At 39.6% G+C, this 60,969-nt stretch overlaps 4 protein-coding genes across 6 annotated transcripts; 2 read left to right on the top strand and 2 right to left on the bottom strand.

The window, feature by feature from the left end:
* The first annotated feature begins 5,914 nt into the window (after nt 1-5,914).
* Nucleotides 5,915-6,688, top strand: LOC130186714 (heat shock protein 30-like). Its single transcript, XM_056403982.1, has one exon. It carries the CDS (start codon nt 5,977-5,979, stop codon nt 6,610-6,612), a length of 636 nt encoding a protein of 211 aa, XP_056259957.1. The 5' UTR covers nt 5,915-5,976; the 3' UTR covers nt 6,613-6,688.
* Nucleotides 6,689-7,664: 976 nt separating this feature from the next.
* On the bottom strand, nt 7,665-8,853 carry LOC130186673 (heat shock protein 30-like). Its single transcript, XM_056403922.1, has one exon. The coding sequence runs from the start codon at nt 8,779-8,781 to the stop codon at nt 8,146-8,148; it is 636 nt and encodes a 211-aa protein (XP_056259897.1). The 5' UTR covers nt 8,782-8,853; the 3' UTR covers nt 7,665-8,145.
* A 1,530-nt stretch (nt 8,854-10,383) lies between these two features.
* On the bottom strand, nt 10,384-13,762 carry si:dkey-175m17.6 (N-acetyllactosaminide beta-1,3-N-acetylglucosaminyltransferase 2). The gene is made up of 2 exons (XM_056403853.1): nt 13,383-13,762; nt 10,384-12,770 (listed from the first exon to the last, which is right to left on the bottom strand). Exon 2 carries the CDS (start codon nt 12,739-12,741, stop codon nt 11,398-11,400), a length of 1,344 nt encoding a protein of 447 aa, XP_056259828.1. The 5' UTR covers nt 12,742-12,770; nt 13,383-13,762; the 3' UTR covers nt 10,384-11,397.
* Nucleotides 13,763-14,639: 877 nt separating this feature from the next.
* smad2 (SMAD family member 2) lies at nt 14,640-34,064 on the top strand. 3 transcript variants are annotated; one of them, XM_056403553.1, is made up of 11 exons: nt 14,640-14,779; nt 17,340-17,876; nt 22,924-23,013; nt 23,720-23,913; nt 24,456-24,590; nt 24,839-24,901; nt 25,160-25,213; nt 25,401-25,613; nt 25,891-26,028; nt 27,860-28,004; nt 29,622-34,064. In XM_056403553.1, the coding sequence occupies exons 2-11, from the start codon at nt 17,620-17,622 to the stop codon at nt 29,743-29,745; spliced, it is 1,413 nt and encodes a 470-aa protein (XP_056259528.1). In that variant the 5' UTR covers nt 14,640-14,779; nt 17,340-17,619; the 3' UTR covers nt 29,746-34,064. The 3 variants fall into 3 exon arrangements, with proteins under 3 accessions (XP_056259528.1, XP_056259527.1, XP_056259529.1); XM_056403552.1 differs by having other exon boundaries at nt 24,839-24,913; XM_056403554.1 differs by lacking the exon at nt 22,924-23,013 and having other exon boundaries at nt 24,839-24,913.
* Nucleotides 34,065-60,969: the final 26,905 nt, after the last annotated feature.

Genomic DNA, 60,969 nt, shown 5'->3' with positions numbered 1-60,969 from the left:
GTCACAAAAAATAAATCAAGGTCACCAAAGTACAAAAAATACAAATGTATTCACAAAAGAGCAAAGACAGCAGGTTCTAGTCTAATTAACCTTCTGAACAGAAAGTATAAAAAAGGAAAGAAATGAGCCAATTAAGCAAGATAGTATTATTTGATTTCCCTCATTAAATTCCTTGCTAATGGTCAGCATTAATTGGTTAAGAATTTGAAAGCTTGTGCTGCTGTTGACCTCATGACGCTCTGCTGTCAGCTCTCAGAGCTTTGTTTACATCTGCGGCGAAGCAGCTGAGCACAAATAATAAAGGTTTTCTGGTTGGAATCCAAATGTTTATAGAGATGATGACTTGTCAACACCAAATCAAAACAAGCCATTTGGATGCTGCAGCTGGGAAAGAGCAACATGGCCGCTGTCGGTGTCTGACAGACAGCTGTGAGAAGTGTGTGTCTGCTGGTGTCTGATAAGCCTGGGGTTCCTGCCCTCTCTCTACCTCTCTCTACCTCTCTCTACCTCTCTCTCTCTCTCTCTCTCTCTCTCTTTCTGGCATTATTGCGTAACAGGCGACATGCACTAAAAAGGTGTGTGTACATGCATGTGTATATGTGCGTGTGCAGAGCAAGTTTGTGTGTCGTGTGACTCAGTGCATTTGTGCGACCTAGAAATGTTGAACAGTCTCTCATGGCTTCATTAGGGCATAAAACCAAGAGTTCAGAATCTATAACCTTCAAATTATCACTCCAGTCCCTCCCTGCGACTGAGCGTGTGTGTGTGTGTGTGTGTGTGTGTGTGTGCGTGTGTGTGCATGTGTGTGCGTGTGTGCGCTTTTTGTGTCAATGTGTTGCTCACTTTTTCTTCTTTTTTTTTTATATATTCTCACATTAAGATTCTTTTTCTTTGTGTATCAGATTTTTTTTTTCACTTTTCCTCCCCAACCTCATCTCTTTGCCACTCTCTCTCTTGTAAAGTTGCAAAAGAGGAGGGGCTGCTGGTTGTGAAAGTATTTTTCCCCACTCTGAATTCCTATTTCAAAAGTTTTCTTTTAATGATGTCCTCAGTGTTCCTCAGTGTTCCTCAGCGCAGCGACACAGCGGTCTCCTGGATAATTAAGGATACTATGTTTATGTCATCACTTTTAATTATTTCAACTTATTTCTGGGAAATAAGTTTTGGTGTGGCAAACGGTTGTTAATGCTACGATGCCTGTGAGCCCAAAATGCAACGTTCATCTGGAGCATTACAAAGCATTGCATCATTCAGCACCTGTTGCACACATTGGATCCATTATCCAAATATCACCCAGTCACTCCTTATCCATTCAGATAGAAGAAATAGAGAAGGAACAGAACCTGGAACGTGCCGATCCAGGGACTGAATATGATAAAGTGTCGCTTTTCAAACGATTTTTTATGTCTGTTGACTTGAGGGAACTGGACGGTGACGTGTCCTGACATGAGCTGATATGTGTCAGGACATCACCAATATCTTGGCTTACACAAAACAATGGCTGCTGGTGCAACAACTCCTCAATGTTTAACAAAAAAATATGTTGTTTATCACTGCCCTCAGGAAAGATACAGCCCTTTCCTGTTTCCCCTATCGGCATCAGAACAATAACAACTTGATTAAGACCAGGGAACGGTTTCCTGTGTTAAGGGGATGTTTTAGGTTATTTTTTCTTACGTGGGGTTGTAAGAGGTAGTCATGCATAGATGGTTTATTACCTGGTGTAGGATCAGATCAGCGCAGTGCCAGTTAGGAGGAAACACCGGCAAACTAGCAGAGCTATGTGTTGCTGTGCAACACAAATGTACGCTTCATGTAGAATATTATAAAATAGCACTTTCCTCTGGTACATATTTTCAATCCGCTGAACTACCGTATTCCTACGCACAAGCACACCTATGGAGTGCACTGTATTACGCCGCTTTCTGATTCACTCAACCTGCAGTTGCGGCACAATACAGTGCGTAGGAATACAGAAGTTCAGCGGATTGAAAATATGTAGTACCAAAGGAAAGTGCTGTTTTCACAGGAAGATAAACCGCTGACAATATCCTACATGAAGTGACGTTTCAAAGGATATTGGATTGTTTCGGTGGAAGTTTTTAAAAGTGTCTAAAACGCGTTTTTTCTGCTGGCCCTGTGCATGGCAACACATAGCTGCGCCAGTGTGCTGGTGTTTCCTGCGTTTCCTCTAACTGGCACCGAGTTGCTCTAATTTTACTCCAGGTAATACACCAACCATGTATGACAACCCCATACAACCCCACATCAAATAACCTGAACTATCCCTTTAAAGTCTGACTTTTTGGTGAGCTGTCCAACCACCTCCACTTTGTAGGTGCATTCGACTTTATGCAGCAGTTTACTTGATCTCCTCCTTCTGGCAGCTCATTTTATACATGAGGGCACCAACACTTTAGTTTTAATTTCCAGCAAGAAAGCTGTAAAAGAGTTTAGCTCAGCCCTTATAGGTCACGTTATTATCGTTTAGATTTCTTTTCTTTTCACCCTCCTGGCAGTATGGCGGCCCTTGTTTTTTTGTTTTTTTTGACAGTATTCCCGAGTCTGTGGTTCTCAATATAACGGAAAGAAATAAAAATGTTATCCCTCTAAAAGTGTTGCTGTAGCAGGTATTCCATCCCATCACCATCACCCCTCAATGTTTTCATGAAACATTATTTAGATCAATGTCATGTGTGTCAGAAGACTGAAACTTGTGTCTGGCCTGAAAATGTCTCAGAACAACATATGTTTGGGTGAGTAAACAGCGTGTATAGGTTGCAAAACAGTCTGACATATTGAGGGTAGCATTCATATTTTGTAAATAAGAAAACAACTGAATAGCTCTGCAGTTTTTACGAAATTTTTTTTTAAACAACCTGCTGATGTGACACCTGCTGAGCTCACTCACACTATGGGAGTTAGAATGTGTCCGACTTGACTGCAGTCTTTTTATACTCCCTGCTTCCAGTCACCTGCAGTTTACGATGACCATCAAGTCAATGTCAAACCCACTTCTTCCTTAGCTGCCAATGGATAAGGGTCATCATCCCTACAGCTGCGGGAGGGCTTTGTCACTTGAATGTAAACATGTGACGTTTTTTGGGGAATTTGGTAGCAACTGACATTTGCGATTGGTCTCGGGGAGGACAGTCTCGTCGTATGCCACCAGTTTGTGTTGCCCTTGGGCCACGATTGCTACAGAGCAGTCAGGGGTGAGAATCGGAGCTAAAGCAATTTCAGAACATTTCATCGAACATTTGAGAATAGAACGCTGTAAAATAGTTGCTGAATTCACCCAAAAACTGAAGCCGAGCAGGGATTTCTGGGCTTTTTGCTTTCATTACATGGAGACGCTCATAGCGTTGACTTTTAAATCATATTTTCTAATGCAGATGCTCCTCTTTTGTGCTGAAGATTAAACCGGGAGAGGTATCATGACAAAATGCCATGACACTGTCTATGCAGAGGATAGAGGATGAGCACAACTTCCACTAGTGGAACTCTAGATGCCTGAAATACCTCCTCCTACTCTGCAATTCTATAGCACAGATAAGGAAGGCAGTACGAGAGAGTTATCACTTGCAGGTCCTACAGACAGAACCACTGCAGCATTTCACTACCTCCCTCACTCGCCCTTCACTTTTTTCCCCTCTTTGCCGAGTCCCGCCTCATCACCTCTCTTTCTCTCTCGCGTTCTCTCATCTTCCTCCCCCCTGCTGTATCCTCTCTCCCCTCTCTCTACCTCTCTTCCCCTCCTCCCCACATGTCTGTCTGTTCGAAACTAGAGCAATGTCTTAATCGAGGCTCAGAGACGTGACGGGAATGTCTAAGCAACCCCGGCTCTGCAGCACAGACACACACAAGCGTGCGCACACACACACATACACACACACACACACACACACACACACACACACACAGAAACAGACACATTCTGCTTGGCAGCCAATTAACAACCTGCGATCCAGCGCCAAAGGAATAACTGCATGTTGATGAGCTGGAGGCTCTATATATATGTGTGTGTGTGTGTGTGTGTGTGTGTGTGTGTGTGTGTGTGTGTGTGTGTGTGTGGTGTGTGTGTGTGTGTGTGTGTGTGTGTGTGTGTGTGTGTGTGTCTATGAGTGCTTGTGTGTTTGTGATGAGCTGGTGGCCGTCAGAACCACTTACACAGATAGAAGGATATCTCTTTTATGTGTTCTGGGGAAAGAGGGGGATTATGCCGCATTAAAAACCATCACCATGAGGGACAAACTAAGACAGGAACAAGGAAGTTTGTGGCTGAGATTCTCTTTGTGTGTGTGTGTGTGTGTGTGTGTGCGAGAGAGAGAGAGCGAGAGAGAGAGAGAGAGAGAGAGGGACGCTGTTCCGACAGCTTCAGTAAATGTGTGTGCGTGTGCCCACAAGCAGCATTAGGAGAACAATGCAGATGATTTACATGGAGCTGAGCCTTGCTTTCTCCTCCTTATCCTCCTCCTCATCCTTCCTCTGGTTTCGTTACCTTCCGTTCTCCTCCTCCTACTCCTCACTTCTATCATGCCTTCACTTTGGGGAGTTCATCCAAAGGTGAACGCCTGAAATTATCCCTCCCCTCCCAAAAAAAAAAAAAAAAAAGAAGAAACTCATACATTCTCTTTATGTGTCAAAAATATTGACACTAGCCTTGACACGACATCCCCGAGCAGCGAAGCACTGTGTTTGCCAGTCCAGGTTTCATCATCCAGCCTTGATTTTTTTTTGAGAGATGGTATATGTTGAAAAGAAGACTCTGGGTTTAAATCCAGCTTTCTGTGTTGTTCTTGCCCTACTTCTCTGCACAGTCCTCTGTATCAGTCGTTGCCATACAGTGTCTGGATAAATGAATAAAATACTGGCAGATGAGAGGTTTTCTACTATTATTAACAAGTGAATGACGTAACACTTTTGATGACAGCACATTATTACTACAAGCCACTGCAAGGTCTGTCAAGAATGATCTGTCAAGTTAAACTAAACTCAGTATATGTCACAAAAATAAGGATATCAGGAAAGGGATGGCATTAATAAATTCATAAATTAGAATTTAACAGTTACCTTATTCATTAGAAGCTCTGCATAACTGAAAATAACAACGAATAGTGATGTTTCTTCATGTGTTAGTGTATTAGCTTTGTTTTTTTGTTGAACTAGGATGACAACTCGTGGCAAAGTGCTGAGATCTCAGGAAAGTTACTGGGGTTTGGAGGGAAAATTTTGCTGGTAAAAGTAAATAGAAGGAAATCCTGCCATCTGCTGGAGAGATGTGCATATCACAGGAGACGATCAGAGAAAACTAAGAGCTCTATGTTTCTAAAACCTTTGAACGGTCCCATTTTTAGATGTTAAACAGAATGGTGTTTCATTTGTGATACATTTGAAATTATATTCCAGTTTTGAAAGTAGGGATGTCATCTTTCTTAATTTGTGGAATGTAACCACAGCAGAACTTTGCAGAGGGAAAATGAAAACAGAAAAATAAAGAAAATCACACAGAGATACACATAAGAGTCCTGGCAATGACATGTAACTTTTTCTGGTAGAAAAGTTCCCCAAGACACTATGAAAATAAAGAGCTTGATGGCTTCACCAGTGAATATTTCAAAACTTAAGGGGTTTTCCTGAACCAAATCATAGACCCCAGTACATATTTTACAACCTGATTCTATATTCCATGTCAAATTGTTTGTACTAATTTGTACTAATGCATATTTCAGCCTGAACTTCCTGATGAGACAGGAAAGATCCAGTGACGTCCTGAGTAACAGCTCCTCCCAGTGGAGAGCTGTGGTAACGACAGGAAAGTTCCTGAAGACTCTGGAGCTCCTCCAGTTAGAATATAAAAGCTGGGACAGTCCCACTGCTGAGACAGAAACAACACAAGCAACACAGAAGACAATAGACACTGTAACAGTGTTTCATCCCACAACAAGAGGACTCGACTCTAAACACACTCTGAAGATGCTGTGCTCTCATGGATTCCAGTCTGCCCTCAGTCCATTCAGCTTCTACTGGCCTGTACGCAGTCTGTGGCCAGAGGTCACACCTCTGCTCTACCAGCAGGATCGACTGCAGAGAAACCTACAGGAGCTGTGCAGCAGTCTGGAGCTGATGGAAAAACTTCAACACAACATCCTGGAGGAGACGAAGCCTTTCCAAAGCAATGTGGCCGTGCAGCCAGTCTCCTACCAGCTGGAGAAAGAGGGAAAGCACTTTAACCTGACTCTGGACACTCAAGGCTTTTCCCCAGAGGAGCTGTCTGTCAGGCAGGTGGGCAGGAAGCTGAGAGTCAGTGGGAAGACAGAGAAGAAACAGGAGGACGGGAAGGGCTCCTACTCTTACAGACTCCAGGAGTTCAGACAGGAGTTTGATCTGCCTGAAGAACTGAACCCTGAAGCCGTCACCTGCTGCCTGGCTCCAGACGGGAAGCTCCACATCCAGGCAGCCAGAGCTCCATGTGCTGAGGAGGCTGAGAGAGAGCTGACTATCAAGAGGAGCCTGGAGGACAAAACACAGCAGAGTGTGTGTTCACACACAGAGGACAGCAGCACAGAGACACACAACAGCACACAGGACAAACCTGAACACATGGACTGATCAGTGTTGTTGTGCCAATACATACAAATGTTTTGTGTTAAGTGTATTTTTAAGTGTAACCAATAAATGTATTGAAATTCCAACAGTATTTGAATGTTTCTTTTTTTTTAAACTTTTTTAGAATAACTATTTAAGAGTTTTACTTTTTCTTTATTCTTTAATTTTATGAAAAATTTTAAATCATAAACATGTCCTGTTAGGCTAAACAAACAGCTAGATGTAAAATAAAACCTGTGTGGAAGTGTGTGGAAAAGAAACTTCTTACTGTTTGACATATAAATAGTGAGTGTTTGAACTGGAATGAATGGTGAATTATCATCAGTAAGGTTTTTGGGAATGGTCAGTGACTCAATCTACTCACATTCATGACCTTCGGGGTGTAATGTTACGGTTTGCTGGATATGTTACTCATTATTTCCTGTTTTCCTTGAGATAAAGTCTCATATTTTGTATTCCAACACACTGGATTAATTACTGTGTGGTCTTTAAGCTACTACTCGGTTGATAATAGTTTTCAAAATCAGTTTAAATGTGGTCGGACCATTTTCTTTTCTCAGTGACATGACGGTTACTTCTGATTCATCATTTCTATGTTTTCACAGAAAAAAAATGGAATTTAAGCAGAGAGACCAATTATGTGAGATTAAGAGAGAATTAGTAAAAAAAATGATTGTAAAAAATGTTTGATAAATCAACTCGTAGTAAGATGGTAAAGTCACCTTTGTTACCTTTCACAGCTGATTTTACCTGAGTAAAGATTTGCTGACTGTCTGTATCAGTAGCTGTTATGTTTACACCACATTCTATAAGGAATGAATGTTCTTGACCATTCAAGAAGAATCTTGTAAAATCACCACTCATGAGTAATGATCCCCTGAAGAGCTGAGGTAAACTTATTTTTCACAAACCAGGACATGAGGTGTTTGTGCAAAACAAAAGAATTTAAAAAAAAATTAAAAAGTAAGAGAAAAATCACAATTTCATTTGAAATACATGTATTTATTATATCCAGTTATATGAATATATGAAAGCACATACTATCATCATTTAACATTTGAATAAAAAACATGTACACTTGTATTGGTACAACAACATTATGATTATTCCACACCAGTTCAAACCTATTTACTATTTAGAGGGCAAGCAGTAAGACCAGACTTTCAGGTTCTACTTGTTGTTTGTTTACCCTGATTGTGCTAAAACTGTGTAGTAGTTATAAAAAGTAAAAAAAAAAATCATAGTTGAAATGGATGAATACATTTATTGATTATGCAGAAACAGGTTTTTAAAAATCCAATCCAATCCAATCATTTAACGTTTGTATAAAAAACCTTTCCTATGTTTTGTATTTACCTGCACATATTTGTGTCAAAAGAAATTTTAAAAAAAACTTGAGTAAAAATACCAAAGAAATAATGATAAGGTTGAAATACATTTATTTAATAATGTTCTGTTCTACATTCAAACACACAAAGGAATATATAATCATCATTCATCCATATAAAAAACCTCTCATTGGCACAACAACACTGATCAGTCCATGTGTTCAGGTTTGTCCTGTGTGCTGTTGTGTGTCTCTGTGCTGCTGTCCTCTGTGTGTGAACACACACTCTGCTGTGTTTTGTCCTCCAGGCTCCTCTTGATAGTCAGCTCTCTCTCAGCCTCCTCAGCACATGGAGCTCTGGCTGCCTGGATGTGGAGCTTCCCGTCTGGAGCCAGGCAGCAGGTGACGGCTTCAGGGTTCAGTTCTTCAGGCAGATCAAACTCCTGTCTGAACTCCTGGAGTCTGTAAGAGTAGGAGCCCTTCCCGTCCTCCTGCTTCTTCTCTGTCTTCCCACTGACTCTCAGCTTCCTGCCCACCTGCCTGACAGACAGCTCCTCTGGGGAAAAGCCTTGAGTGTCCAGAGTCAGGTTAAAGTGCTCTCCCTCTTTCTCCAGCTGGTAGGAGACTGGCTGCACGGCCACACTGCTTTGGAAAGGCTTCGTCTCCTCCAGGATGTTGTGTTGAAGTTTTTCCATCAGCTCCAGACTGCTGCACAGCTCCTGTAGGTTTCTCTGCAGTCGATCCTGCTGGTAGAGCAGAGGTGTGACCTCTGGCCACAGACTGCGTACAGGCCAGTAGAAGCTGAATGGACTGAGGGCAGACTGGAATCCATGAGAGCACAGCATCTTCAGAGTGTGTTTAGAGTCGAGTCCTCTTGTTGTGGGATGAAACACTGTTACAGTGTCTGTTGTCTTCTGTGTTGCTTGTGTTGATTCTGTCTCAGCAGTGGGACTGTCCCAGCTTTTATATTCTAACTGGAGGAGCTCCAGACTCTTCAGGAACTTTCCTGTCGTTACCACAGCTCTCCACTGGGAGGAGCTGTTACTCAGGTTTGCTGATGTCACTGGATCATTCTCCTGTTTTCAGGAACATTCATGCATTTGCAGGACTTGAACAGTAGATGTCACTCAAACTCATACATCATATTATATTAAAGTGACACTACACCCAAAATGCAACAATCACATTGTCTAATGTACCTAAGATGGTACAAAGCCATGCTAGATATTGTAGCATATTAAACTTGTAGTGAAAACAATGAAAGTCTAATTGTAGCCTCTACTACTAGTTGCAATAGTAGTAGAGGTAGTAATGTATGTATTAAAAACTGTTTAGAGAAGCTTTGGCATGTAATTTGTAGGTAAATTTGATTATAACTACATTCCAATTGAATTCACTTTCTCTCCATCTCTCCACTTCACATCATTAGTGCTCAGCAGCTCAGTAGTCCTCCTCCTGTTCTCCTTAGATAGACTTCACTTCTTCTACAACCACATTACTCTGAAGCCACTGTCTGCCTATTAGTAACAAAATCAATGATGGAGACCAGACTAGATGAAACTAATACAATAAAATGAAGAGAAGAGAAGAGAAGAGAAGAGAAGAGAAGAGAAGAGAAGAGAAGAGAAGAGAAGAGAAGAGAAGAGAAGAGAAACACAGTGTTTTCTAAGGATATATCACCCTTATAGTTTAAGAATCAAACTTTTGAATTGTCCATTGTGGACATAAGTGACACTCAGTGTCTTTTCTGTCCTCTCTTTTACTTTCTGTGACAACTTTCATTCTTCCTGGAGGAGATTCATTTCCTGGGGTCTCATTTCTACTTCCTCTGTTTGAATGTCTTCTCTGGCTATAGGAGAAAAATACATTTACGAAATGCTTTGTCTGGTATGTAAAAATAAATATGCAAAGTTATATAAAGTATACTAAATATATATTGTTTATGCTCATACAACTATAGATGTCCCTCATTTGCTTCCAACCACTTGAAATAATGAGGACCCAAAACAGATTGCAAAGCTCAAAATTCTCATGATCCATATTTGTTTAAAAACCCACATGCAAATCAGTTCGTATTTTCTGTAAAGAGTCAAGTGAACAATCAAACACTCACACACAACTGTAGACTTCCTCTATGTATTGCACATTGATGCAGCTACCTACACGACTGGCCGCATAAACCCTTCCAATATCAGACTATAAATGCTCTGAGTAAATATTCACTTACATTTAATTGCTCTGCTGTGCTTACAAGGCTGGTGATTTATTAGCTGCATAATGCTTTGACTCCACATCTGCCTTTTTAAAGAGATATTACTTTAGTGGTCATCATACTTTTATATGTTGTTGCAAGCAAAATATAATTTAATTTCAAGCTAAAGATAAATAAATCATGATATTCAATAAAAGTATGTTTTTAGAGACAAACATTTATTTACCCACATTTATTTACATTTTAATAGCATTTCTTGAGGGCAGCAACAAATAACATGCTGGTTCATCTCCAATAATACCTCACCCCAATTTGAAGACAAGATCATTCAATAAATAATCAGCTGCATAACCTCACCAGACCAGACAGTCCTATTCATTTTTTCAAATCAATCAATATTTGTGGACTTTTGTTTTTAGTAACCATTAGTGTAAAACAGCATCTGTTCAGGGAAAAAAAAATTCGCGTTCATTTCTTTTTGGTGTCAACTATTTCCCTGTAAATTTTAACGACTGTATTTTGTAGGGTTGTGACGCTTTTGTGCTGAAAGAACCTGTCCACAGACATATAAACACCTCCAAACCGCCTCTGTGGTAGTTCCTGCTACAGTAGGTGTCTCCAGGACCACATTTTGCCATGACGACACACACACTCACAAGGTGAAAACAACATCAGCCGAGCTGCCATGGTAATAATTCTTCTAAACATTACACCTTCCCTGGCTGAAAGATAACCGCTGTCAAAGTCAGGCACTGCTATATATTATTAGCAAACTTACTGCGCATGAAAACGATCAATTTCACCAGGATCTGTTCCATTTTTCATGTTGGACAAAGTGGATGTGAGACATTTTTAAATTTCCTCTTGGCTGGAACTTCAAACATATCACAGAGATATCTAAAGTATTCTCTTCAAACATTATGAAGCAATATTTAAAGTATTATATTTACATTTTCTTTATAAGGTAGTAAAATAAAACTTTTAGGTTGAAATATTACAAATACATATCAGTATTGATTAAAAACAAATTGTGTAATGCCCTCAAAAAAAAAAGTACCCTTTGAGGTAGATCAGTCTCCTCCTCAGAATTACGTAACTCTTTGGAGGAAAGGTACATTACATGCGACCCTCATAGGGTACTACCTGCTTGACAAGAATATGCAGTCACAGTGTCTATGTTTTTCATTTGAGTGTGATGGCAGCATTCACCCTGTACTCAATGAATCCCTATTTGGCAGGCAAATGAGCTTTAGCATCGACCGGGGAGATTCTGGAGCTGGTTCCACAGCGTCAGCATCTCTTTGGGACTCCGTCTGTGAACCAGCAGAACGGATCTGTACGCACAAGGATTTCCCCTGTCTGTCTCTGGGAGGTCGAAGGTTAAAAAACCTGCGTGATGGCTTGGAGCGAGCCCGAGTCTGTGCAGGCACATTCCCAGATACACATCGTCTATAGGGAAAAGGCGCACCCTCTGAGACACCTCTTTCAGTCGTAACGCAAGTGAGCCAGAATACACAACCCCTCCTCCACCTGCGTACGGTGGGTAACCACCTTTGTAGAAACGTTCTGGTATGTAGTATTTAGTGGATGGTTCACGGTTTGGCATTGCGTTATTGATTACATCCCCAACAAACAAATTCATGCTAGTTTCATTTGTACGGGCTCTCAACAGGTTCTGCTCCTCTAACTGCTTGTTCAGGTAATCCAGAAGGGCATCTGTTCGAACAAAGACATCATCATCGCCTTTGAACACAAAGATGGCAGTGGGGCAGTACTGCTGGAGCCAATGCCAGAACAGCAGGTCCTTTAGGGTTAGGTTAAAGAATGTGTCTCTAAAATCCCACTGTAGGATATCCCCATATTTCTGGTTCTCAAGATTCAGGAGGTTATTGAGGTCTGGATGAGGACCTGTACTTGAGTCCTGCCTCCCAAGTAGAAACACTGTGTGCACTAATCCGCCTTTCTTAATTGATTCCCCCCTCACCAGACCACTGCGTCCCCATGTTTCACGGATGGCCTGCCTGTTTTCAAAGTTTCCCACTTGAGATTTGACGGCCATGAGGAGCATGGGAGTGTCCAAACCAAAGCTACTGTTCTGCCTCCTACACATACCAGGCTGATTGATCAGGAGCGGATACTCCCTGCAGTGCATTGACCTGATAAATGATATCATTTTTTCGGGCAGGCTGTTTAAATCTTGCATACGAGGGAGCGTACACTTGTGTGACATGCAGTCAGAGAGGCACTCAACCTCGACTTCTGACTCAAGCTTAGCTCTCGGCTTCCTCATTAGCCCTGTTGTGTTTCCTCGCAGTATTGGATTGTGCTGACGATCCCAAGCATGCTGCAACTGGTTCCACAGTGCACTGTCCTCCAGACGAAGGTTCCAGAAAGGGCCAAGTGGGTGAGAGGCCAAAGCAGAAGAGTTAGGAGCAATCCCCGGGGCAATATAGTGGACGTTTATTTTTGGAGGAGTGTAGGAGATGGTGACGAATATGGACACCAGGATATAAATCAGAAGGTGGCCAGTCATCATGCAAGGCAGCAAGCACATGCACAGCAGTCTCCTGTTGCATTTGCAGCATCTGCCCATTGCCTGCAGTGTACAAGTCAGACACTCACCTGCACATGGACAAAAAATAGGACATAAGGAAATAAGATTTTTTTTTTTTTAAACTGCTAACGGAGAAAACATTTAAATTACCCTCCTTCCTCACTGAATTCAGACTACTGCAGTGGCATGGATCTACCTAATTTTTATGGCAAACACTGCAGTCATCCCTCTGGAGTTTCTGTCTCCTTGGTGATGGTCCAGTGAGGGTTATTATCCGTTCTTGTCTACAAGCTCAGAGCAACATTCTGCATTTACCTGCCGCTAGGCACACAGCCCCTGTAGACACACTGTGGAACATTAACATTAACGCCCTCTTTCCTTCACTCTTAAAAGTTGGGTAAACACTGCCACATTAGTGTTTCGGGCTTCACATTTCTTATACATATATATTTTTTACAATATTCTAATTAACTTAATTCCACTGTATGAAAAAAATGGAACGTCACAGCTGGTTAATTGCTTAATGGATCTTAAGGGTCCAACATGCTGTTTCTCTATAGGGCGCACAGCATACAGCAAATTGCTATGGAGTATACTGACAGTCATTCTTACAACTGTCAACTGCCAAACACTTTACTAATTTAGACAATGGATGAAAGACAAAGCATAAAATGACTTACAGGTGAGTGAACTTCTCTCGTTGTTTAAGCAAACTGAGACAAAAGACACACTGGCTTGTGGTGTCCCCCTTTTGTTTTCGTTTTTTCATCCGGCTTGGTTATAGGCTGGTGATAGCATGGCAGGTCTGTAGCGCTTCATTTATTTCCATAAATGAATGATAAAGAGAAGCATCATTTAGACGCGCCACAGTCGTTCTCACAGTAGCATCCGCAGCTGAGCAACAGGTCTCAGGTGAGGCACACTGTACGCACAGAGCATGCGCCTCTGGCTCCTTGACACTATGGTCGACAATGAGGAAAATAGTCACAGGATCGACGTACGCTACTACTCCTGCTGACAGACTGCACGGGAAGCAGCTACACCAGTGAATGATTTCTCCACTGAGAGACAGAGTTTGCTTTGTTTGCATGCAGGTGCTGCAGGTGCACGTCTGCGTATTTGCATGATGCGACCAAATGACCTATGAAAGGTTGATGCAAACGCAAACTTATGGTCATTTATTTTAGCTATTTAATTTTTCACTAGTGACACAAACATGAAAAAACTACTTCAGCACATCTAAAGTAGGCTACTACACATGATTTATGATAGGTGATACTGCTCTGCGCTTTATTTGGCATAAGGCTTCAGTATCCTTTACATACTGTATCCATATGTATTATTGAATGAATGAATGAAAAAAGCTTCAAAACATTTAAGAAGAAACACGCTTTAATATTCAGCCTTCATTTACCTTCATTTAGTCTCCACTGACCAGCCTGTACTGTGGTTTATATTTTACTGTAGCCTATACAGTAAATGAGCTTTATTTTTAATATATCATATACTTTTACTGATATACAAAATTTTCATAGCCTATCATGAGTACATTGGTGTTAAACCACAGGTGTAGGGGTGTTAAACCACTAGAGTAGGAAACGTTAAAAAAGGACTATGTTCTATTTTATTATTGTCTACTAGGCTGCATTTGTCTTTAATCTACTCTATTCTATTCTATTCTATTCTATTCTATTGACCAGCTACTGTATTATGCAATTCTGTAAGGACAATCAAGGTACCCACCGATAAACATCACCGACATACCTTCGTACGTAACAACGTATGACGGACATGACCTCGAGCCAATAGAACACCGGTCTGGCAACAGGTTATCGGCTGAATCCCGGGTTTCAGCCAATAGGAGGGCAGGGAAGGCGGGCCGTGGTGGCGTCGCGTTGCCGTTTATGTTTTGCTGTACATGTTTGGTTGAGCTTTGAATGAGGGGCCATCATCATCCCGGCGGCTCGGATGTGGAAAATACAGTTTAAAGTCTCTCTGGATGCATTTATAATGAACAGGCAGGCTTTTCGGACAGGTACCCGAGTGACCGTTCGGTGTCCTTTCACCTCCGCGTGTGGTAAGTGTGTTTTTAACTATGAAACACATTTGATTTGCAAGCGAGGAAACATGCAACAGACCTATTTATTTGTCTGTGACACAAAGTAGCAAGCTTGCTAGCGGATTTTTTTTTGGAGGCGAGGGGAGGAGGAGAGAGGCGGGGGGGGACTATCAGTCATTTCGAGACAAAAGAAACCTGAATATTTTCACTGTGCCTGTATATCACAGCAATTGACACCCAGCGTTAAAACCAAGTCGCTTTTTGTGTCTTGTCAAAGTCTACATTCACTGGCTGTTTAGTCTGAATAGCAGTTAGTAGCGTTAGCTTATTCTTCAAACCGTGCGTTTGTTATGTGTACGGTTTCAGGGGAAGAAGTAACCCAAACAGGCAGTTTCTCACAAAAAAGACAAAACGGTTCAGACAAAATAAGATTGCTTATTTTGCCCACAAGGCCCTGATAGCCGTGGTCAGCATTTCGACTAGATATATGCGTTGTGCCGATATCAGCACGTTTTGTGCTTTTTGTTCCTTACATTAAGACTTTCTATTCACTTTGAAAGGCTCCCACATACGACCCTGGTTCCCCCCCAGCAGCAATTCACGAGCTTTTAGCTGTTTTAAGAGTTTCTTATAACATTTCCTTTATGTATCAACCTTTAGTAAAATTAGCAACCACTTCAACCAATTATGAATTTAAGTGATCCTTTATTTTGCTAAAGAATCACTTTCCAAGGACCCCATTTAAGGTATTGAACAACTTACAATATTTGACTCAGACATACTTTTTTTCCAGCCTCTGACTCTTATGCTGGCATCAAAGCCTTCTCCCCAAAGCTATTATTTGTGTAGTGTATGATGGCTCTAATGGAAAGCATGTTTGGATGTTTAGACAATATCAAGGAACTGCAGGACTAAGACTGTAGTTAATTATTTTCAGGAATGGTCTGACTAGCTCTGAAAGCCATTCATACACTTACACTAATAGTAAGCAGTCCAAGGGTTAAGCCTGCGAAATTAATTCTTAGAAGGAGCTTGGACTTTCAGGGTAACATGCTGAGGATAGTTATCCCTTCCTCCCTGGCAGCTAAGTTGAAAAACCTGCATCACTGAGTGGTTCTGTCTGTATTTATTTATGAGTGAGTCAGTGATCAGTTATCGGCTGAACTAATCTACACATGACAAAAATGTTTGTGTTTTGAGAGGACAGCCAAATTTGACTTAATAATTCAGTTAGAGTACTCTGTCTAGGTCTCTTTCTCAATTTGCTCTGTGTGTGTGCCATGTGTGTTTCCTCATTAGGCTGGGAAATGCATCCTGGCAATAATATGAGAACCATAATATTGTATAAGGTTACACATGCAAGTCAGAGCTCAACCAGAACTGTTCAGTGTGCGTTGTGGCCATTGAATTCCAAAATCACCATATGAAATTTAAAACAGTGAATTGCTCACCCGCCAAAATAACTGATAGTCTGAAGGAATGATCTGTGAAACTTAAAAGATTCTGTATAGGGCAGCATGTTTCATCTGGTAAGGCTTTAAGCTCCTGTCCGGGGTTTAACACAGTTAGACACTGCTCAGCTTTCCTATGAGAGGGCGAACAGTGGTTTTAATAATAGCATAGGTTTACTATAGGATTATTTTGGGATTAGTATAGATATTGACATAGATTTGCCACTTTAGACATAAATTCCTCTCTTCTCAGTAAAAAAAAAAAAAAAAAAAGATGCTTTAACATGACTCTACATTTAAAGTTCTCTTCAATGAGTTTTTTAAAGGTTGGACAAATAAAGATAAAAAATCATCCACACCCTCCACTATTTTGAGTAAAACTTAAAATTATTTTAATGCACAAGGTCTGTAGTACTTTGAACAATCATATGTGATTTGTGCAGAGCTGTATTATGAGAATTTGTGAGGTTAAGTACCTTAACTGACCTGTGACATTTTGTAAGAATATATCTACTCCCTTAAACCATCATTAAAGTTTTCAAAAAAAGCACACAGAACTAAAATCTTATTCTTTCAATACTAATTGTGACATTTAAATAGATTGCCATGATATACAATATGTAAGAAGTTAATGCATCAGTATCAGTAAGCTGACTGATGCAATCTGCACCCCCCCCAAAAAAGTCTTTGTGTTACCGGATCTGAAGACTTACAGTTTGGAAGTGGTTTTGCAAGATAACAAACCTACTTGTGCAAACAGAAGAGCTTAATTTTCTTATTATGATTGAGAAGCATGGGTCCACAGCTAAGTGTGCACCAGCAGTAGAGTATATTCATCAGAGTTTGTCCAACAAATGCTCAATATAAAACACAGTCAGTTAATTTTTAAGAACTTTGCACAGGGTGTGTAGTGCTATGGCTGCTAGTCTGGCTGACATACAGCACGGTAGATAGTGGGAGGGTTAGCAGTGGGGGGCTATGATAGATATCATAGTCATGGCTCTGGGCAAATGTGTGGGCACAATTGGTCTCACCATTACAGAAATGAATGTTTCTTTGTATCTTCTTATCTGTCCTCTCTCTTACAAGTGTTAATTTGTGCTTTCTCTCTTTCCCTCATTTCTTAGGTTTTTTTGGATGTGCTACTCTTCACTCCCTATGTTTTGTGCTCTCCATCTGATATTTCTAAAGAGTCCTCAAGATCTATGCCTTAGTTCTGATTAGACATTACTCAGAAATACGTGCATATATTCTGTATATAGCTTTTTTGAATCTCCAGTTGGAATTCAGTCAACAGTCCACAACCTGTATCACCCTTCTTCCCCTGTCCCTTTTTCTCATCACATCAGATTAAGAGGGACATCAAAACACACTTGGGTCCACACATACACACACACATAGGCCACCATGTCCTCCATCCTTCCCTTCACTCCCCCAGTAGTGAAACGCCTCTTGGGATGGAAAAAGACTCCAGCAGGTAGTGGGGGAGCAGGAGGAGGAATAGGAGGAGTAGGGGAGCAGAATGGAGGAGGACAGGAGGATAAATGGTGTGAAAAAGCTGTGAAGAGCCTTGTGAAGAAGCTGAAGAAGACGGGGCAGCTTGATGAGCTCGAGAAAGCCATCAGCACACAGAACAGCAACACAAAGTGTGTCACCATACCCAGGTGAGATGAGGACACACGTATGCAATCCTCTCCTCTGTGTTTCTCTGGCTTTGCTCTCTACCACACACACACACACACACACACACACACACACACACACACACACACACACACACACACACACACACCCCCACACACACACGCCATGGCCACTGTCACAGGGGTAGTAACAACCAGGTAACACACAAACACAATTTTACCATCATGATCAGGTCAGAGGAACAGATGTACATTCCTACACATAGATACACAATTTAAATCAATCTGCCAATTAATGATTTTCAACTATTGTTCATTTAGAACGGTTATTAACAAGTAGAAATTTAGATAATGTAGAAAATTGCCCATTCTGACTCCCTGAACCCAGGATGAGGTTCAAAACACAATTTCAAAATAATTTAAAACCAACAAAGTCTCACATTTGAGAAACTTGTGTCAGTAAATGGGCAACGTTTTTGTTTTATAAATGTCTTAAATGATGATCAAAACTATTCTATTCACTGACTTGTAGCTCAAGCACACTTTCATGTTGCGTTCATATTCACACATCCGCAGTTCATGTGCCCTGGTATACCACAATACCACCAATACAGATTAACACAGCTAGGTGTGTCAACACACATGAAAGTAAGCAGGAGGGTGACAGGCACCCACAGGCTTGCAGAAAGAAAAGTCTCTGTTGTGCAACAATGGGTCCGCTTCCCCATTCTGTTGTGCCATAGGTTAGCAAGGCAGCAGAAGTGAAACCTGATTGGAGGAAACAGATGTCCAACACATGATGCCAGCCAAACTTGTCTTGTGTTGACTATATGCAGAAAATGTATACATTCACACTATGTGCAGAGCTTGTGATCGTTAGCTTTATTCTGAGCAGTTACTGATAGTGTGACGGGCTCTGATCGTGTCAATGCTGTTGTCTTTTACAGCTACAAAACCTTTGAGCATTGCCTTTTATCCTGTAACACTGATTAGATAGGTTGACACAACTTGTTGGAAAGTGCCAATTAGATTAAGATCAGAGGAAGTTCATCAAAAGGAATTCGATTAGATGACTTGAGAGCTTATAACAGACTCCAACAGTGGGCGTATTAAATGAGTTTTAAATGTAGAGATGCACCAATACTCTGCAGCATCAGAGCCCTTCTTCGAATGAAGTTTGTGTAGATACTGTGATGTTTTCAAAAAAATATCCTTGGCATAATAAACATCTAGTGTTTCTAGGAAAATGTAGAGTGGAATATGCCAAATGCTGATGTGTCTAACTGAAGGCACACATTTGTTTAGCACAGGTGTGTGTACTTCATGACAACAACATGGGTGACTAATTAAGTGTTTGGATTGGTACTCGGCACTGGCTACTCCATTTAATGAAGTTCTTTGTTCCTGAATCAGTTCTGAAATGCTATTGGTGCATCTCTACTTGGAAGTAAAATCTAAATGTTAAACAAAATCTTTAAGTATGGAGACAAAGAAACAAGACAGTCTGAATGGCTGGTAATGGCTGTTGATGGCTGTTGGCAAGAACGGTTAAGCATGGCATAAAATAGCTTGTTTGCCCTGGGCTTTGGGGAATACACCACCCCCCTACAAACACTGATGTAGGATGTATGACAAGACCTCATTTAATGTGAAGAGTGTTTTCTTATCCTAAAGTGTTGGCAAAGGTTCTCAAGATGGAGAAAAGATGCAGTGAAAAAAAAACAAACAACTTTCATCCATCATATCTGAACAGACTCTTTTAAAACAGAAAACCTTGGCCTCATGTTGCATTAGATCTTCATTATTTTTCACAAGAAAAACTCACTTCACCTCACTTGAAAATACACTTTGAGTAAATTTGTTTCTTTGAAGTATTTTTTTTTTATGAAGGAACCTGTGTGCACCCAAAGCTGCTAATGCTGTAGATACTGAGTGGTTCATGTGTCTGTCAGTATAGATTTCTCCTGTGTTGCATGATAGTTACATGAGCCAAGTCACCAGACCAGGTGAAACCTTATCGTGACAAAAGTGGCAAAGACAAGGGAACCCCCATGAAAAGCATGTGATTAACATCAGTCAGTGTGCTGAGGATCAGCAGAACAGGGAGATCACTAGTCTGCTCTGTGAAGATTTTATGAGCTTCCCTTCTCAAATTTTCTATGTAATCTAACCTTTCTCTGCGTTTCCTTTTGATTATAAAGTATCAATAATAGAATCCCTCCCCATAGAGAGAAAAGTCCATTACACTCTGTACACTGTCAACCGCAAGTTAGCTGCATTTGGCGTCCTGCTTCAACCAGATAGTTTTGTGTCTTGAACCTTGCTCTTTGACCTAAGGATGCTATCCCTGATGACTGCACCATCTTGTTTCCTCTGGTTCATTTTTGACAGATGGAAACAAATGGGGGAAGTCCTCATTCATACATGGCGTTATAATACGACCCGAGTAAATGTGGTATGCATCAGCTTTGTGACATGCTGAGAAAGTGTAGGGGTGATAGGAAAAATAAACATGGCAGATGCAGGTTTAGCAGAGGAGGTGTTAAAGCAATGCATATGTTTACTTTTCTTTAATCATAGAAGGATTTATCCTCTGTGACTGAAGTAATATCGGACGATGGCGCTCCTGGTGGGTGGTTACTTTCTCAGCAATGCACCCTGTACTGAGGTCAGACAGATCTAATCACATTGCAGTCTTAATGCACGCTGTGTAGATTTACACTCTGCATCGAGCTGCTCCATAATGGGTCGTAATATTTAAGTTATAGAATTGAACTGGTGAGAGCATCAGTGCTGGCTCACATACAGAGTAGCTCTCAACACATGTGAGTATTGTTAAGTTGTGTAAATGAAGTATGAAACAGGGCAATGCTAGAGTAACACAAAAGGTAAAATGAGTGAATAATGAAGGGTAACCCATATTTATCCAAGGTGATTCTGCAACACATAGTGTATGACAACATATATAGATACAGTATGTGGTTATAGACTTTAACTGAAACTGCTTGGGTTGATGAGGAAATATTAGGAAGTTCAGAGTGTAGTTGAGAAGGGTGGAGAGAGCTACTGTAAATGTAACCAAAAAGATTTTTAAAAAAGGGCAGAAGTACAACCATCTGACATGAAAGGGTCTGATGCCAGGCCTCTCACCGTTTCTTCACTGTGAGGAATGTAGACTAGATAGCTTCTGAAGTGGTGCTGATAAGGTGATGGCGGTTCTTTTTAGATATTTGCTTGAATACTGCTGCTGTCCTCAGGCTAAGAGGAAGAGTTGTCTTTTTTTTAACCTCAGGATTTCAGGGTTTGTAGCAGTAGAACTTAATGTTTGTTTTCTTGTATTATCTTGCGCCCATAGATCATCATAAAAACACTTATTTAAGAGACATATGGCCTGTCCTGTGGTAATCAGTTGACACACAGTGGTATTGAGGTTAAATGAAAGAATGGCTGTCTGCAAAATGAGTGTTTTTCAAGGATTGATGGTGGCTTGGCTAAAATGGCTACATGTTAAAGGAATCCCTACCATGAAGTTGTAGGTCTAGATATATTATTTGACAGTTCTCAGCAGTTTTTGGTAGTTAGCATTCCAGGCATTTTGATGTATAACTCACTTACCTTTGAACACAGAGACGCAAGGTTGATAAAAATCTGAGATAAATTGCTCTTGCTCTTGTAGTTCTTGTTTTGTTGGGCGGTGGAGGATGTCAGGATGGTGTCTGGAGGATTGTCAGGAGATAGCAGGTGTAGGGCCTTGTAGATTTCTGCTTGGGTGGAGGTAGGAAGTGTGATAGAGGAAGAGTGCAACAGCTCATCTCTGTCTAGGGATAGCAGGCGTAGGTAACTGAATGAACTCAGAAGGTTTCAAAAACTGTGTACAAAACAGTTTACGGCTCTGGAGTGAAAATATCCTCATGACGTTTTACAAATCATCCAGTTTAGCTGATATCTAAACAAATTTAATTTACAATTCTAGCTTTTAAGCTTCTATCCAGAGTGATTTACTGGCAAGTAGATAAGTAGATGAGTCTCAGAGAGAAAGCTTTTGACAGACGGACACTGAAGTGATTGTTCTTTTGACCTTTTATGTGAGGAGGGAAGATGGCAAGGCATGAGCTGTGTCTGGAGATAGGATACTTCGAACTTGTATTTGTAGAACTCTTTCAGTAGGATGATAAGTGTCGAGATAGCAGGTCTTGTACAGACAGGTCTGGCAATCACTTTGCTCTGTTCAGACAGCAGAATCTCCTCCTCTCCTCTCCTCTCCTCTCATTAGAGAACAATTTAGCAACAGTCGGGATTGTGTGATTTCCTCACACTGTGTACTTGTATACACACATTTGTTTTGTATCTGGTTTTTTTCAGTTGTCATGTCCTAACACATTCTGTGTAGTCTATTGAATTTCTTTATTTCCCTCATTCTCATATTGTTGTTTAGATGCACATATTGTGTGACCCTGTGTGACTCGCTGCTTCACATCACACTCCTCCTCATGGCTTAGAAATAATACGCAGAAATGTGAATCATATGTATGTGTAACTCAGATATTATGTGCAGTCAGGCTATGCAGTCAGGAGCTTGCTTAACTTTAAAGCTCAAAAACCAAGTAAAATGATTAGACGTATTCTTTTTCATACGCTTCTACAGTGTGAGTAAGATCACACGTGAGCGGGAAAGCGGAAATCAAAGATTATTTCATCCTGGTATCGTCTTTCATCTAAAAGTTTTAACAGGCCGCTGCAATTTAATCCCTTCTAGCTCCTTGCATCACCTGATTGTACCACATCACTGTCAGATTTGGACTTGTCATATGATCACCTATCATCCAGTTATAGTCTCTTATTGAAGAGAGAGAGTGCCCATTTTTTTGCCCTCCTTCATGTCAATAAGAGACCAGCTGTGAATATTTGTATGTGTGATTTCATCCTACTAATTTGGAATAAGACATCTCATGTTCACCATCTATTTGCTTTTATTTTTATCCTTTTTTTGCACTTGTCTTGTGCCTGCGTTTGTGTGTGTACATGTGTATGCATGTCTTTTTGTGTGTGTGTGTTTGTGTGTCTGTAGCAATTGCTCAGATCTATGGGGTCTAGGCTCAGGCCACACGATAGAGCAGTGGGACTCTACAGGCATGTACGGATACCATGACCACAGCAGGTGAATACACTCGCATGCACACAAATACACAATGAGTCGGCAATTGTTATACATCTCTTCATTGCTGCAAAAGTTACACAGTGAAAATGGTAATGCAATTGTCTGTTTGTATCCCGGGCAACAGTGTTATAATGCACATGACACAGGCAATAAGAAAATAATTGAGCCGTATTTGATGAGGTGTATGTAATACGCAGATTCAGCAGTAAGAAGTAAATGTAATAATCAAAATCCATTACATTAAGCTCATGTGTGATGTGCTATCAGGCAGTGACCAAAATACTTGACTATAGATCAGTTTAATGGTGATTTTAATAGAGATACTTATTAAAAGAGATACACTTTTCTGTAAAATGAGGCTAGTCAGTTACAACTTAGATTTACAAAGGAACAGAAAAGATAAACGGTATTTTTGTTTTACTAGTTTTAGAGATCATTCTTACTGTATAGTGGCTCTTTCTAACTGTGCTGATGAATCTTAGAAAACAAGGTTTAGCAATAAAACACCATCAGCGTCCTGAACTCCACTGGGTTTCTTGTTTATTCCTGTTTGTATTTATTTGGATATTACATACCTATTATCCTATAAAGCCACACACTACAGAAAGCATGAGCACCTCCAAGTATTCCTCCCAGCTTATGGTCTGCTGTCAAGACTTGGGCACATCACTGAGCTGTGAGCCATCCTTTCTCCCAACCCTCCCAGGTCACTGGACGGGCGTCTCCAGGTATCCCATCGTAAGGGCCTGCCCCACGTCATCTACTGCCGCCTGTGGAGATGGCCCGACCTTCACAGCCACCATGAGCTGAGGGCCATTGACACCTGCCAGTACGCCTTCAACCTCAAGAAGGATGAAGTGTGTGTCAATCCCTACCATTACCAGAGAGTGGAGACGCCTGGTAATGATCTTTGAGAAGTGTGTGTGTGTGTGTGTGTGTGTGTGTGTGTGTGTGTGTGTGTGTGTGTGTGTGTGTGTGTGTGTGTGTGTGTGTGTGTGTGTGTGTGTGTGTGTGTGTGTGTGTGTGTGTGTGTGTGTGTGTGTGTGTGTGTGTGTGTGTGTGTGTGTGTGTGTGTGTGTGTGTGTGTGTGTGTGTGTGTGTGTGTGTGTGTGTGTGTGTGTGTGAGAGAGAGAGAGTGTGTGAGAGAGAGAGTGTGTGAGAGAGAGAGAAAGGGTTTTACTCTGAGCACTGCTGGCTGTGATCTTCAAGGTGCCCTCTAACAAATGATGTTGGTCATGCCAGCTGAATCTGTTGGGAGTTTCATTACTGGTTTTTAATTCAGTTTGAGCTATAGAAATCAGTCTAGATGTGTTTAGGTTTATTTGTTTTCGTGTGCGACTTTTTTGCACACAATTGCTTGGGGAAAAAGTGCATTTAATTATACAACTAATGTGAAAGTGGTTTGTACAACAAATTGTATTTGTCTTGCTTTTTCTCTCTAGTGCTGCCTCCAGTGTTGGTGCCACGCCACACAGAGATTCTGACAGAGCTTCCACCTCTAGATGACTTTACAAACTCCATCCCTGAAAATACCAACTTCCCTGCTGGCATAGACCCTCCTAATAACTATATACCGGGTCTGTATGCAGAGCAGGAAATAAAATTTTTGTTTTTCATTTTTAATTAATTCACTTATTGCATTATCTGTCATACAAGCCGACTAGATTTATTTTTAATAGAAGGTTGTTAATTAAAGATAAGACTGCCAGCATGGTGGTTGTTTTCCTGTGTACAGGTGATCATACATGCATAACCCTCACACAAAGACCTCAGTTCTGTCTCATAGGCACAACAATGTAATCTTATTTAATGTTTCTGTGTACAGAGACCCCTCCACCTGGCTACATCAGCGAAGATGGAGAGACCAGTGACCAGCAGATGAATCAAAGTATGGAATCAGGTAGACTTGTTTAGTGTTGTGGTAGTGTACATGCTGTTGTGCATCTCACTGACTGGACAAAGACATACTAAAAGGGTCAGAAGATCAGTTTTGACAACTTAAATGCCACACTTGTGATTATTTTCTTGTGTTGACAAACATATAATTAACACAGTGAACATATTAACTACAGTTTCCACATTCTATATCAAATATAATACAGATTACAAAAAGGTGTTATTTATTGTTTTTTTTTTTTTCTCCCAGGTTCACCAGCAGAAATGTCACCAAGCACCCTGTCGCCTGTCAGTCATGGCCTGGGTAAGACTGCCTTATGTGTATATGAACCTTAATCCATCTTTGTTAGTTGTAAGTCAATATACAGCTCTCAAAGTTTAAAAAATGTTAGAAACTGTTTGATTTTTTTTTTTGTAAACCCAGAGTAGAAATGTAAAATTTTAAAATAAGGAAATATAAAATGTTTCCTCCTTTATTTATTGTTTTCCAGACCTTCAGCCGGTCACCTACAGTGAACCAGCTTTCTGGTGCTCTATAGCCTACTATGAGCTAAACCAGCGGGTTGGAGAAACATTCCACGCCTCACAGCCATCTCTGACAGTTGATGGCTTCACTGACCCCTCCAACTCTGAACGCTTCTGTCTAGGGCTTCTCAGTAATGTTAACAGGAATGCAACTGTTGAAATGACAAGGAGACATATAGGTACAACCACACACACACACACATCTACACACACATAAATGTGCAGTTTATCAGTTATTATCAGTACTAAAAGTTAAAAAGATTTGCACAGTGCAGGTGTTGCAGCACTCCTTTTCAGTGGTTTCCAACGGGCTTTTCTCAGATTCTTTACACTGATTTGTTTGAACAAACATGCATGTTTAGACCCTGCTTGTAAACGCTCTTCATGATTTATGTCTTCCTCCTTTTCTTTTTGTCCCTTTTATCTTCACATTATTTCCTGTCTCACACTCTGCAGGTCGCGGCGTGAGGTTGTATTACATCGGAGGGGAGGTGTTCGCCGAGTGCCTCAGCGACAGTGCCATTTTTGTCCAGAGTCCCAACTGCAACCAGCGATACGGCTGGCATCCTGCCACAGTCTGCAAGATACCACCAGGTTTATAAACACACATAATATTTCTTGCTATACATCTTCCAAAAGGCCTCCTGTCTGGTTTGCTAATAAGATATATTTGCAGGGTTGATGTCTGGTTTTATCTGGCAGCTTGGATCCCTATGAGGAAAAAGAGTCAGTACTACAAATTCCATAACTCTTGGTACATAATGGCTTACCTTTATGATGAAAATAGTCCTGAGTGAGGGCTACATCATGGAGAGCACTAATGCCCTCCACAATGTGACAGTTTTTCTCCGACTCTCACCCACACACACTGACTCATCTCTACCCATGTAACTTTGAACATTTCATTTCTGGCCAAATGAGCAGCATTGTGAACAGTGTCATTACTGAGGCGCAGAATTGTACTGAAAGGAAGCACAAGGATCTCGTAGATTGTTCAGGGGTTGGACTGCTCAGCCATGTGGAGAATAATCACCAACATACAATACACCCACACCTCAAGATTCACAATGCCTCTGCTAGATGCTTTTAAGTTATCCTCAAAGACATGGTGAAGTAAATCTGTCAGTTAGGTTTTGAAAATGTACATTGCTGTACAATGATTAATAGGTAACTTTCGTTTTTAGTGTTTCAAGTATTTCCATCAGTGTCCCTGGTGTTTTCATCGTCCACCGAGATGAAGAAAGGTCTATGTCTGAATTTCCTCTCTCTGGTGGTGATGACCAGTCTATGCCTCACACCTCGAGTGCATTCAGAAAGTGTTCATACCCGTTCAATATTTATGTCTCCACACTGGCGACAGCCAGGGCTGGAGGCATTATGTTTGAGGGGGTTGTCTGTACGTTTGTACGTCTGTACGTTTGTACATCTGTACATCCCATTCTCGTGAACGCGATATCTCAGTAATGCCTTGAGGGAATTTATTCACATTGAGCACAAACATTCACTTTATCTCAAGGATGAACTGATTCGATTTTGGAGGTCAAAGGTGAAAGGTCACTGTTACCTAAAAAACAAACAAACACGTATTTATATACTAATTATAACACATTCAAAACAAAAACAAGTATGTCTTAATAGGAGAAATTATGACATGATGACATTTTATATCCAAGTTGTCAAAGGTCAGCTTCACTGTGACATCATCATCATTCTGCAAAAACACTTCTGGCCATTATTCAGTGCTGTAACTCAGGAACAGAAGGGGAGATTGTGACCATATTTCCTGCAACTTTGCTGGTTGGCGGAGGCGTACAACTGCGAGGCGGCAATTTTAGTTTCACATTTTGTTATGTTCCAGCCTTATGCTAAAATCAAAAAAATAATAATTTTTTCCTTCATCATTCTGCACTGAGCGGCAACCTCCGGGGCTGAAAAATGAAGCCAACACATTTGTGCCAAAAACTGCAGTTCCTCTGATGACTACTCGAAGCTGGCTCCAAAAGCGAGCAAATACCCATAGACCTGCATGTTGAAATACCCAATTTTACAGCAGAAATAAACAGCCTGGTAAAAAAAAAAATGGTTTTGGTCTGTGAAACAGATATATAGACAGGTCTGTCTTTCCAAATCATGTCCAGTCAGCAGAGAAATGGGAGGCACCTGAGCTAAATTTCAAGTGTCATGGTAAAATGTTTGAATGCTTATGTCAATGTGATATTCCATTATTTCCTTTTAACAAATTTTCAAATATTTCTAAAACTCTGTTCGCTTTGTCATTATGGGTGTAAAAATTATTGAGTGTAAATTGAAGAGGGAAAATATCTTTTTATTTATTTATTTATATTTTATTTTAGCATAAGGCTACAACATAACTATGGGGTCTGAAGACTTTACAAATGCACTGAATATTTTTTTCCTTTTTTAGGCTGTAATCTGAAGATTTTTAACAACCAAGAGTTTGCTGCATTGCTGGCCCAGTCAGTCAATCAGGGATTCGAGGCAGTCTACCAGCTAACCAGGATGTGCACCATCAGGATGAGCTTCGTCAAGGGCTGGGGAGCAGAGTACAGGTGTGTTGCAATCTAACCACATCATTCTCTCCTTTATTATCATCAGTGATGGTTGTAGGAGTCTGGTTAGACCAGAAAGTGGTGCAGAGAAATTCATTTGTGTGTCCTTGTGAACAAGGGTCATGCTAGAAGCTTGGTGACATTATGACTTGCTGTCTGTGCAGTGGCTATTGTTGGTTGCGCCTAGTTCTGTTTGTGACAAAATTGATATGAACGGGACGAGTCCATTGCTTCTCCTCTAGCAAATGAGGATTATTTTAAATTAAATGGTTTAAAACAGCTATTACAAGCCTCGTCCTGTTTGGATATTCTCCATGTACTCAAATTTAGCTGCCTCAGTACAAGTGATCATGGCCATTACTTTGAAATTGAAATTTTACTCACATCTGAGTAAATTCTGAGTATTGTGGTTTTTAGGTGTATCCTTATTTTGGTCAGTTGTATCTTGTAGGTTTTATTATTTGAGTATTTAGTATTTTATTTACTGCAACATCCTTGTGACACAACCAGCTATGATATGGTGGAGGCTACATTTGGCAAGTTTGCTGGCTGCTCTAAATGTCAGCAACTTTTCATCATAATGTTTAAGCCTGGACTGGCTGAGCTTAAGTCACTGTGGCTAGATCACAGCAAAGCCTGGAAACTCTCCAAATGCTGCTTGGTGCATAAAGCATCTGTATCATCTGCTCTGAACACGACTCACAGCCTGATGTCATATGCCTTCAGCTTAATGGACTGAACTTAAGTAAAGCTACAAATATAGAGGCAGCACCTCTGAGAAAAGGGCACAACTTCTTAAACCTAAATAAGGTCACTTGTAAAACTGTATTTGTCAATAGTTTTACTGCACTCAATTTTGAGAAAATTATGAAAAGGGACTCGAGATCCGAATATTACTGAATCCTTACGCCTTGACGGGATGCCACTAAGTTTAAGTATAGAGTACATGAATTAAGACATTGAGAAACAAATTTTGATTTTACCTTCAGATTCTGAATCATCACTTACTTTGCACGGATAAAATTGAACCTAAACTTTATTATATTCCTCCTTTTGTTGCAAAATGTGAGAGATTACAGGGCATTTGTCTGTATCTCTGTCTCTGTGGCCATCCAGCCATCCATCCAGCAAACATCTGTTCTGCTCCTGGCTCGGGTTTGTGTTGTACCCTCCCAGGAGCCAGACAGCAGTGTTTGTGGGGGTGTTTTGGCTTGTCCTCACTGGCCAGGGTTAAGCTGCTGTGTAGCCTGTCTGGTTAACAGTCAGTGTCTCTGCTGTTTGTAGAGCCTGGGCCAAGCCTGGCAGGGCCACAGAGTAGTCAGCTGTGTTTTATTGTGTAGTCAGATTTCGACAATGCAAGCTCCCATTTATTTTTTTATTTATTTGTTGTTAATCGCTTTAGGAAAAGTGCTCTACTTCTACTCACATTTGACACACTACTTTTTGTATTAGGCTGCGACTGTTTCCTGTCACACTGTCATCATCTATAAATGTTACAAGGATTTTGACTATTATTATAATCAATACCACATGCCATACAACTTTTAGCCACAGCTGGACCCAGCAGAACCAGTGGGAAGTTTGTCTTTACCTTTATGATGTATTTTACACTTGCAGACGTCAGACAGTAACCAGCACCCCCTGTTGGATTGAGCTGCATCTCAACGGCCCCCTCCAGTGGTTGGATAAGGTGCTGACCCAGATGGGATCACCCTCAGTGCGCTGTTCCAGTATGTCATAAACAGGGTTCTGCTGATGCGGACGCAAAAGTCAAACTGACATTACACAACGTTCGAACAGTGTGTCCTAAAGGAGACAACCATGCGGTCTTAAACTGATGTACTAACAACGTTTTTTGAAAACAAAACAAAAACAAACAAAAAAAAAAGATTAAACAATGGACCTGGAGGATGAAAGGAATGACATGACTAATGGACAATAGTGGAATGTTAATAGTGATGTCACACTGGACCTGATTACCTTTGGCTCTGTTGGATCGACGTCAGGCTGACATTCCAGTAATCATGGACCTAATAATAATAATAGAAAATCGACCCGCAATATCAAAATGACTAGACAGTGCTGTCTTAATGGACCAGACTGCATTCATGTTTTTGGTATTTAACTGAGGCTCTCATCCAGAAACACAAAGCAGGGGAGGGCTGTAGTGTCCTCCTTAATGACAAAGCAATGGCTGTTTCTGGGATTAAACATGTGACCTTTTAGCTACAGGACACTCTCTCCAACCACTAGTCCACCCCGGCTCTTCACCACCTACCACAGCACAAGCTTTGACTCGGCATCAGTATTTGCGTTTACACAAGGTTGACTAACAGTCATACTGCCACTCCAGGCTCATGTTCAACCAAAGTCAACTTCACGCCTGGACATGAATTTCTTAGCATTTCTTGGTTTCGGTGACCAAACTTCCAGTCCATTTTTATCTCCGCTTCTCTTGCTTCTCTCCCCATCAGTCCTGTGTTGTTGTGGCCACAGACCTGACTACGACGGACTGCATGGTCTTCAGCTCTGACCACTGGGAGAAAAGGTTGATGTCTGTAATTAATATTACATACCCCATCTTTACGTGTTCACATGCACACAAATATACTGTAACAGAGACACATTTTTGCAGTTCATACATCACTTAACTAGCCATTTTAACACAATTGTTTTGACATAGCAAAAAATTATTTCCTCTTTGTGCTAAATGTTGATTGGTCCTATTCAACATTGAGTGTGCAGTGGGGCAGATGTTTGAGTGTGGATCAGAGCTGAATATGTCTTTTATAATTCTGTGAGGAGTTTTTATTTTAAAGTGTGGTCAGTTGCTAAACAGCACAGATAACTGGAATGAGTAAGCTAGGGAATCCTCAGAGCAAGAGTGTGTGATATGTCACCCCTGTGGAACTTCATCCAGTTTGAAGTCTTTTAGACAATAATAAATGCAGAAGGAGTTTTTCACAGTTCTTATCATTTTTGAGGCCTAACAAGATGTACTATCTATGTTCCCTCCTGCATGCTCTTGCTCTCTCTGTCTCTGTCTCCATTTTTGAAATTATATCATTTTGTATATGAAGAGTCCTATGTCAGCCTTACGCAGGATCAGGGCTCAGTGTAAACCCAAGAGTCTAAGCTTCAGTGTCGCCCCCTGCTGTTTAACAGACAAAAAGAGAAGGAGTCATCTCTTAATGTTTCACAGATGTAGAAACTGTGCAAGTCTCTCTTGATCAAATGCTTGGACTGATGCACAGTTTCTCCATTATTGACATTCTTTAAAATAGGAAAAGTCCTGCAGTGTGGGACTTTAAAAACTGCCCCTATACTGTACTTGCACTGCCCCAAACCATGCACCCCTAAAAAAAGATGCCTTTGATGTAAAATACAGCAAGATATGTTTTGAAATGTACAGATAGGAATGTTGCAAATCCCATTTGAAGTTAAGAGTATTAAAAGAAAATCTTTCATATTTTTAGAATATTCGCTATTAAGATTTTGTCCTTATATTGTCTCAATTGGCTTATTGTAAGTGTTTGGAGCGTTCATTTGAGTTTAATGAGATTTCTTGCCCTGATCTAAAAGCCAGCTGGTACCTACATTGGTATTTTAGAGTCCAAATCTTTTCAATTCAAAGTATTTAAGCTTTAAGTATTTGACAAGCTAATTATACTACACAGTTATTATTTTCTTTACACATTCTTTTAGCTACATTTTTGTATTTTCATGTATTTTATATATAAATATATTTAAAATCTTCAAAGCTTTCTTCCTTTTTATTAGAATTCAATATTTTTTTAGAATATGCCCTCTGTTTGAAATTATCACAGCTTGATGATGATTTGTGAAGTATGTAGCATAGGATATAACATTTACCACTGACAACAGTTCTTCAGTGCCAGTTGTGTGCTGAGTGACATCATGACTACCATCTTCTTTTCTTCAAAACCTCATTTGGCTGCTAAAATGGTAAAAGTGGCTGCTGAGTTCTGGAATTTATCAGCTGTTATAACTGTTGGAAAATAAATTTCTTTGCCTTACTGTTACTAATTCTTCAGCTCTAGTGGTGTGACCCAAATTATGATAGTGCTGTCCCAAAGAATGAATGCATGCAAGTATGTCCTGTACACTGCAGATCCACTCTGTCAAAAAACCTAACTGCTGATGAAATCTAATGACTCCAGTTTTCAGGTGTTGCATTTTATTGGCTTAAACTTGCTAATGTCCTTTTTGAGGTTTGGTTAATTGCATAGATCAAGATACATTCTTAAAACATACTTATTATAAAATGAAGCTGCTTAAATAAAACCAGAATTCTGACAATTTGGAGGTACTAGGATTTAATCCAGCAGCTGGGCAACATAGTATTAATTTTCATTATCACAACAGTTGGTATTAAGTTCAAAAGCTCTGACTATGGAAGGTGAATTTGTTGAATTCTGTCTTATTTTAGCAATTTATGACATTCCAGTACGTAGTGTAAAAGCTGCTGCCAATTTCAGCACTGCAGCTGTTTCATTCTCAGTATGGTTGTACACTGTTAATTTACAGTGAGTGTGTTTACATGCACACAGGTATTATGATATTATATCCCAGTTGAGACCTCTTTACTGTAAGTGTATTGCTCATGTGTATCCCAGCAATGAATACATAAACAGAATGTTATCACGTAAAACGGGATTGTAAGTCGTACATGTAAATATATATAAATGGGACAAGGTGTATACTTGCACCACCATCTTGACTCATACTGCCACATTCCAGATATCTTGTTTAATTTTCTCCAAACTGTGACAAAAACCTGATGAGGGTCTTAACTTGATGCACAGTGATGCTGGTGCATGTAAACATGTTCACATTTCCTATTGTCATTGCTCACTACTGCAACAAGTGGGGGAAATGTAAATTTTAAAATTTGTTGTAGAAGACCAAATGAAGGCATAATGAAAGTTAAGTTTTTGAAACAAGGGCTGTGACAAGGAGTCCAGAAATCATGATGTTGAATCATACATATTGTAGATCCTGCAGAAAACAAAATTTGCATTGACATCCTCTCCTACAGGGCAATGAACTCCGACCAAAGTGAAAGATTGACACTTTTGAAAAATCTCAAAAGCAAATGACGGCCCTGCAGGACAAACTGTTTTTATGTTGGTTTCACCCAGGCAAATTATAAACTATACTGTCTTTTAGGAAAATCATACCATACTCACTTGTAACCAAACAAAACCAGCCAAATGCAGTGATGTTGTCTCTCTGTATGTGTACCTATCTATCTGTCCACCTGTCTGTCCTGTCTTGTTGGTCTGTTTTTTTTTTTGTTTTTTTTTATTTCATAGGGAAAAAGTTGACTTTACTTTGCCAAGGTCAGTACACAAATGCTATAACAAAAATTTGGTGATACCTTTGAGATTATTGTTTATGCTAACCCACATGTTTGTTCTATGCAGCGGCGTCAGATTGTTTGAACTGTATACTCAGACATATTTTCCCATTAAGAAATGCACATGGTGTACTTTCTGATGGTTAGACAAACTGTTTTAAATATATTGCCAGGGTCCAGCAAAAGCCTTTCTATTTTCTTTTTTTTCTTTCAATGAGTGCCACCTAACATTGTACCTGAAGACCAACCACCTTTTTCTTGCTTCCCTAAAGATTCTGTGTTTTGCAGATGAGACCAAATGAGGTTTCATTTAAGCTACATCTACACATTCTGAAGGTCCACAGTCCTATTTACAGATCACATAATGTATTTTTTTTTCTTATTTGTGATGACAATTGTGTAACCCCATAAAAAGCCTCTTTAGGATGAATTTCTAAGAGGGTGGCTTTTTGGAGAAAGTGAAGTTTCTACATGTCACTAGTGGTGTTCTTGTATAGTTTTACTTTTATTTTACCATACACACTTTTTCTTGGTATCAGCAGAGCATATTCATTAGATGACAAGCTGTTAGGATTTCTGTCTTCTTCAAACACTGATGATGATCTTCATAGACTTTCCAGCTATTCTACATATACATACAACTTCTTACAGTGTACACTAATAAAGCTGTTTTAATTCAACTGGAAATTGTGTCTTGTTTGTGTTTCACAAATCAAAAAACACTTTTGCAATTGTTTTATTTGAGTGGTTGGCACATAATCCACACTGTGATAGTCTTGGAAAGAGAGAACAACACCTTTCCTACTATTGTTGAGCTGTAAGACTTGTGTTTACCGGTCTCCTGATTGGTGTTAGACACTTGTTACAAAATATTGATAGCAGACAAACTTGTCCATTTAGAATGGAAACATTCCCTTTGGTTAGATGGAGGAACATCTGAACTTACTTTCATGTCACATTTCTGTCTAAAGAAATGGCTAGCCTTTATCTGTTTATCTGATAGGTCTATCCTTTTTTTTACGTGGAGAAATTTTTCATGGGGAAATACCAATGTATAGTGTATGGGAAATACACAATGGAGAATTGGCTCTTCATATCAACTGTACTTTTTTTTTTATTTGTGAATTTAGAATTTCTCTTCATTGAAACTGATGACATTTGAAAAAAATGTCTTTAGGAGTCCGGGTCTCCCTATATCATAAGTTAACCCTTGTATTGTCTTCACTTTTGGGACCCTCTGGTATCCCTCGGGTCAAATTGACCCCGGGACATATTTGCGGTTTTAAAAACAATTCTGAAATAAAATTTTACTTCATAATTCATCAACATATATTGTCTTTATCTCAATTTCAAACAATAGAGATAACATATATGTTTAATGATTGCAATCAGTCTCTACTAGAACACAATTAACAATGGAAGTGTGATTCATTTTTTTGTCATAAGGTTATAATTGATGTTAAAAATCCACTTTAACTTTAGACTTGGGTGTCATAAATCATGCTTATCTTGGAAAAAATTAAGTGAGACAATGTTTTCATTTTCATTATTTTGAATGCAAACTCTCCATCCCTGTGTAGAGTGCTCATGAGCAACACATTTTCTCCTTTTTTTGGTATGTAAGATACCAGGACAGTGTTGGCCGTGAACATAAAGTTGGAGGAATGGACTGGCCTTTTCTTCACAGTTAGAACCTCAAGTGGGAGCTCCATCCTATTTTTCTGGATTGTTCCAGCCATTGTCAGCTTTCTTTTGAGAAGCTCCTGTCCCAGGTTGTACGACGTGAAAAAATAATTGTCGCAGGTAATGTTGTGGCCACTGAGGCCTTGTGACATATCTAGCACCACTCGTGTCCACTGCTTTCTTTCAGCAGCTCCTCCTTCTGGCTTCCCTGTATAAATTTGCATGTTACATGCATAAGCTGAAACAGCATCACAGGCAGCCCAGATTTTGATGCCATACCTTACTGGTTTTGAGGGCATATACTGCCTGAAAGGGCAGAGGCCTCTAAACCCCACAAGCCGTTCGTCCACAGTTACATTGGGCCCAGGGTTGTAAAGACGGGGAAGCCGGTCCACCCACTGGTCCCACACTTGCTGCCAACTTGTACCCCCGCCATCTATCAGGTCTTGATTCCCGCTCATCAAATTTGATGATTCTTGAGAATACATGGAAGCTCTTCAGAGACATTGTGGCTCTAAAAATCGCTCTCCCTGTCTCAGCATCTCACAGACTTTCAGTCGACTCCCCTTTTGACCTGTAGACACCAGCAAGGATGAGGATGCCAAAGTAGGCATGCAGAAGCATGATGTCCATCTCTTTCCACTGGTCACCGAAAACACGTCTCCCCTCGGGATTGGTCATATCCAGAATAATTTTCTGAATTGTGTCAGGAATCAGCAGCTCAAAGAATGACTTAGATTACAATAATGTAACATTATCTGTGTGTGTGTGTGTGTGTGTGTGTGTGTGTGTGTGTATGTGTTCATGTGTTTGTGTGTGTGTGTGTGTGTGTGTGTGTGTATATATGTGTGTGCATGTCTGTGTGTGTTTGTTTCTGTGTATGTGGGCATGTTTCTGTGTGTCTCTGTGTATGCGGGTCAAACTGACCCGAAGACCACATGAAAGATGTAAATGCGTGGGGTATAGTAGCATGTGTGCTTTTTTTTGTTTGTACATGTTTATCACAGAAAATAAGCTAAGCCCATTGAGTTTCAGCTAGAAAAAAATTATACTTGTACCATTTTTCTTCTTGTAAAAATTTGAAACGGGTCAATTTGACCCGAATACCATACAAGGGTTAAATGTTACTGTTGAGACTTTTTTTTCTCTTAGGGGTCCTGCTAGCAACTACCAATGGCGCGCAGGTAGAGGGCGGGGCTTAATACAGCAGGAACGAGGTGTGGTCAAGATGAACGTGAACGTAGATGTCGCGGGCATTTCGAACAGACAGTTGGACTAAGCTAGCTCGCAACCCTGACCGTAACCATGACTGTCTTACAGCAATTTGCGAAGAAGTGTTTATAAAGTTTGTTTCTTCTTACAAGTGAGTCCAACAGTAAAACTTCGAGGACACTGAACACTGGGTCGGGGTCCTGCTAGCAACTACATTTGCAAAATGGAGGTAAGCCTGAAACAACCTCCCCCCTCCCTCTATAAAGAAAAGAGAGACACACAGTTTATGTTTAAAAACAAACTTATACGATTCACATGAATACAGCAGGAAATTAACTGCTTGACTTTAGATACCCCAGTATGTGCCTCTCATGTGTTGGCATTAAAGCTACACCAGAGGCACAGACTGCCCAGGTTAAGACCTCAGATGCCTTCATTAGCTTACTTGTGATTTCACACGCCTCATAAAGTTTTTATTCACCATTCTATTCTTAACAACATTAGGGAAAAGTCAGCTTTATTCAGGAAATCTTGTAAATGCACGTAAACTTTCCTGTGTACATTTTGTGTAGAGATGCACAACAAACATTTTAAAAGTGTCTGTGCCTTGCTCTACATGTAACTATTATATAACATGAATTGCTGCACAATTTGGGAAACATCACAGGGGCTTATACTTTCATTTTGAACCAAAAGGGAAAATCAATCTGATCAAATCTGTACATCCATGGAACAACAGGATAACCAGTCAGTGGTAGCAGTTTAAGTGTACTCTGTATTGGTGGTGCTACATGTAATACATTTTAATAGTCAGTAGAGGGAGGCAGAAGCACATCAATGAAAGGCCTGTCAGCAAGCCGCCCTTTATTCACAAAGTTGAAAGCCTAAAAATATGTGTTGATTTAAGAAGTATGTTTTTTCATGAAAAGTAAACAGCAGAGTCATTTTAAACTCACCCACATGTCAGATTTTCTAACAAAATACTCATGAATTATTTATCCTATATCATATTTTTCAGATGTGTTGAAAAGATGCCTTTGAATTATACAATTTCGATTGGTGTATCCTGTTTTTTTTTATTTTGTCCGTAATTTGACATTAACTGTTACTATTGCAATACATTTAATTAAGTCATATCCGTCTTTTTGTTCAATGTGGTATATTCTTTTGAAGAGATAGATTTTTCCTTTTAAGACAAAGTCTGTTAGTTCCTCTATGACAGACTGACACACTTGAAACATAAACTGGATTTAAAAAGTTTATAAGGTTTTGTTGGTCATGTTCTGAACCAGTTAGGTTTGTTTTCTTTTTTGGTAAAAAGCAGGAATCACATTCAAAGCAGATTTAGCAAAGATAAATAATAGGGGTCTGTCTTGCTGTAATTCCACCTTTAAGTGAAACAAAATGGCCAATTAAGCTTCAATTTTTCTTTCTCTATGCACTAGTGTGCATACATGCGTCAGATCACAACCCTGAAACAGTAATTGATAAATTACAAATAAATAAAAATCTAAATTTTTCCTCCTGAATTATTTAGATTTGTTTACTGTCAGCAAGTGAAACCTTTAACCCCTCCCTTCTGTGCACAGTGCAGCAGGCTACTTAGCAAAATGATGGATTCACAGTTAAACATCTCAGAGACATTAAAACACATTAAAAACCTTTGCAGTTAAAAGGTTTTGGTGTACTTATAGTGAAGAGTCTTTGAGAGTGAAGGGACTGTATGTGCGTGTGTTTGGCTGTTGTTCATTCACTTTATTTATCAGAAACAAGCACATTAATTGATATCGTTATGAAATGCACCAAATTAAGCAAAATTGCTAATTTTCAACTGGAGTCCCTCGATTGTCTGTCTGGATGTGCTCCTGCATTTACATATTTTAGACAAGTGCTTGTTCATTGGTACCTATCTACTGGGTCTGTGTGTCTGCCAGAGTCAGTACTCTTTGTAAGTGACTCACTTGTGCTCCATTACCAGTGCATCATTAAGTTGTTGTTGTTGTTGATGCTTGCCCTGCTTCCTTATGGTTTGGCCTTGGATCTCATCCGTTCCCTAGAGCCCTATTACAGTACAGAGCAGTAAGCATTTCCCAAACAAATTAATACCATATCCTGAGTGTACCTAAACTTTCTGGAAGTGTAATATAGACTGGTAATGGTGGCAGTCATTTTTATCTCTTGTGGTTGCAGAACAGATTTCAGTTTGTGTTTCTGAATGGTTCATAGAAACAAGCATGTTAATTCCTGTGACTGTGGCGTCTGCTTTATGGGCTAGATATCGATCGGACTTGCTGTAACCATTCGGTCTTGTGCAATGGCTGCAAATGCAAAATGCTTTCCAATAACTATGAGAGTAATTCAGGTTGGTAAATTACAGTCAACAGCATAGCATACATGAGCCTGTTAGGCTACAGAGTATTATGGATTTTATATGAAGATGAGGTTGTCTGGTCCAAGAGAGTGATGGCAGGTTCAAATCTTTTTACTGGTAAGCATAAGCTCCTGAAGAAGAGAATTTTTCTGTCAATACCATATTGCATTAAGAGTAGATATTATAGTTTGATTATGGGATTTCATTAGTTTCCTTGTTAAAGAAAGAAGAAGTCAACATTTTCAGAAAATATGTTCTTGGGAATTGCTGTTAACTAATTAGGAATTGCTGTTATCTTAATTATTACTACATTGTTGTATGTATATTATGTGTAGTATAGTAGGGTTTTTTTCTGTATTTTGGACCGCTTTTTGCAACTTTTACAAAGTTTTATTGCTCATCTCAAATCACTAATTTCAATACAGACATAGATTTAAATTCAATTTATTTTTAATGTATTGGTGTCTGTTATTTATTGCTGTCCATCTCTCTATCTGTCATTATTGTTCTGTCTATAAGGTAACATTCCTACCTCTCACACACAGGGGAGTAGTTTTAAAAACACACTGAACTCTCACTGTCTGTTTTCGATTCCCTGTGAAATAGCAACGCAGGTCCTGACATACGACCTGAGCGCTGACCCTGACTGTCATCTATCATTGATATGACTTTTGTGTCTGACGTTGTTTTTGTGCTGTCTGACGTCCCGGGGTAAGGTTCCTCCCAGGGTTCCTTACATTTCACCTACCTGACCTCTCGATTCTAAACCTTAGACATGCATGTTCGTGTGTGTGTGTGTGTGTGTACTCTTCTCTGTTGGTGTGTTTCTTTCCAGGACTGGTTTAAGTGAGTCATGCTGAGGGGACAGGAGATATGTGTGTGGACAAACCCTCTTTACTCTTTACTTTAGAGAGGGACTTTGTGTGTGTGTGTGTGTGTGTGTGTGTGTGTGTGTGTGTGTGTGTGTGTGTGTGTGTGTGTGTTTGCTATAGGGCCTGAAGAGGGGTAATCATGTATAAGTTATGTCAGCTAATTAAGACTGGTCCCTAACCTATGGCTGACCCTGAGGAAATAACAATGCAGCATCTAAAAGCCTTTGTATGTGTGTACCTGTGGCCTCTTGGCCACAGTAGAGTGTTGGATGTCCTGTGTGTGTGTGTGTTCTGGCTGGCTGGTAGTGCAGGGCTACCTTGATCTGGTAACTGGAGCACAAGGAGAGAAGAAATGAGAGAGCAAAGAGAAAAGGACAGTGAGAGAGTGAAGGAGAAAAAGAGAAGGGGTGAAAGAAAGAAAGTGCCTCTTGAGTGAAAGAAAGTAAGAGAGAGGCAGAAGCCGGGCCCATGTAATTAGGCCTAAATGAGTTTTCCACTGAGTCAGTGGGTCGTGGCGATGCAGTACGGGGGCAAAGATAGACTGGAGGTCAGGGAGTCATTGAGTCAGGGAGACGGGGCATGCTGTGGTCATATGAATAGAGGAGGCACAATAAGGGATGCTGGAAGTCAAGGATTTTCAGGGGAAATGCAAATTACCTGTTGTATCTCTGTTGTTAGAGCTGCACAAAAAAGATTTAATGTGCATGACCCATCACTCTAAGCAGCTTTATTTTATGTGGAGATTGGGAGAAAACCTTCCCATAACTCTCTTAATTAAAGGCTCTGCACACCCATGGTCCACACACACAGGTGATTTCACCTATTGCAGCTGATTAGAGTTCTTAACAGGACTGTGTAGACATGCAGTAGGGATGTTACTTTTTTATTCCAATATGCCTTTTTTTAAGATTAGTGATGGCTAAATTAGCTGCTTTGGTTTCAGGGTCCTGGTACTGTGCATGCTGTACTCACACTTAAGATTTCTGACCCTGGCTGAAATGATTTGCCCATAGCCACAACAGCATTAGTAAAGTTGGGCACTGATGATGGCTCATTGTCAATCTATAGGTAATCTATGAAATGTCACACATTTCATCCAACTCGTGATATCGGAGTTTCCCTTCCCATCAGTAATGTTAATTCAAAATACCCACCATGTGAATAAAGCGTTTGGCCAACGACTGAGAGCTGAGGGACTCTTATTAAGATTTATTCCTAGTTCCATGTAAGGGGCTTTTTTTGAACATTTTTCAAGCACTTTTCTGTGCAGAGTAGGGATGCCCTGGTGTGGAAATCTTCCCACCAGGTAATAAACTTGTGACAACACCGGTGTTACACTGGACATTTTACAAGAAATGATTTGTTGTCTCGATATCTTAATATTGGAAATGTTACCTCAAGATGCTGTCACCTTTTTTTATTTGATGAATATAACCCTAACACGCAACAATGAACCATTGTGCATTAAAAAAAAAAGAAAAGAAAAAGGACAAGTTATGTAATCATGTGTGCCTGAACACTGACTACTGCAGAAATCCTAGTGCAGAGTATGTGTTCCACTGTGGTAATTATACCTATCAAGCAGATTATTGTTGTTGTTAATGAACATAGAGTGTCAAAATCAGTGCTATTGGGTTACATATTTGGGGCAATTTCATTGTGACACAAGTCAGCTTTAGCCAAATTTAGCTTTAACCAGCAGATATGAAGAGGTCAAAATGAGAGTGAAAAAATTTTGAAAAAAAGTAAAAGGGGCAGCTAGTGTCTCTCTCTCCTTCTCTTTGATAGAAAGAATATTATGCTTGGTGGATAAAACATCTTAATATGGTTTACTGATGACTGTGTTCTTTGGATTGGGAATGAGTGACTCTTGGGCTTATGTTAATGCACAGCTGTCACACTAGAAACAAACCTGTCTGTCCCTACTTGGAAATCATGCTTCTGAGTTTGATTAGTAAAATGTTAAAGGACCATAATCAATGGCTTTGAACCGGAGGTGTCACTGTTAAAGCCATTATGTAACCCACAACTAGTCCTCTTCAGTACCATTCAGCAGCTTCACTGTTCCAAATGGATTAATCAAAAGTGTTTGAGCTTCTGACCAACCAGATCTGTGAGGCTAATGGCCAAATTGTTCTGGTTTTGTTGGTCTTCTTTTAGACTCATTTGGTTTGAGATAAATTTGCCACAAATCAATTTGGAAGTGGAGTGGAAACACCTTTTTTTATTTTTATTGGTCACTTGTGACGTCTACATTTTACCAAGAATGATTCCACCAACCACGGCCATTTGGATGAACCAACAGGAAGAGTGTTTGTGGTTAAAATTACATTACAGTCACCTTCTCGTGACCTGCACATGGGTTGGGTTCAAAAGGTCACTGGATAACAGCTGGGGTCGTTAGGGATATTGGGCAATTCTTAGAAGGGGTCGTACAGTAGTATTTGTGGTTTACATCAGCTGACTAGGCCTACTTTCAGTCCTGATAAATTAACTGTATCTCATCAGTAACATGAATTAACATTTTTTCCCATATTAGAAGAACTAATGATGTCTACACTCCGCACTGTTTCACCTGTCCTCGCGATTCTCTTCCTCGACAACCTCTTTTTAAAATAATCTGTGATTTGAGACAGTTCTGCAAAAAAAAAAACAGACACAGTGGGATGTAACGTTAATTTAGGGAAACTTTTCAAAAAGCTGGGTGTGCTTGGGTGTAAAAGAGATAATATTCACTTGTTTGAATAGCAGCAAAATCAGGTCGCCGCCTCCTTCCGCAGGATGAAAATCCAGTGCATTCGTATTCTTCTTCGGCAATTTCGGATGGCTCTGTAACGCCATTACATTGCCAAAGTGTTGTACAGCCGCATTTGCAGTTACAAAAGTCAAATCCACCGAGTACCGAGAAAACCAACCAAAGTAGGCCTACTAGAATTTTGTCGGGAGGCTGAGGCGGCACGAAATTTGGCGGAGGCGGCTGCCTTGCAATTCTCTATGCAGGAAAAACCCTGTGTTCATAGCAGGAAAAGCACAGGTGAATGTAACTAGCAACATTAGTGATGGTCCTTCTCCTTTGTGTCCCTATAGGCCATGTCAGGGAGCCAGCAAGCACAGCACTAGGGCCATCGCACTAGGATACCTTAATGGTATGTGGCGATCTTTAATGTTAAGTTATGGTGTAATGTTAATGTCTGTGCTTTTCCTGAGATGAAATGTCAAAATGTCTGTTGTGAAAAGCTTGATAGCAATAATACACTCAACGTTCATGTTACACTGTGCAATAGCGGTCAATAGGTCAAGGTCAAAAGTTACAGATTAGGTACATTTCATGGTAGCACTAACTCTTGTATTGCTTTCATAATACTTAAATAATACATAAACATAACTCATACATCAGATCAAGATTGTGAGAGCCAGTGAAGCTGGTGATACATTTCAGCCATTGAAGAACAATCTTAACTTATTAACTAGACTTTTTATGACTGTCATGATCTCTGTCAAAGAGCATCTTGACTGAACCTTAAGCAGTTACTCTTTAAGGTGGAGTACTTTTCAACTTGTTGTCCACAAACTTGCTTTTTTAATTTTTTGACCCCTAGTTTGTTTTTCCTATATTTGAAGATGTATTCACTCTCGTCTTTGCTCTGTTGTATCATCCTTTTTCTTTCTCACTCCCTCTCCCTGAGACACAAAAGCATATGTGACGACATGAGCTGATTACATGTGCCCATGTGTGCATGTCACTTGTGTCTAAGTGTGCATTATGCTGTTTTTCAGTGTGTGAAATCTATATACACTGTATGTTTTCATGTTTTATTCTGTTACTCCTCTTAGCTAGATACTGAGATACTGTTGCGCACACATACACACACGTACAGACAAAAACGTATATTCACACCTGTCCTTTCTCATCATCACACACACCTCCACCTCCCTGTTATTTCTTCCCTTCCCCCTACATGTGCTACATGGCGGGGTGTGTGTGGGGTTATGAAAACAGTTAGGCTTAATAATTGATGTTCTGCATTTCAATCAATTTCACCACAGTGTTAGGCTAATTAAGGTTAGCTCCATCCTCCCAGGGGCTGTACGTGTGTGTGTGTGTGTGTGTGAGTGAAAGAAAGAGTGTGTGAGAGACTGTATGTATGTGTGTTTTCCTGCTCCTGAGGGCTCCACGCTCCATTTTATCTCAGAATACATGGGAATTCTCTATTTCAGGAACAAGAGATGAGAGATAGACTGTCTCTCTCTCTCTCTCTCTCTCTCTCTCTTTCTTGCTCTCTGTCTCCCTCCCTCTCCCCAGCACTTGCTCTTCCTCTCTCTCCCTCATTCTCTCTCTTTCTTTCTTGCTCTGTTCCTCCCCTCTCTCTCTCCCCAGGCAGGATCCTGAATGCAATTAACATAGCCGCTTTACTGCCTGCTAATTATTAACACATACACGCATGCACACACCCAACACACACTCACACACATACACATACACAGTGGAAATGATTATTTTATGCTGGACTAATTTAAAGTTCATTGACGATTGTTTTAATTAATTAAATAAGAAAAGTACACACTTTAAAAAACGTCAGGCTGCCAGGCGGGCACTGCAGGCGTTTGCATATGAAGGTAATAATTATCCTCTGTGTGTGTGTGTGTGTGTGTGTGTGTGTGTGTGTGTGTGTGTGTGTGCGCGCGCACGGGCATGCGTGCGTGTGTGTGTAGTAGCAGCTCACCTACAACATTGTTTTCGTGTGTGTATATCTCTGTCTGTGTGCATAGTTCACCCAACCATACAACCTTAAGGTGTGTGTAAATGTGTGTGTGTGTGTGTTAACGAGTCTTTAAACCCTCTCTGCCAGTATTTAACATTAACAGGAATAACTAAAGAGTCCAATTAAGAAGCAGAGACTGCTTTATGTGCAGCAAATGTGTTTCTATTATTAAATAGTCATGAGTGGGCCATGCTTCCCAGAGGAGGCTGCAGTTCCCCTACTATAGATCAGTTTAATTTGTTTCTGTATCAGTGATAAATTTGGTAAATGCCAAGTACAAATAGTTGTATACGCATTCTGTTTAGAGGCACTGGGTCAACCTCCACATATAGCGATTGTTTCTACACTTGGCTGCCTTTACACTAGTTTGGATATGTTTGCCAAAAGCACATGGTTTTCAGATGTCGAGTGTACCTTCTATGGTAGTTTTATGGTATTTTTGAATAATTTATCTGCCTCATGTATTTCATTGATTACTGAAGTTTTCTTTTTGATTCAGTATCTACTGTATTTTGTACAATCAATTCAATTTTCTGTTGTTTCCTATCTTTTTATTTTAGACCTTTTGATTGATTTTGAAGTGATTTGGCACTTTTTGTACTCTAGGAAAGTATCACGCAGGTCTTTCCAGCACTGCACTTTCACTTCACTCAAATTTTGATATGTCGCAGTAGGACAAAAACAGGTCTAAAAAATTATGATGACCACTAAATGTCATTTAGCTGCTTCAGTTTCAGGATCCTGGCTTACTGGGACACTTTAATAGAAAGTAGCCATTTTTAACATTACTAGTAACACCTGTGCAGGGTCTATAGACCTTTTATAGAGCTTTTCCCAGCAGACAGACATTTTAGCATATCACAGTGAGAAAAGCACAGATGTGACACTTGATGGAAGAGTGCCATCGTTAACAAAATTTGTATCACCTGGGCTTTTTAAGTCAACAAGCCTGTCGGTCCTGTCTGGAAGCAGGTTGGTTTTCAGTTGTGCAGATCATAACCACCTGTGTGATGAGTGACTTTGTGTGTATACTGTATGAAGTTTGTTCTGTTCTGTAACGTTTACACTGCCTGATTAAGATATTTGTGAGTAAGAAATGTTGCAATATTTAATTTATTGGATGCTTATACTACAGAGTGCAGATCCAACTCCCAGCTACATTGCCACTCAAGTCAGATAGTGTTTCAGTATTAATGAGAATTGAAAATAATAAATAAATAAAAATCCCTACTGTTGGAGTAGCCAGTGATGCTAACTAGGCAGTCATCAGTCCAAAAACAAAGTCAGCAAAGTGTTCAAGTTAGAATATTGGCAAGGCAGGTGAAAACAACTCCATTGGAAGTGTTGGTTTAAGTTTGGCAACCAAGTCAATTTTTGTGTAATATAATATAAACAGTATTTCGTTTTTTTTTTCCACAGAATAATTTTGTATGAACTGAATTTCCCATTGACTGTTATTCACTCACTAAGACATGCTTACTACAACATCTGCTTGCAGAGTCAGAGTTGACCATCTACCCTTTGATTCTCTTCGCTTTTCCAGACCCGCTTTGATTGTACATCGTTTTGGACAACAGTGTTAGTTGTTAGGGAAGTGGACATGGAGAAACGCTGAACAAAGAGACATGCACAGAGGTAAGAACAGAGAGATGTAAGATGATTGGATGTTTGCTGTGAAGAATTGATCTAGTGCTCATCTTGTTTGAAGAGTGCACTGATCCCATGTGTGGCCTCAAGTTACTGGACACCAGGTGTGTTTGGTTATCCTTTCTTCCAATTCCTTTGACGTTATTAAACAAACAAAAGGCAGAAAGACTGTAATATAACTAAAAGATGAAAGAGAGCGAATGAACAGTGAAAACCCTCATACAAACATGTGTGTGCTTGCCTGTGGTGGACTCAGGTGTTAAAGTACACTCCTATTATACTTAGGAGTTGTCAGAAACAAGGCCAGAGACACAGAGCGGCCGTCCTCCCACCTTTAACTCCTCTCTTCTGCTGATCTCATTTCATGCTCTTTCATTAACTTTGGTTTTAAATCACCTTCAGCTCTAACCTTGCTATGCTCCTTTTTTGTACTCCACCCAGTGAATACTCCATTCAGTATTTTCATTATAAATTATCAAAACAAATTCTGCTGGAGTTTGATGAAACAAAAGTTTATCTAACGTCACAAGTTTTCAGCTTTTTTTATCACTATGAGATGGTATGTATGGGAAACACAATCCAACCTATATTAAAGCAGTGTCAACTTGCTATTTGCTAGTTTATTTTTCTTATTACTGTAGGTAGATGGACATGGATATTGTGATATGTCCGTCATGACCACTGCAGCTTCGAAAGAATTTTATGATGGAAAACCACCATTTTATAAATCGGCATTAATTTGCTACAGAATGGATGGATACTTTATGGGAAAAGTGTGACATTTTTAGAACAGCTGCCATGTTTTTCCAGTTAAATAAAAAGATGCCAGAGACAGAGACAGACAGGTCAAACAAGTAAGTCATTTGTACAGTTAAGTGTAGGCAGGGTTCATGTGTATGTCTCAGTTGATGCGTGTGTGAGGACCGCTTCAATCCCTTGCAAAGTAATTTTAGTCTATGCTGATGAAGCCTACAATTAATTTTCTACATCCTCTTCACACATAGAATAACAAACAGATTTGCATGAGTCATAAGCTATGTTTTTTTTTTTTTTGTTTTGTGTTATGGGGTGACTCTTAGTTCTCTTGACTGTGTCGCTTGTGCTCTGCAACACAAATAAACTACAGCTGGATATAACAAGTTCAGAGCCCTTCTCTGTGGACTGTTGAAAGGCATTCTGGGAAATGTATGACATTGTTGTTACGGTTAGGCCTTAGGCCTAAAGTCTCTTGTGTGTTAATCAATCTCACTCAGTAAGTACATCAATAAATGAAGGCAGACAAAACTACAGCTCTGACAGGAGCAGTTCTAGCTCTTATGTAAAACAAAAAATCACAATGTAGACACTGCTGCTAAAGTCACAGATGTGTCCCATGATGAAACAAGCCATGGAAAGATTACCCATTAGTGTTTCTATTTCATGTAAAGATATTACACCCATCCAGACTGTTGACAAAGCCTTAAGGCAATTAATGTTAAGTGACAATAACTTAATTGCCAGTTAACAATAAAGTTAAAAGTAGGAAATTTTCTAATTTACTCTACTTCTAATCTTATCTCATTTAGAAGTAGAGTAGTTATTTTGCATTTAAATTATATTATAGTGAAACTGTAATGGGTGAAATTATACACTGATATAACCCAACTGTTTAGTATTCAAAATATACTATACCTGAAAAAATTTTAGCTTGTACAAAGCCCACTGATGAAAGAATTAAATATGGCACTTTATGTAATAATGGTAATTACTTATAGACATGCAGTTTATTCATACATATATTGTAATAGATTTTTTTATTTATGTATACTGTTTGCTTCATTCAGGATGTGTATTTGTCAGCTTCTGATTCACATTTTTCTAACATTTCCAATTTTTTTCAGAACTTTTCACAAGCAAGCTTCTGTCTTCCTGTCTTTGTCATTCTTTCTCTTTCCGATACTTCCTCCATATATTTTTTTATTGTTTTCCTCTCATCTTCTCTCCATTTCAACTTCACCATCATACAAACATCTATATTTCCTACTGATTCACCTCCTATTTCCTCATTTTGCTGCCACTAAACACAGAGGTGCTACAGCAGGGCAGCATGAAGACACGGGATCCAGGGGTGTGGGTAAGACCCCAGGCCCGAGGGCACAGAGTCATATTGTGGGTTGTGTGTGTGAGTGTTCACGGTTGTTCTCTTTTAGCCTGACCACCGTGTGTATGTGTGTGTGTGTGTGTGTGTGTGTGTGTGTGTGTGCTTTCAAATGAATGCATGAATATGTGAAAGAGTGTCACATATGGGAGTGTGCACATGTTTGTGCGCATTTGTGTGAATGAATTTGTGTGTGTGTCTGTGTGTCTGTGTGAATTGAGGCCCCTGGCCAGGCCATACGTTATTGATGCTCCTGCCTCGGGGTACGTCGGGGGAAATGGATGTGTGCGTGTGAGTGGGAGCGTGCTTGTGCATGTGTGTGTGTACAGGGGTCACGTTGTGTCGTCAAACGGCGGCTGGTGAACGATGGCCGGTGCTGATATGATCAGTCATCTGTTGATCAAGATGTACTGCTGCCGCCTTGTCACAGTTTCTCTCTTAGAATTTCACCGTTAACTCGCTCTCTTTCACTTCTCTACCTCTTTGTCTCCCTCACCATGTCTTTTTTTTCATTTGCCTTTGCATTTCACTCTTGCCTGCTTTTTTCTCTTCATCTTCTCATTTTTGGTTATTGTAATTACATTCAACATTTTTTTTGTTGCTGCAATAAAGAAATAATGTTTAAATAAGGAAATAATAGAATAAAGAATAATGGAAAAGGAAAAAGAAATAAGCTTCATTAGCGATACTGCAAATAATTGTAAAAAGAAAAGAGGCCAACATGCAGTTAAAAATGCTAAAATTAAAATATCTATCTAATATAGTTAGGGTCTTTTTTTTTTTCTTTTTGTCACACTCTCTGCTCCCTCTTTTTTTCCATTCTTTCAATTTTCAGTCCTTATGTCTCCTCTTTTGTCTATACTTTTTCTTTAGTTTTTATACGCAATGTTATCTGGTATATTTCCGTCTCCCTATGTAGTCTCTTTCCTTCTTTCTTTCTTTCTTTCTTTCTTTCTTACTTTCCTCCCTCTCAACATCAGTATTTCTCCCTCATTGCCTCCTCTCTGTGTATGTATCACCCACCTATCTGTTTTTGATCCCTCTGTCACTCACTGTAACACAGTCTGGGTATTGTCTCGTGCACATGATGTGACTTTGTGGTTCTACGGTATTGATGTCCATGTGTGTTGTGTGTCTTTACAATCTGCAGTTTTTTCCCTCTTATGTCGCTCAATATTGTTCTCCTCTATCATCTCTTTCCTCTCTTGCCTCTGTCTCTTTCACTCTAGTCTTTTTCTCCATTCATTAAAGTGTCATATTACACACACACCACGCACACACACAGAGCCAGAAAACAGTTACACACAATTACACTTAGACACTAAGTAACTCACACAGATATTAAAATGCACATACACATAGCCAACATGAGACACACATACATACTGTTCAAGACACACACTCACACACACACACACGCACACACACACACACACACACACACACACACACGCACACACACACACTGCGGTAAGTAGGTAATGTGCTGCAGAAACAGTGGTTAACTGTAAAACACCAGTCTAAAGTGCTCTGCTCTGCGGTGAATAGCTAATGGGCTTCAGAGAGTTTGGTTTTTTAAACTTAAGGTGCTGTTGTTTTCTGTGGTTAAAAGATAATGGGGTTTTACTGTGTGGTTCAGAGTGGTGTGTGTGTGTGTGTGTGTGTGTGTGTGTGTGTGTGTGTGTGTGTGTGTGTGTTTAGTACATGCTAAGAGATGTGATTTCAGTGATTTCATTTGAACTGCAGAAATGAAAATACTCGCTCATATAGAGTTGCTAATAAATAACCAGCTTTGTACGAAAAGCAAAGTACAGACTCAAAATCATTTAAGTTTCTTGCTATTGAGAAAGTATGAAAAAGTAAGCTGGAATGTGTTAAGTAATGCCTGCAGGTAATAAGATTGTGATTAGTAAATAAAGTTCCTGTCTTGTCTTGAAAAGGGAGTTGTTTGTAATTTGATTTATACATTAGGCCATCATTTGCATTTCATCTACAAGAGGCAGTGTGGTGGTTCATTGGTTTTCTGGCTTCTACCTCTGCTGCATATACCCTTTCTGTGCAGAGTTTGCTCATCCTGTTTGTGTGTCTGTGTATATGATGTACTTGTGACTTGTCCAGGGTGTTTCCCTTCCTCTATCTTGGTGCATACTGGGATTTGCTCCAACCTCCCTGAACAGTTTTATATTCAGAAACACTTGTATACACGATGGAGTGCTATTTTTTTTCCTAAAACACACTATAGCTGTATTTTCTCCCTGCAGATGCATGCACCATTCAAGTTCCATTCAAGTTCTGTGCAAGTGTGGTCAGTGGCAGGGCTAGACGGTATGGCCTAAAATACTGTATGTATCAGTATAATTTGAAGCATGGTCAGTGATGGCAATTATCACAGTAAATTCTGTCGTTCAACATAACTTTTAGATTATCGTTTTCTGCTTGTCTGACCTTTTAAACCCGAACCATGTCCATATTATAGAAGTTGCACTTTTTTTTTTTTACCATCTCCTCTTCGTTGTGTGCAGCACTTTCAGCCATTTCATCATTTCCAAATGAGGCAGCCTGGCCGATGATGACGAAGAAAATCTTCTCCTTCTTCTTTCCAGCAGATTAGGCACAGTTCAGTACACTGCTGTTGTCCACTGGTGTATTTACATCATTGCCACTTTAGATCTGTCAGGGTTCTGCCAGTCAGCAAGGTATAGTCCAGGCCTACTCAACTGGCTGCATGCGAGCCAACTCCAGCCTGTCAATTAATTCTGACCGGCCCGCCGATCAATTAATTACAAATACACTTTTGTTACAATAAATCCTCTAGACCACAGAGCAACTCTAATAATGTAGCAGCCTTCTTAGTAAACAGTTACACCAGTCCCAGGCTGTAACATCTGTGTCTGTTGTCAAACTGTTACGAACTTTCAACTGTAATTCTCTCTCCCTCTCTTGGAAGCCTGTCTGTGTGAGGGGCGAGGACAGCTCACGCAGGAGCACCGTGCAGCACAGTACAAATACTGTCACAGTAAAAGTCCTGTAGTATTTGTTTTACATTTCCATCATTACAAAATCAGTCTATAATAGTGATTATTTAGAAACAATGCAGTTGAAGGTTGTTACTCAGATGGGTACATGTTGAGTACATTGGACAAGATAGAATAATGTTCATTCTTTTTTTCTCTTACAAAATAACAAAAAGTATCAATAAGAATATTGTTAAAGTACCATATCAATACAGTGCTGCCCGTGTTGTCCAGAAAAAAAAAGATGTACATAACTTAATTGTGCATTATAGGGTTGAGGTTGTATAAGAATTATTACACATGGAGACCACATAAACGAAACCTAGGAAAATATAGTTTAGACCTGAGTGGGTTAATACTTAATATGTTATTAAGAATAGTTAAACGAATAATGCTGCATGATAAATAAAAGGCTTCAAATAGGTCCCGTGGGTGGTGATTGGTATCGTCTGATACTGGTTCCAGCGATCGATGATTGGCCCTAAAATCCTGACCAGAACATCCTTAATACTGGTCATCTGCGCATGTCACTCAGTGTTGTGTTGGTGTTGTTTTCTGTGGGAAATAGATAATGTCTTTACAATGTGTGGTTAGAGTGAAGACCAGCACAGTTCAGTGTGCACTGACCCCAACAGATGCATAATGTAACAGCACTGACCACACTGATGTGTTAGTGGACTAAATGACTGTATTAATGGTTCTCAATGCACAGAGGGAGGGAGGCACTAAGAGGCATGAAAAGTGCTTTAAGTTAATGTGTGGAACAGTGATTGGATGTTTGTGTGTTTGTGTATGTCTGTGTGAGTTTTTGAATTTCTATACTTGTGAGGACAATATTTCTAGAAAAATCTGGGAATCCATCACAAGTGAGGATGCAAAGCATTCCCAAGTCTTCTTTAAAGTAAAGTACTATAACTCCAATTAAAATCACAGGTATTCTTCATCTGTCAGAGGCAATATGGTGGATTTAACATCACTGAATGACATGTTATATTCCTTAATATGGTTAAAATGTTTTGGTTGTGAGCTTGGCATCAAATGAAGGCATAATTGGAATCTTTTTGACTGCTGTAGTGAAGAGTTCAGCAAAAAGCTGTAGCAGGTTTCATTTTGTACGTGACATAACACTATTGTACTTGAATGTTCTAGCAACCGTTTTGTAGCTGTTGACATGGGAAGCAATGAGAGCTCCTTCAGCTAAAAAGCTATCTTACAAAAATCGCCTACAAAAAAGTGCAGCCCTTTTTGTCTTTGTATGAGCCTACATTTTCACTAAGAGACAGTTCCAAGGATTTTAATACTGTTCTTCCCTGCTGCTTGGATATGTGTGTGCATTAATCTTAGGTGCAAGTTGAATGGTGAGGTTGGAGAATGTAGTGTGTGTGTGTGTCTGTGTTCGTGCGTGCGTGCGTGCGTGCGCATTCCTGTGTCTGTTATCCTGACATGTCTGTCTGCTTCATGTCATTGTAGTAGTCTAAGATTTGTCCCCTAGACGAGTAACATTATCTGCATCACTCTTTGCCCCCTCCCCAATTCCCTCACTTCTTTTCTTCCTCTTTTCCTTCCCTGCTTCCCTCGCTCTCCTGCCCTCCCTACCCTCCCCCATCCCTGATTTCTTTTTTTTTACTTTCGTCTATCCTTTATCCCCTTCTCTTATCAGCCCTCCCTTCATCCCATAGTTCTTCAGTGTCTGGCCCAAGTTGTAAACAACTGTCATATCTGGCCTTCTTAAATAGCCTTCACAGTTGCACCAGTGCACACACACACACACACACACACACACACACACACACACACAGAAGCTTGCACACACACACACAGAAGCTTGCACACACACAAGCATATCTCATCAATGTTTCAGAGGAAGGGCTGAATATCAGCTAGCTATACCTCATACCTAGTCCTCACTTATTTACATCCGGCTGCCCCTGCGCCACTGAAACCTCAACAGCAACATCAATGATTCATCAGCCAATGCTTTAGCAAAATGCATGCCTCCTCTGTCGATACAGAGGAAGAGAGGAGGGAAAGAGGAGGAGGGAAAGAATGGGAGGAAGGAAAGAGGGTGAGGAGACATGACTAAGGAAGGACAGAAGAGGGAAGAGAGAAATGAAAAAGACCATATGGGGGTTGTAAGGATGAGAAAGTCAAGGAGAGCAATGTGGATCAGTTGGAGAGGAAATAACAAAACAAGTGGAAAGCAGGCAAAAAAATGCAGGAGCTGCAATTTTTTGATAAAGGTAAACAAGGTCACAACATTGTTGTGCATTGTTAGCACCATAAGCGTTGTATGAGATGCCCCGGTCTACAAATCATATGAAGTAAAAATCACATCAACATTTTAAAATTTTTATTTCAGTGAAAATGAAATGCAAAAATGACCATTCCAACTGAAATCGCAATCGGAATATCTGCCAAAATAATCGCAATATTTTTTTTTCGTTTTGTTTTTGTTTTGTTTCTTTATATTGTGCAGCCCTAGTTAAATGTTAATAAACAGTGTCTGAAGTCATGTGAACTTTCCTGGACATTTAACTGATATGCTCAGTATCAATGTATTTACGTAAATTAACAATATATCTTCATTATGTTCATAGAAAACTGATGTGGTGTAGTTAAATGCAATTTCTAGGTGACAGTATTGAATCAGAAGAGGCAACAAGTTCTCCAACCTAAACGACCATAAAGGTCACATGTCCCTACCCTCGACTGAGCTTACCAGAGGCAGAACTTAATTTTCATGGTTACAATAATAAAGGTTGTCGAACAGTCATGGATAAAATAAACAATTAATCATTCAGTTGGTTTCACACAGGAAATAAATAGTGGTGTTAAAGTCCAATGTTTTGTTGACCCGTTCATCTCAAACCTACTATGGTCATAAAAAACTGCTTGCGCAGACGACCTATGAGGTCGTATTTTACAGGAGGACAGTCTTGAGGAAGTAAGGTGGATTGGTAGAAGAGAGGGATGAGAGCAGAGAAGGATCAAAGGGAAGGTGAGAGATGAAAAAGGTTGATGATGGGATGGGAGAAGATGGGATGGGAGGCTAAAGAGGATGGAAAGGATTGACTAAACTTTAGTCAATCTAAAGTAAGGAGAAGAAAGGGAGGAAAAGGAGAGAAGTAAGAAGCTAGACAAGGAATAGACTGGGAAAGGTGAAGGGGAGAAGGAACGGAACTGAAATGAAATAAGGAAAAAGAAGGATGAAGGGAGGCGAGTAGATAGGTAGATAGATAGATACTTTATTTATCCCCTAGGGGAAATTCATGTAAGTAAGGAGGAGAACATGAAGGATCAAGGAAAAGGAAGGTGAGAAGAGGTGAAATTAAGGGAGAGGGCAGGGATGAAGCAAAAATAGAAAAGGGTCACAAGCAAAAAAAGAACGACGGAAGTAAAGTAAGAACTGAGAAAATGTTGATTAGAGGAGAAAAGAACAGGAATAACAAAACAAATGGAGAGAAAAGGATAGAAAAGAAAAGAAGGAAAAACTGAGGAAAGAGAAGTCCAGGAGATGATGAAGTGATGAATAGAGTACACGGAAAAAAACAAGGGAGGGAAAGGAAGAAAAGGAAGGGGAGGAGAGGAAGGAATGAGGAACAAAAAGGGAAGCTTGAGAAAAAAGGACAGAGGAGAATAGGAGAGTGGAGGAGAAGTTAGGAAAATCAGGAGACAAAAAAGGAGAAATGATGCAAATGCATCGCTGATGCATCGTCCACCTCTACCTCCTCCTCTCTTCCCCTGCTTTTCTTTCTTTTCAGTGTCCAACACTTGATCCCTCCTTTACGGATGAAACAAGGTCTTTTTATCTTATTTTTGTCAGAAATCAATGACATTCTGCAGACACACACAGACACAGGAGTCCGATATGTCTTTTACTCTTTAGATTTCAGTAGAATATGACCCCACTTTCCTCCCGGGGCTCTATCGGAGTTCACAGACATTTACACATTGATTTTAAAAATGTACCTGCGTTTCGAGATTGCGGTATGTGTGGTTTTGTGGTGTACAGTTACGTATGTCAAGAAAGAGCCTGAAGCCAAATGGGCAGGAAGGCCTTAACCAGTACTTTACTGTATAATATGTGACCAGCAACCATTTACCTTTAGATTATATCTCTAGTCTACATCCTGTTTTTATTTTGAATTCTTTATTGAAAAACAAGTGGTATACATTACCCATAGTGATACTGATTTTAATTGTTTCAGTTTAATAAGAGCGGTGCAAACTGTTTTCAACTAAGCTGAGATTATCTTGAGAGCGGGAACACATAGTCTTATGTGGGTGGCTTTCCTTCTGAATTATAGTTAGTAAGATACATGTTAGATATTACTACATCAGCAATGTATAATCACTGAATCACAATTTTAAATCAATATTAAAGGACTTGTTTGATTTTATATGTAGTAATAGCAATAAATGCTCTTCATTTGAAAAGACTTTCTTTTTTAAAAGGTAGCATATGAACAAGGTTTAATGACCTTTATCTGTCATTAAATAAGTCTGACACCGTTAAGATAGGATCATAATCATGTGATCATATTATGTCTTTGTTTTACTAAATGTTGTCCAAATTAGCTCATGATCACAATTTACTTGGAAATGGTAACAAAATGAGTTGTTGAAGTTTTCACTTTATATAATAATTAAAGAGTTTTGTCTGATATAATACATGCTGGAACATAGATCATTGCTTTGAACATAACATTGATTATTTTATGGGACTTTCGTACATTTTCTTTATCATCTATTACCATCTATTACAATTGTGGTATTGATTTGAACCATAATCACCCAGCCCTACTGTGAATACTCATATTAATAAGATATAGTTTTATATTTAATCAGCTGCAAGAATAACAACAAATAGAGACAGACAGGCATACAGAGGGGACAGAGACAAACAGTCAGAAACACAGGAAGACAGAGGGGTAGTTGGCCTTGACTTTGAGGAAGAGTTGATTCAGGGTAACAAGGACGAGACACGGCTGCTGTGTTTCTCACTCTCTCTCTCGCTTCCTCTGTCTCTCTTTTTCTGTCATTTGGCGCCCAGGGTGAAATTATGATAATAAGAGAAAGGAAAAGCTATTACTGTGGCTGCTCTCTCATTATGTAAATGATATTAAACAGGCCCTCTGTGTGTGCGTATGTGTGTGTTTCTGGTGTGTATGCAAGCCTGCGCAGCTGAGCAGCCAGGTGCACGTACATGCATACATGTTTGTGTACACTGTCATTGTTGTGCTTCTGTATGTGTGTGTGTCTGTGTGTGTGTGTGTGTTTGTTTGGCAGTTTGTGCATGTGTGGGCATGTTAAAATGTTCTCCAAATGTGTGTATCTGTGTGTGTGCGTCTATGTGTGTCCTGGGGCTATGGGTGCTAATCTCCACACAGTGATTACAAGGTGTCAAACTCCCCCACATTGATTATGACATGTTAATTACACACCATGTTTCCACCTGCTCAGATGGCACAACACACACATTAAAAGGTGTACTGTATGTATCTGTGACTGTCTGTGTGTGAGTGTGTGCATGTGTGTGTGTGCGTGCGTGTGTGTGTGCGTGTGTGAGTACCATGTGATCATTGGGTATTTGACAGAGAAGCTGTGCACCTGCAAGTAGGAGTATGGGATGTCTGAGCTTGGGTGTGTGTGTGTTTGTGTGTTTATGTGAACGCATATAATTGTTTACAAAGCTGGAGACAACTAGTGACTGATACGTCTCACATGTTGTAGTAATGGTGGTGGATAGTTGGGGTCAACTGTACCAGTGTAAGTATCTGTAGGCAACTGATGTCTGTGACACATCAGTGATGACACACAGTTGCATCATAGGAAACTTAATTTGTCATATTGTTATATTTCTGATAACTCTGATGTTTAGGTCATAATATATATTTATATTTAAAATTGGCAATTTCTCCTTTGGCCATTAATGCATGTACAGTATGAAGACAAAAAATCTTAAACCTTAGCTTGGCTTGTCTGGGTTTTGACGTTAACGGCCATGGGTTCATTAAAATCAAAATGGTCTACATTCTTATGAGTATAAATGTGCTTTTTTATTTTATCTTTTGCATGTTTTTTTTTTAAATTTAGCCAATGAGTGTTTTTACACAGGTGTAAACCTAACCCCATGACCAGTACCATTATTGACACATATTTAAAAACAAAAAACATTATGGATTTTTAAATCCTGTTTATAGTTGTTACTGAAAGTCACGTATGAAAAATATCAGGTATGTGGTCGACAAACGTGAAAAAATGTACTATTGAGTAATTGTAGTGTAAATGGTTTTGTTAAGACCTTGAAACTTTCTGAAGTAAAAGAAAAGACAAGTGTAACTCTACTATGGCCGCAATTTTTCCAATAACTTATTCAACTGTTAAATTGTTATTAAGCAAACAGGAATTATAATAGATAATACACTGATATAAAAACATAGGTAATCATGTGCAAACAGCTCTTGAAATTGTTTATTTTATATTTGACAACCTCTCTCACATCATTGAGCCAGTAATAAAATGCAGAATTGCAGTGATAATCAATAGTCATTGTTTCACCTGATTTCACATACAGTAAATTGCCTTTAAGCAAATCACACTTGGAGGGATACTGAGAAACTAATTACAATATTCTTTATGTGATTATGAACTTTTTCTCCCAATCTGAACCTCCACTTTCTCTGTCTATTTGTCTGCTCTCTCTGTCTCTGTATTTAAAAAAAAAATATGTGCACTTGATTGGATGTGCACTTTAATATGTTGCTGCTATATGTGTGTGTGTGTGTTTGCTTGGTGGTCCGTCCTGCTCTACTCCATTGCTTGTTTATATGCTTCATACCACAGGTCCTCTGGGGTTTATAAATATTGATTGATCCAAAGGATGGATAGATGCTTGATAGCCTGTCCAGGCCCTGGGAATACACACACACACACACACACACACACACACACACACCTACCTAAATCCCTCTATCCAAGTAGCCACAGCCCAATACAATCTCTCTTTAATGTGTTACTTTGATTCAGAAAACAAAAGCAGTACAAACAAAATGCATAAAATACCACAATAAAAAGGCTTGTTGTTTTGCTTTATGTTACTGTTCTATACTGTCTAAACTTTGAAAACACACCAAAATTAAGCATTTTATAAAGCATAAGATGCCTTTAATACTCCTATATGTTGGTGTTGTGTTAGTATATAGAAATAATGCCTTGATTCCTGTTTGCGTGCCTTTTGTCTTTTTTGTGTGAGTAGAGCTATATATATATATATATATATATATATATATGTGTGTGTGTGTGTGTATGTTGTCTGCTACTTCTTAGTCCCTGATTCAAGTTTTTATTTACTTCCGGTTGAATTAATGTAGTGTATTGTTGATGGAATATGTGTATGCCTGATGGGAAAGCTACTGTATTGTGCATCATATGCTCTAATTGAGCACTTAAGATACTGTATTGTGTGAATCAGAGAGTGCTTTGATGAATCATGAGGGTCTTTGTTCCAACAGTTTATGTACAACAAGAGTGAGAGCTAAAAATAAAACTGACTGTTATCAGAGAAGTTAATAACAGTGATCCTGAATCATTTAAATCATGAATGCCTAATAATATACAGCTCCTTGAAGCACTCAAGCACTAACGTGCTAGAGTATAGTGTGAAATCTTTTAGATGCATCTTAAATCCATTAATGTACTGCTCTGCAGTTTTTTCTATAAACCCCCATTTCAAAAACAGACAAGACAAGAGAAAGTGCAGTGGAACACTTCAAGTGAATCACATTTTATATTTCAGATAAGAATTTGGTAAATTTGGTGTGCTAGTGAGAGGATACTGACACCCAGGATTTGAATGTGTCTACTAAACCATATATAATTTATATTCTAGTGTCAAAATGAAAGCACCAAAAATCCATTTTTAACTTACAGCTGCAGGTTTGCAAATTGAAGAAGACCCTTTGGTTCAGAGTAAATTTAAAAATAAGTGTTTTTATTTCATCAAGAGATATCCAGTTGAAGTTGAAGATTACTCCCTCTCACAATTAGGACTGTCACAATAACTACTTTTGTTAGACGATGTATTGTCCCAGAAATAACTGTGATTAATAATATTATTGTCATATTATTGTCTAGACCATTTTATGCCACTGATATAATGGTAATATTATAGAATAATAATGCAATGAGCAATTCACTTTTAATTCTCAACAATATTCATTGTAATTGGAATTTGAAAAAAACATAAATAAAACATAAATAATAACAGGCATGCAGATGCAGGCTTGTTTGTGTTAATGAACTCTGTGTTTCCCACAGGTTGAGAATTTACGTTTGGTGGTACGGAATATGTAGAGGGGGAGAGTGTAACACTGATTATTTTCTGTAGCTATAATTTACAGATGTCCCCTAAATACCTCACCTGCAGACCACCAGTTGACACCACAATTTAGTGATGTTCTCTAAACGCCTCACATGCAGGCTATTGGTAGACTTGTAGTTTCCACTCAGTGACTGCAGCACGTGGAACTCAGGAAGGTGTGTGGCCAAAAATTTGTCTGAAAGAAGTGAAATTTCTTTTTAGGCATTTTTAATTGGAGATTTACCTGGGCTGAAACTGAGTGGTTTTATCTATCCGGGCTGGTCATATTCTACTTGTGTTGGCCACTCAAGTTGAGCCTATGTATGGAAAAGACTGGCTCTTCTCTCTCATTCAATTTAAACCCAAAATGTTCCCACACTGGAACTGTGGAGTTTGGCGTTGATCCAAACTTTGCGGTTGGAATTATGCAGTCGATGAGAAAACACCTATTAGCCCCGAGTAACACACCAGCTTCACCTTGGTCACTGTTTGTGTGTGTCTGAGGGGGAGCTGCCTCATCCATGATGAAACTCCAACAGAGAACAGGTGAGAGAACAGAAGCTGCGTGACCAGAAATGATGGCAAAACATGTCTCAACATATTTTTTTTCTGTTCATTTGGTCCTGTGGAAAAAAAAAAAAAATGTAGACGCTTTGCCCAAGTCTTATAATGACAGCATCATGTTAACTAAAATGTTGGTGACATTCTTATGTAAACAAACAAGAGGCAATATCAAGGTCAGCAAAAAAAATGATCTAGGTCATGTCCATATACTGTACGATAATGACAATAACGTAATTGTCGTGCCAGGCCTGCTCATTAGATAACGGACCAATAGATGACTTTCAAAAGGTCAGGAAGCAACACAAGTATAGTGTTCAAAATGCTACCATTTTTACTTTGTTTCTGTAATCTCAATCATTCAGCACAAACATCCAATATTCTTTTATATCATTTTGAAAACTCTTCAGTTTCCCATTCTTACATGACAGAGGGGTCCAAAGCATACAACAGAGACTTCTGTAGATGTAATTTATATTCTCCATCAGTGTCAGGTCTACGTGGATGGTGTTGCTCATGTTCAAAGCCTCGGAGAGAGTGACAGGATGGCCCCTCAGAGCACACAATAGATTGAGATGATTGGATTGAGGCTTGGCTAAAAGTGCAGCAAGACCACTTGAAGAAGCCGAGTGTCTGAACCGGAATAATGAGACAGCGAGATCAGACGCCGTATTACTACAATCCCATCTGCGCTGCCAGATACTTCTGGCTGTGCAGATGGGATCCATAAACCATCTTTCTTACACACTTTTTTAAAAGGTCCCTCGTGTGAGTGAGGGAGTGAAAGAAAGAAGGAATAATGAGATGGAAAGATAAGAAGACAAGCTGTATTTCCTGTTATCCAACTGGGTTACTAGACACTTGTAAACACTTCACAGTTCACACACTTTCCCCCTCACAGACAATATTTTAAGGCTATCTGTGTACAGTCTGTCAGGTGAATTTTCATGTAAAATTAAACCT

This window comes from Seriola aureovittata, chromosome 18 (assembly GCF_021018895.1).
Source record: "Seriola aureovittata isolate HTS-2021-v1 ecotype China chromosome 18, ASM2101889v1, whole genome shotgun sequence".
Classification (NCBI taxonomy): Eukaryota; Metazoa; Chordata; class Actinopteri; order Carangiformes; family Carangidae; genus Seriola; species Seriola aureovittata.
This window is presented reverse-complemented; position numbering and strand designations above follow the sequence as displayed.

Coding starts and splice junctions, on each gene's coding strand:
- LOC130186714 (XM_056403982.1), top strand. CDS start 5,977: ATGCTGTGCTCTCATGGATTCCAGTCTGCCCTCAGTCCATTCAGCTTC.
- LOC130186673 (XM_056403922.1), bottom strand. CDS start 8,781: ATGCTGTGCTCTCATGGATTCCAGTCTGCCCTCAGTCCATTCAGCTTC.
- si:dkey-175m17.6 (XM_056403853.1), bottom strand. CDS start 12,741: ATGGGCAGATGCTGCAAATGCAACAGGAGACTGCTGTGCATGTGCTTG.
- smad2 (XM_056403552.1), top strand. CDS start 17,620: ATGTCCTCCATCCTTCCCTTCACTCCCCCAGTAGTGAAACGCCTCTTG. Junction 25,614..25,890: donor AATGACAAGGAGACATATAG/GTACAACCACAC, acceptor CACACTCTGCAG/GTCGCGGCGTGAGGTTGTAT. Junction 28,005..29,621: donor GGCTGGGGAGCAGAGTACAG/GTGTGTTGCAAT, acceptor TTACACTTGCAG/ACGTCAGACAGTAACCAGCA.